Source organism: Bufo bufo, chromosome 1 (genome assembly GCF_905171765.1).
Source record: "Bufo bufo chromosome 1, aBufBuf1.1, whole genome shotgun sequence".
NCBI classification, from domain to species: Eukaryota; Metazoa; Chordata; class Amphibia; order Anura; family Bufonidae; genus Bufo; species Bufo bufo.
The window spans coordinates 814,650,457-814,722,545 of NC_053389.1; positions in this window are offsets into that span (position 1 = coordinate 814,650,457).

Genomic DNA, 72,089 nt, shown 5'->3' on the forward strand with positions numbered 1-72,089 from the left:
CTATTGTGCAAGGTCCCTCTAACATTGGCTGGTATGTATGTGTAACTAGTATTTCCACAGGCCAGTACCCATCCCGTTGGTACGGGTACATGTTTGTCTAGGGATAGTACTGTTTTCGTGACATTACATTGCATATTCTTTCCTGATACTAACTTTTTACAGCTATTTTATATTTCTGTTGCAAATATTTGGCTTAGTCTTATTTTGTAATTTTGCCTGTACGCAGGGAGGCAGCAACTTCTCATCACAGGTGAACTCGTAACCTATTTCTGCTGCTGTGACAAGACCTGTAATTATTCTTATCATGTTACTCTGCAGAGTCTTATATGCAGAGCAATTATAACAAGGATTGTAAGGATTTATATGTCCATATTTAACATCACTATCCTGTAGATCAGTGTCATTCCATTGGGAACGTAGGCCTGTCCATACAGTCACCGGAGTAGGGACTGCTACCAGACAGGTTTCCAAAATGTCGGATGCGGATAATGTGGTTGGACGACAGAAATCAGTTAAGTTCAGCGTTTTGGCCAGGTACAGCCATAGGTTCTCCTTCGTCTTCCACAAAGTGTTTTCCCCCCTGCATTCCTTTTTCAGGTGTCTGCCTGTCCCATAACTGTAGGAGGGTGAATAGAAAACATAGAATCACAATTATCAAAACACTATCTTAGCCATTTCAAAGAATTTCCCGATTGTAGCATCCTGCTGGGGGTCAAGGCTGTCTGCCTCTGTTAGTACCCCTTCTGTGTCTTCTTCAAGGCCTTCTGCCTCCGTTTAGTACCTCCTTTTCTTTACCAGCTTAATCCTTGTGGCGTGGATCCATGTGGGTGACTGTTCAGTGAGGACTGCTGTCCTGGTGATCGCGACTACCTCGGTGGGTGGTCCGTAGGTCAAGCTTCCTGGTTCCTTTCCCTTCTTTTGGATCTTGATCATCACCTGGTCGCCTACCTGGAATGGATGGGTGTGTTCCTGTGAAAGAGATGGAGATTTACAAGCGACTTTTTCTTCAGTTTTACTGAGGACCTTGATCAGATTAGTAACCTACTCCTCTCTGATCAGGTCCAGGTCTCCTTCCTGCACTACCAGGGGGCGTTTTGCCCATGGTGTGGGGAAAGGCCTACCCATTAGGATTTCGAATTGTGACATCCTTAACTCATTAGGCGTCATTCTAATTTCTGCAAGTATTATGGGTAGGATTTGTTTCCATTTTTCAAATGTACCAGCAGTGGCTTTCCTGAGTTTGTCTTTCACTGTCCTGTTCATTCTTTCCACAATGCCTGAGCTTTGTGGATGGTATGGAATATGAAATTTCCATTCCACCTGTAAGTCTGGATACCTCCTTGTTAAGTTTTGAGGTGAAGGCTGGCCCTGGTCTGACTCAATAACCAGAGGACAGCCCCACCTTGGGATTATTTGCGGAGTCAGAATTTTGGCTGTAGTTTTATCTTCTGCCTTTGTAGGGAAGACTTCTGGCCACCTTGAGAACATGTTCACTATCACTAATGCATACTCTTGTTTCCCTTTTTTGTTTTAGGTATATGCATGTAATCCACCTGCAAGTGGGTGAATGGTGTAGTTGGGTAGTCAAGGTGTTGGTGAGGTATTTTCAGTGGGTTGTTAGGGTTGTTTCTCAAGCACGTAATACATCTGTGTATGTATTCTGTGACTAGCTGTTTGCTATCGGTGATGTAAAAACTTTGGCTCAACATGTGGGTAGTTTGTATGCTGTTGTGTCCTACACCATGAAAGTGTGCAATGAAGATGGATGCACTATGCTGAGGTATGCATGGCTTCCCCTCTTTGCAGGCCAATCCAGACTGGATTTTTCTGCAAAATTGGATGGCACCAATCCTTTCCCTCTGTTTCAGTTGCATACTTTTGTATGTCTGTTAGCATGTGTCAAATCAGGTGAGGGTGGGTGTAGGACTGCCATTTCCCAATTGTCATGATTCGTTCTGTTTGAGTTTCTCTTGGCTGTGTCTTTAGCTACACTATCTGCAAGTGTTGATTAAAATGATGGGTGAGCACACTGCATTTTGACTTCACAATTAAAATTTAATTAAATCCAACAATGAGTTAACACGTGTATCTAAAAATAGAAGAATAAAACTCTATAAAATCCTGAAAAATAAAATATAATAGAATGCAATACAATAAGATACAATATACTCGGCAAGGCTCGGCTTGATAAGGTCCATGCAACAGATGGATACTTGTCATAGAAGTCGCTTTGCAATACAATCCATTAATTGTGTGGTTGTGAATATCCTATTGTGGACAAATCTAGCATACAGATGAAGTCCTATGCGGATGTTGGTCAATGTATGCAATATATCTCCATTTGTTTCAAAATATTGTTATAATGCCGGCAGTCCTTAGGTATTCAATCAAAGTCGCTGCATTAATGGGTAGAGTCTCTCTTACCTTCCTCAATGTCTGTGGTAGTACAGGCGAGGGTCTGGCGGCGCACGAGATTGCCGGCCACACGCTCAGTACACCTCAAGCCTATGGCCCCGAATTCTCGCGGGAGTTAGGACGAGACTCGCGTGTCTATGCCGTCCGTCCCTTTCAGTCTTCCGGTACCAGACAGAGGAGGATGCCTTTTTTGGTCCGTGTATACTTTGTTCCAATGGTCTTTCCTCTAATGCGAGGGTCCAATCTTCATAAAGTGGCCACGCTTTATGGTTGCGGAGGTGCTTATACAGGTGTCCGATCAAACCCAGACGTGTTTCGGGAACGGCTTTCCCTTCATCAGTGGTATCGTGACACCTGTTACCCTCCGCCTTTTATTTCCTAAGGAGCACCCAAGCTGTGGAGAACTGGATTTCCTATTTAAAAATGGTGACTCTGCATGCGGTTTTGTATATGCGTTTTTCATGCGGTTTTTCCGTATACATGCGCTTTTTGGAATACAAGGTCCTTTCATTGTTGTGGACTTGGGCTGTAAATATATTTATTGTTCATGATTGCTTTGCCAAGATATACCACTTCAAACTTTCTCATTCTATGAATACATGCTTTTTTTAGCTGGCCTTGTGATTTATATTTTGGCTCTATTTATGGTTTAATTTATAATATAATAAAATTGTCAACATTTATCAGAATAAAAATATTAAATAATAAATAAATGATTTTATTTTAAAATTGATTAAAATAAAATGGTTAAAATAGGCAGATAAATACATTTTATATCACATATACATGGAGTGTATCCCATATTCCAATGCCACAGCATATTTGGATCTTACATCCATGATCTTTTGAATAAAGTCGATGCATGATGTGAACGACAGACGGATGGGATCGGATATTGCAAGTGCATTTCCTCTTGAAATTCTGTCTTTTCCATTGGTGTGTGTGCCCTGCAATGTACTATAGCTAGATCTGAAGGCTGCCTGATTGCGGCCAAGAGGTCCGTGACTAGCTGTGCATGTGAAATTCTCTTACCATCTGCTGCAGTGAATCCTCTCCTCTGCCAAATCATTCCATGATCCCATACTACACCATGAGCATATCTACTGTCTGTGTAAATGGTGACCGGTATATTGGTGTGTAGTATGCAAGCCCTTGCGAGTGCAATGAGTTCAGCTGCTTGTGCGGACTGGATGGGAATTGGGCTTGTTTCCAGGACTGTTTGGCAGCATGACAATATCATATGCTGCACAGAATATGGTGTCAGTGGGACGAGAACATGATCCATCAACAAAGACTTCTGGTGCATCAAGTATGGGAACAGTTGATAAATCAGCCTGGGTGACTTCTCGTGATTGAGCACCTGTAGGCAATCGTGTGTCTGGAAGGACGTCTTCTGTTCCTTTTAGTCCTAGTAATGCATTTAGAACAGGCACTGGTCCTGTAACATTGGATGCATTTTGGAGTGAAGGGTTACTGAGCAACAGGATCTCATATCCAGATAATCTTTGCGCTGACATGTGTTGTGTATGTACACCTCTGAGCAAGCCTACAACATCATGTGTAGTGTGCAAAAAGGTTAGATGTCCCAGGGTGAAAATGGTTGCTAATTCTACCATCATTGCACAGGCTGCAAGGGAACACAGACATGCCGGCATCCCCTGAACAGAGGTGGGCATAACCTTTGAGAAAAATGCACAAGGACGCAACTTGCCTCTGTGTTCTTATGTCAGTACCCCTGCCATGGTTTTACAATTTTGGCGTGCAAACATGTGGAAGGGCATATTATAGTCAGGGAGGCCCAGCCCTGGACTCAACATGAGAACATTTCAGATAATCAAATGCATTGTACATCTCAGAAGACCATTTTATCAGATCTGAATTTTCTTCCAGAGTGGCTTGCCTCAAAACATTGTCATAGTAGGAGCAATCAGGAATCCATTGTCTGCAATACTTAATCATAACAAGGAAAGATGACATTTCTTTCTTGGTGTGCGGGGTGACCAGGCCCGCAATAGACTGGACTCTTTCTGTGCTAATTCTCCTTTCACCTTTTGTGAGGACAAAGCCCAAGTATTCAACCTGCATTTTACACCATTGCATTTTCTTAAGTGTCACTTTGTGTCCACATTCTGACAGACCATTGTAACGGTGATAAACCATCCTGAATGCTGGCCTCCGCTGACATGCTACACAGTAACAAATCAACATATTGCAGCAGCACAGAACCTTGGGGGGGGGGGGGGTTTACCATGGTTTTAACGTGGCTTGGAGGACTATGCTGTACACTACAGGTGAATCGGCATACCCCTGAGGCATTCTGCACCAGGTCAGTTGACGTCCCTCAAAGGAAAAAGCAAAAAGTAGTCTGGTTGCCTTTATCAACTGGGATAGAGAAGCTAGCATTCTTCAGATCTATCACACTGAAATAGACAGCGTCTGCTGGAATTGCAGAAAGAAGTGTGTTGACATCTGGGACAATTGGAGCAATAGGCACAATGATATTGTTTATTGCCCTTAAATCCTGTACAAAGCGGGTAGTACCATCTACCTTTTGTCACTGGATTTATGGGTGTGCTGTAGGGTGAAATCACCTCTTCCAGGATTCTTTTCTGTAGGTATTCTTTTATCATTGGCCTAAGCCCGTCGAGTTTCTCTTTTGACAGCGGGTATTGTTTCTGATATACGGGTGTACTGCCTTCTTTGATGTTTGCTTTGTATGGTGTGCAGTCAATGAATCCTGTGTCGTAGTCCCCTTCTGCCCATAATGATGGGTCTATATCCCCCAATTCTGAGTGATCTTGTAAGTTTGTAAAGATTAGAGGCACAGGGGTTACTATGGGCAGAGCATCAGAGTGTACACTGATGCCTTTTGTTTTCGACAGTAATTTGCAACTTTAACTTAATGAATAAGTCTCTTCCCAGAAGGCTCACAGGACATTCAGGTATGATGCTAAAAGCATGATCTGTAATGTATTCCCTATCAATGGTTTCTACTGGTAAGTAATCTGTTCTGTATGTTCTCATCAATACCCCATTTATTCCCATAGAGGGCTCAGACTTTCTTAAAGGTCCTTTGTACATTGAACTGTTTAACACACTAGAAGTAGCTCCACTGTCGACCATGAATCCCACTCTCCTTCCTCCTACTCCAAGTAGAATTACTGGTGTGTCCTTCCAATGTGTTGTGACCTGTGTGAAAGTTGGGTTTTGTCCCTCCGGGCATCCTCAGTATGGTTGTTGCTGGTGCCAATCTAGTGGGAATCTGGGCTGACCCTGTGGGCCTTGTCTTTGGCTTGTCTGACTTGTTTGATTGTCTTGTGACTGAGTGTCGGGTCTCTGTGTGTTGTAGTCTTGACCCCTCCCATCCCTTCTTGGTGCGCGGCATTGCCGTGCCCAATGTCCTTCTTTTCCACAGTTATAGCAACAATTATTCAGCATTTGTGAGTCCTGTCTTCCATTGTAGGGTCTGCTGTTATTTCCACCTCTTCTTCCTCCCCTGCCTCTGCCACTATAGGCGTGTGTGTGGGGGATGTTTTTTTCCTTATCTCAAAGGAACCTGCTGCTTTCTTTTCAAAGATGTTTTTCGAAATAGTTGGTCTTATCTGAGGTCCAGGAGGACACATTTTGTTTCACAGTTAAGATCAATTTGTCTGACAAATTGTTCACAAATGTGGAGATAATCAAACTGTCATTGCCAAGCACAGGTAGCCCTGCCTCGGTCTTGCAACATATGTAATGGTTGTAGTGGATGGCACTCCTGGTGAGTAGTGGTCGGTGCTCAGTGGAGAAGGTCAGTCAGAATATACATGGAAACCACGGCACTCGATGTATCGTTTGTCAAAGTTAATTCATTTATTTATTGTCCATCCCAAATAGGTTCTTTTTTAGTTGCAAGTGGCCAAGGTTTCGGTCCACTAGGACCTTGATCACGGCCTAAAAATAGGTCCATCATATTTTAGTATATCTTAGGTACAGTATCACAGGACATTAATAAATACAGAAAATTCTCAACAAATAAAGCAAAATGTTATAATTTCAGTAGATTGGTGCATCATATGAAGGCAAGTTGGATAACACTTGGCAGAACATGGATCATTATCTTCGTGTATTCTAGTAAGGTCGGTATGAAAATCTGTATATAGGAAAATTATCATAGGATATATTATAATAAAATATATTTTTGAGTACAGGTTACCATCTTTTGGCTATAGCATAGTCACCGAATATGGCTATTGGCTAACTTAGTGTATTAAAATATGGTAAAGACACTGGGACGTATTTGGGAAAATAATAGTGACAATGAATTTTGTCATAGTTGCAGTGATCCCTTGTCTTGGTCCCATATATTAACACTATGCAAGCACTATATAAGTAGAGAGTAATTTTACACTTAGAGCAATCGTACCTGTGGAATAGGGAATGTGTATATTGGGGCAAAAAGGAGAGCCAAACCATAATTAGATTGTTACCGCGGTCTCAGTTAGTAGGTGGTGAATATAGATAAGAGACCATTAATAGAGTCAAAGTTGTAAATAATAGAAGGTGGAGTCAAAGTTGTAAATGAAATATATAGGAAAAGACAGAAGTTTCTGGTAGCAGGCAAACAAAGCTGTAGGCAATGCACAGGTGAGAGACGGGAGTTGCTAATAGCAGGCATATGCAGCAAACAAACAAAGCTGTAGGTAGTGTGCAGATGAGAGGCAGGGGTTTCTGGTAGCAGGCTTGTGCGACAAGGGAGATGCGGACAGAGCGCATAATAAGCGTGGTGATTACAGACCTTGATGCAGGAGATCGGAGGCGCCGGGAGGACTCGCTGTGTCCGCAGTGTTTGCGGCTTTATATAGAGAGCTGGGGCAGGTCTGCGCTTATGTTGGCATCTCTCGGCCGTTGCCGAGGTATCGCGAGAACGGTGATGTCACCCGCGCATGCGTACTGGTACATAGCATCGGACTTGGGGAGTAGGGAACTTGCGACCCACAGCGCAGGCGCTCTGGGCTAAAACAGCTGGTATATTGCCAATTGCTGCGTTGTGAAGATTAATGAAGGCATAAACACTATTCCATGTATTATGTAAATAAATAATGTACTGCTACCGTCTCTATGATAAAAATTATGTATGGAGATCTACATAGACAACTAGTCTTAATGACTCTATGACTCTATAATTATGTGGTGATATACTACCTGTATTGATGAGACTATGGGGGTCATTTAGTCTGCAAAAAATAGGAGAAAAGGGAAGTTAGAAAGAATAATGGTATGCAAACCCGTATACAATATAGATAGAGATAGACATATATATCTATTTACACATACACATACCACATATACACATCTCCACATTCAGCCTAACAATACAAATACTGGTTAGAGGTGATGGAAAGTAACATATAGCGATCAAAATGCAAGAGGTTCCCATTCATGCCTTTGGAGTGAAAGTCGTCAAATTCGAAAATCGAAGTCCCTGTTCATTCCATTGGGGGAAAGCGTCCTTAATTCGAAGATCCAGAAGGCCTCTCGTTCTTTGAGGCGAGCGATCCGATTGCCTCCTCGTCGTGTTTGTGGCACATGTTCTAACACCTGGAATTGGAGCTGGTTGATTTGATGTTTATTGGATAAGACGTGATGTGGGACCGGAAGTTCTGTTCTATTGCATCGAATGTCGGACTTTTTGATATACGGTCGCGGACGCATTGAGTCATTTCACCTACGTAAGCCAGGCCACATAGGCATTTGATAAGGTAAATCACGAAGGACGAGTTACATGTGTAAAAGTCTCTTGCTTGATAGATTTTGCCCGAATGGGGATGTGTAATCCTGTTTCCCTTAATGACGTTAGTGCACTGGGCACAGTGCAGACATGGGTAGGTGCCTGTCTTGCGGGGGGCCAAGGTGGTTTGTCTTATTTGTGGTGTGGTTGAACCAATATCAGCGTGTACCAATTGATCTTTGAGATTGGTGGGACGTTTGTAGCACATACGGATCGGGTTTCTGAATTCAGATACTTTAGGGTATGATCGTTCTAGTATGGACCAATGTTTTTTAATTATATTTTGGATCTTTGATACAAAGGGATGATAGGTGGTTACGAAAGGAATGCGTGCGGAAGCTGTGCGTCTGGTAGGGCGTGTGGAAGTCTGTTGAGCTAGGGTCAGTTCTTCTAGTAGTCTAGTGGGATAGCCCCTATCCGTGAATTTATTTGCCATTTCTTGGAGGCGTTGTGTGCAGAGAGAAGGGTCTGCTACTATTCTAGCTACTCGTGTGAACTGAGATCGTGGTAAGGATTGCTTAGTATTACGGGGATGACAGCTGGAATAATGTAGTAATGTGTTGCGATCAGTAGGTTTTCGGAAAAGATTGGTACTGAAGACCCCAACCGGCTCATTAACCACCGATGTGTCTAGCTTATCCTGTCTGAGTCTGTGTGAGAGGTAAAGGTGAGATCCGGGTCTTGTTTGTTAATATGGTCAATGAAGTGTGACAGTGAGTCGTGGTCGCCAGTCCAGATACAAAAGATATCATCGATGTATCGATGCCAGGTTAATGCGAACTGTTGGAAGAGGAGGTTGGGATAGACATTGTCTTCCTCAAATTTTGCCATAAAGGCATTTGCGTGGGGCGGCGCTACATTAGCACCCATTGCTGTCCCCCGTTTCTGAATATAGAACTAGTTGCCAAACATGAAGTAGTTATTGTGTAGGACTAGTCTCAAGTGTGAGGCAGAAAGCTTGTGTGCTGGGTGTATAGTTGGAGTTTGAAATGAGACTCGAAACTGCTTTGATTCCCCTTTCATGGGCAATGGAGGTATAAAGACTATTTACGTCTAGTGTCACCAGTAGGCTATTGTCTGGAATATTTTGTAATGAGGAGATAGATAGAAAATGGGTGGTATCGAGTAGAAAGGAGCTGGTATTTTTAATTAATGGTGTAAGTATTCTTTCTAGAAAAATGGAGAGTGGAGAGAGAATAGAGTCTGTTGATGCGACTATGGGTCTGCCAGGGGGATCCGTTAGATTTTTGTGTATCTTAGGTAATATGTAGAGAACAGGGGTGACTGGATGTTCATTGAGGAGGAAGGTGTAAGTTGGTTTGTCGATTGTGCCTAGTAGGAGGTGGTTATCAAGAAGGGAGATTATTTCTTTTTTGATGCGAAAGATGGGATTATAGGGTACTTTGGAGTAAGTTGTAGTGTCCGATAGTTGTCGTGTTATCTCCCTGACATAGGCTGTAGTGTCCATGACTACTATGGCTCCGCCTTTGTCGGCTGGTTTTATCGTAATGCTTTTGTCCTCCCTTAGTGTGTTGAGAGCAATCAGTTCTTCACTTTTCAAATTGCGAGGTATGTACATAGATTCACTTCATCTTTAGATTCTTTTAGGGTGTTGTCTATACCTTTTTCAATAAAGGCCTCGGCTGCATGGTAGTTTTTAGGGGGCATGAATGAACTCTTCTTTTTAAGGTTAAGGGAATTTATTGATAAATCTGAGCATGGGCTCAGTGTTTGAAGTGTGGGCCCTTGTGGTTGTTGATCAAAATGTGCCTTTTTAATCGGATAGATCTATAAAACCGTTGCAAGTCCTGTTCCAAGGAGAAAGAGTGGAAAGAACCGGACGGGCAAAAGGAAAGCCCTTTGGATAGTGTGTTTAGTTCTGCAGGGGATAATGTACGGGATGATATATTTACTACTATGTTCGTACCTGTGACCGTGTCTGTATCCCTGTTGTGTTTCGATTGGCGTCTTCCCCTTCCTCGACGTATGCGGCTGGTCTTCTCCTTCCTGGGCGATATCCGCACCTGTGAAAAAAATGCTGGTTCCGGTAGCCAGTTGATCGTTCGCTCCCTGAGGAGGATGAAGCGTAGCCTGTGAAGGTAGAGTAGTCGTTGCCCGTCGAAGAACTTTGCCACTGCCATCTTTAGACTCTCTGTAATTGATAATCCTCCGAATCACGGAAAAATTTGTTGCGTTTGGTTGTTTCAAGGTGTTTTTGATGGTCGTTAAGGATTCGTTCAGTCTTCTGTTTGAGATCAGCCCACTCTGCCGCCGGAATTGTGGAAACTAATTGCGTCTCAATCGCTGTTAGTTTTTCTTTGGAGTCGATAATCGATTTCTGTAGAAATTCCATGCTTAAGACTATAATGTCTAAAGAACATTTATTGATAATGGATTCGAACTTGTTACAGTATTCGTTGTTGTTAGGAAAAAGAGTTGGACGAAGGTGGACCCGAAGGCCCCTTGGGATTTTCTTCTGTTTAAAATATTCTGCCAAGGTAGTGCAGTGCAGTTCCGTAGCAATGAGTTTCTTAGATTCACGTTCCCAATCCCGCGACCGGAATTCACTGGGTAGTATATGTAGAAAGTTGCTTGACGTGTGCACTTGTGACACCATTTCCTCTGCAGTGGAATTTTCGTATGAGAAAGTAGATGACGACATCTGGAGGGTGATCAATCACACAGGAAATAATCCAGCGTATGTAATGGTTGTAGTGGATGGCACTCCTGGTGAGTAGTGGTCGGTGCTCAGTGGAGAAGGTCAGTCAGAATATACATAGAAACCACGGCACTCGATGTATCGTTTGTCAAAGTTAATTCATTTATTTATTGTCCATCCCAAATAGGATCTTTAGTTGCAAGTGGCCAACGTTTCGGTCCACTAGGACCTTGATCACGGCCTAAAAATAGGTACATCATATTTTAGTATATCTTAGATACAGTATCACAGGACATTAATAAATACAGAAAATTCTCAACAAATAAAGCAAAATGTTATAATTTCAGTAGATTGGTGCATCATATAAAGGCAAGTTGGATAACACTTGGCAGAACATGGATCATTATCTTCGTGTATTCTAGTAAGGTCGGTATGAAAATCTGTATATAGGAAAATTATCATATGATATATTATAATAAAATATATTTTTGAGTACAGGTTACCATCTTTTGGCTATAGCATAGTCACCGAATATGGCTATTGGCTAACCTAGTGTATTAAAATATGGTAAAGACACTGGGACGTATTTGAGAAAATAATAGTGACAATGAATTTTGTCATAGTTGCAGTGATCCCTTGTCTTGGGTCCTTTTAGGATTCTTGTTTTTTTTTTCTTATTACCTGCATCATACCAATGAGAGGCTATTTCTAGCCACTGTTCCCCTCCCCTGGACATGTAATCCATGTCCCAGGAAGGATCCGCATCGAAATGCGGCCAGGCTGTCTTATCACCCAGACATAGTCCTTTGACCATATCCATATGATAAATACTATTGTCAATGTCACCATCCCTGGGAAATGGATCTGCAGCATCCATTGCCTCAGTCCAGCCTGCTAAACTATCTACCCATGGGTTGATCAGGTAATAATTTGTTGGACTAACACGAGCTACATAGATTGTGCAAGTTTCCCCTTGTTCTGGTTTAGGGTATTCAGTTTTAGACCCTTGTCCTCCCACGTTTGTATTTTCTGTTTAGAGGATAAGTGAGACAATCTCTGTCAGGACTGGCTGTACTGAACCGTAAAGTCTCTCACCGGACCCGAGGATGACCCTCTCGATCCCGGACACGAGCCCCCAAAGCTATAAGGAAATTGGACCCTTGCTAGATACCCCTAGTACCGGACTTCGGTGGTCAGCTTGGGTTAAGTCTTATCTGGCGCCAGGAGAATTATCTTGTCAGATACAACACAAACACGTGTCTGTTCAAATTCACTCTGATTTTATTGTCCTTCAGTTCAGCCTTTTATAAGGCAGAGAGTATAATTTACATAGTAACAGCATTAACCAATCATATGTAGACACATATAGGCCGGTAAACATTAAGCCGGAATGACCTTGTAAAGCGTGACTGTCTTGACTAGAATTTAGGAATTTCAAGAAACTGGGACAGGGAAAGAAACCCAAATTCCAGTGGGGGAACTTGAAACAGTGCATGAACAAGATGCTATCACAATACATATTTTTAGAACAGACAAAATGGAGTCTCATATATCCCTTCACTGTTCTAATAGAATCTTTGTTGCATCCTCTGACAGTATGTTCTAAGTTCCCTATAATCTGTTCGGTCTGTTTTCAAAGTGGCCTGATCATTATAACCTTTGTGGCTTGTAATAATTTGGTGGCGTCTTCTTTCTTGGTCAGGTTTTTGTGTGTTCCATTATTTTTAATTCTCCTGTCAGATTCCACAGTTTTCTGAAATGTCGCTATGTCTTTTACTATTTCTTGTCTTGGATATTTCATGGGTTTGGCTTTGAGATCTGTGTGGAAAAATCGTATGGGATTCTTTATTAGAGATGGCCTTGCGGGTCGCCCGGCGGTCGTTTCGCGGCAAACTTTGCGTGTTCGATTCGCTGAACATATAGAGATATTCGCACCCGCCATTTCCTTTTACATTGTGAAGAACTTTGACCCATGACATCAGGTGGTACAGGACAGCGAATTGAGACATTTCAGAACATGGACACACCCCCTACCATATAAATAAACCTGATCTGGCCGCCATTTTACATTCAGTGTTTTTCCAGTGTAGGGAGAGGTTGCTGTGTGGAGCAGGGACAGGCTGTTGGGGACACCAAACGCCAGCTAATAGGTCCACAAAAGTCCTTCTAAGGACTGGTATAGGTGTGCTATCGATAGGTGATACACAGAGGGGTGCGATATACTTATAATATACTTTTTTATAATGAGTCAAAAACGCATAGATCTATATAGTGGTCCCCTGGAAGCTAGGGGCTTACTAGGGCCATTTTTATATAGGTTAAGGTTCCGGACGGGTCGCTCTTATCAGGGAGGTTGGTCTGTGGTTAGTCCATCAGGGCCAGAATAGCACCCCCCTGTAGGGCAATATCGGGGACAATTCTTTGCCCACCCTGTCCTTTCAATACCACATCATCTAACCCAGGGATAGGTGTTTTTTTTGCTTTCCCTCCGGGATTCATGGATGTGCACTGGAACCCCCCCTGGATTGTGGTAGGACATATGGTTTCTGATTTGGTGCCGCCGAACACCTGATTTGGTGCCGCCGAGCACTTGTTATTGCCTACACCACATCTATGCTTTTTGCTTAACTTCAATAATTAAATTTATTTTCATTTTGAGGGATATCTTTTCCATTCACACGTCCGCAAAATGGGTCCGCATCCGTTCTGCAATTTTGCAAAACCGGTGCAGACCCATTAATTTTCAATGGGGCCTTGAGTGTGCTATCCGCATTTGCGGATCCGCACTTCCGCATCCGTGCTTCCGCAAAAAAAGAACATGTCCTATTCTTGTCCGCAATTGCAGACAAGATTTGGCATTTTCGGTTTGCCGACAGTGCCGGCGATGTGCGGTCCGCAAATTGCGGAATGCACATTCCCGGTGTCTGTGTTTTGCGGATCTGCAAAACACTTACGGACGTGTGAATTTACCCTCATAGTAACATTATTAAAGGTTACGTTTTATCTTTATGTATATTCTAATGGATTGCCTTCCGTGTACAATGTTATAATATACTTTCTATGTTAGAAAGTATATTATAGTGCATTTGTTTTGTGCGGCAGGTGTGTGCGGTACTGCAGGTATATAGAGGGACAAGCGTTATTGGAACAACTAATTTCTACTGGTGTGATATACCAGTTGTCCCCCCAAAAAACTGATTGAAGCGGGGTGTTATATACCAATATACTTTCTTTATAGTGCATTTGGGTACTCTATAGTGCATTTACGCGAAAATTATATTGCCGATATTTCGCACTCTTGGAATGGTCCTACCTATCTTGTGCTCTCCTTTACCTCCATGATGGTGGGTATGTCAGCGGAAAGAAAGTGTAGGAGCCAGGTGTTGGTGGTTGAAAAAGATGCTGGTCAGGCCTGGAAAGTGGTAGAAGACAGCTAGTTGGAGGAGAAAGTAGATGTCGGCAGAGTGCACTTCAAATGAAGTTAGTGTAATGGAGGACAGCACTGGAGTACAAGTGAAGGGGCAGTTGTCTGATAAAAGACCAACTCCTCCACTATGTTTGATACTGGGGTGCACAATGTGAGAAAAATGAAATCCTATACAGTAAGAATGCAGCAGGAGAGGCATTGTCAGAGGGTGTCAGCTATGTTAAATCTTGGAAGAAAAGTTTGTGAAAAATTTCATGAATATACGAGTTTGTTGCAGAGCGAGCGTCCCATAATGCTCCTGCTAGAGAGGCGGGAACCAGGGGCCAAAACATGTTTTCAAGACTTCAGGGGAGAAATATATAGGAGATCGATAGTTGGAGATATAGTCGGGATCTGTTGAGGGGGAAGGGGGGGGGGTCAGGATTTGAAGATTTATTATTTTTTTTATTTTAAGCTAAAATCCAGCCTGTGAATTTTTAGTCTTTTCAGTCAGTTGGAGTTGACGGGCTCCCCATCTCTGCTCTGACCTTATAAACACTCATTGTAGCTTAGTTCTTGTCTAACTGATAAGAATGTGGCTTAAATAAGTGTTTTTGATCTCTCAGCAGTTTAGAGATGCGGGTTATTAGATAATGGCACAAAGTGACTGTAATAATAAAGTAAGAAAGACTGTTAACCCTTTTGTGATAGAACAGCTCAATATTTTTAATAAAGGCCAATTGAAAATATAGTATGTCCTATTGTCCGTTTTGCGGACAAGAATAGGCATGTCTACAATGGGCCGTCCGTTCCGCAAATTGCGGAAGGCACATGGGCGGCTTTTGTTTTTTGCAGATCCGCTGTTTGCTGACCGCAACAAATGGCACGGTCGTGTGCATGTAGCCTAAGAAAGTATCATCTATGTAACGCCACCACCTGAGCACCTGGCTGAAGTGGCGGCATCCATAGAAATCTCCTCAATGGGTCATGTAGATATTGGCATAGGTCAGCGCCATGTTAGACCCCATCACTGTACTGCAGATCTGTATATAAAAATCATCCTGAAATAGGAAAAAGTTGCACGTAACAAAACGTGGCAGAGAAAGCAAAAATTCTTTGCATTCAATAGTTTGTTCAGTGTGAGATTAAGGCTAGGTCTACACAACGACATTTGTCACGCGACAATTTTTATAATTGTAATCCACTCAAGATGGATTTTTCTGCGACTGTTGCGTCGCAGTATGTTGCAGTGCAACACCGTAGACTACCATTGTAAAAATTGTCGTGTGACATAGGGCACAACTACACTGCGACATGTGTCGTCGTGTAGACCTAGCCTAACAGTCAGCAACTGCCCGCAGTCCTAATTCATGCTCTATTGATGTATAAAGACTCACTACATCAAAACATGCAAGAATGGCCATGGGTGGTACAGTACCTGTAAATTCTCAATTTAGTAAAGAAATCCTGTATCCCTTATGTAGGACCTGGCAGAGGTGGCAAAAAGACCAAAATTGGCTATGTTAGAAAAAAGTAATCGGCCCAGAGGTGCCCTTAGTGATTTATGAATCATAGGGAGCGTGTAAAGCATTGGGGTCACCAGTCGTTCACAGTAAAGAATTTCTCTTCAATAATGCCAGCAATCTTTGCCTGGTCCAACATAATCCAGAGTTGTCTCAGGGACACAAATTTGGGGTCAGAAGTCCCAATCTTACATACATTAGTATCGGCAAGCTGATTTGTAATCTCTGGTATGTAATCCAGTGTATATCTTTAGCTCGATGATTTTCATGAATAATTCAACATCACTAACTCAATTGTAATCCCCCTGCTACAGACATGCGTTCCTGTTAAAACCAAACTAAGTTTAACAGAAGAAAAAAAAAAATACACAGGTCTATTACTAACTCAAACCAGTTTGTCTTGGATACAGGACAATTGACCCTTATTTAAAACTGCTAATTAGGCCTCTGAGGGAAGTAGGAGAGATTTACCACTACATCTTTTGGCTTAAATTTCAGCCCTCTCTGGCCTTAAAATGTTTTATCTTTTCCGACATTTTTGCTGTCATCTACCGCCATGTCTGGTGGGTTCCAAACCTTGTCCTAAAAAATTAGCCAAGCTAGTGGTGGAGGCAATTGATCCAATAGATTCTACCGATTGCGAGCCTGTGAAGTAGATTTCTTAGGTTGGGAGTGCTTGATCTCTTTTGTTGTTTTCCGATTCCTTCTCAATTCCCCTTGACAATTGTAAACAAAACTAGTGGTGTAGTCCTCCATGTCTCATCTACTTGCACTGTTTTGTAGTTTGCAAATCACCTTTTGAATTTGTCAAAATGAGAATTATACATCTAATTGATTAAAAACCAGTTGTCTTCTGATTTTGAAAAATTTGCCCTCAATATCCTGAATCTTAAGTTTCACGGAGGCTACCTCTTTCTGTAAAAAATTCCACATTAAGTAAAATTATGTCAAAGGAGTACTTTTGATATCTGAATAAATCTTGCACAAAAATCAGTTTTTAGAAAAAAGATCCAGTCTCAAATAAGAATGCATCCCGCTTGGTATTCTATGTAGATGTTGTTCACCTAATGTTAGTAGATGTATCTCTCTAGATTGATCAAGCGTTTGGGTTCAACTTCATACTTTAAATCCGTAACAGAAAATGTAGACGAGACCTCTCGCCGTGTTCTGCAGTATCCGCTCGTTGTCCTCCTGGGTATAGGAGAAAACATCGGGGTGTTCACATCCACAGGCTTGTTCCAAAGACATGGTGCAAATCTTCTCAGTTCAATTAACAAAAATGCATAAGGCTACTTTCACACTAGCGTTAAATTTTTCCGGTATTGAGTTCCGTTATAGGGGCTTAATACTGGGAAAAAATGTTTGTTGTCCCCATTCATCGTCAATGGAGACAAAACTGAATAGAACTGAGTGCCACAAAATGCATTGCGTTCCGTTTAGTTGCGTTCCCAGAACGGAGAGCAAACCTCAACATGTTGTATTTTGCTTTCCGTCGTGGGGAAGCGGAGCAAAATGGATCCGTCATGACCCAAATGCAAGTCAATGGGGACGGATCCGTTTTCTCTGGCACAATCTGCCACAATAAAAAAAACTGATTTTTGGCAATGTTAAAAATGTTAAAGATAATACAACCGTATCCGTTCATTCAGTTGCAGATGGTTGTATGGTCAGTAACCCTGCCGGATCCACCAAAAACGCTAGTATGAAAGTGGCCTAAAACAAAAAGCAGCACTATCCAAATAGTTGGGTGCAATCTCCTTATGGACCAGTTACCAGGATACACAGTTAATATAGAAAAATCAAAAAAGGGCAGCATTCCAAAATTGTATACATACACACAACAAAAGACATTATTCTTGAGATATGGGGCCAGCCCTGTTATCTTGGGCTGCTTAGGTCTGAGAAGCTAGAAGATGAATTCAAAGGCCCTAGATGAACAGACACAATACTGGACACGCAAGCTTGTACACAAGACTCGCCAAGGAGAGGGAAGAGTTGGCCCTAAATTAGTATCCATATTATACAAGTATATAGGGGCACACTCAAATGGGAGTACTGAATCCACCGAGTGGATGTCATTTATTAAAACGCACACAAAAAATAAAATGCTATAGAATGGCAACAATATATACCATACATGTTAAAAAAACAAAACCACTGTGAATCCTATACTGGCTATAAAAGGCTATAGACTCCCTCTCCTTGTCCAGTGTAGCGCTACTCCTAAAGTCGTCCAACATAAGCAAAATGTCAGCCAAGTAGTGGAATCAACCTGTCAGTATGTTATATGCAGGTGGCTGTTGCACTGTAGAGGACCGCTATACTGTAGAAGACCGTATCATCAATAGGTTAAAACCCCAGGCTTAGTCCGATAAATATTTCAATCGTATCAATAAGCAGTCACTGATCACTTCAGGGTAGCCACAACCACTGTGCCTGAAAGGTGTAACAGACAGGTACACTCCAAACAGGAGCTGGGTCTTGCCCTTCACTGCATTGTAGCAGCGCTGGTTCCAGGCGGCCGCACACCAGCGGCGTCCCACGTTGTGTGCTGAACCTGTGCGTGGCGTCCCACGTGACCTGGTTACTCTGGAGACCCGATGGAGTTAAAGTGACGTCACTAATACGCAACGGCTTTTTCCTGGATTCGAACGTCTCCAATTCTTTCTTTATATGAAGATATTGTCTCTACTGGATAAATGAGACATATGCTCACTCCTTACGCCAGACTCGTTTCGAGGTGCTGTACCTCTTCCTCAGTGGCCAACTGAGTGAGCGCTTCCACACACTATTAAAGGGGCTAATGTTCCCATAATGCTCCACTTTATTCTGCATTATTGAAACTCCGAACTGGAGTGAAGTCTCTACATTTCTGTATATCCTCAAACCTTAAGGCATAATAGATCCACATAATTGGCAATTTACATCTTCTTGTAAAATAGAATAAAATCTATAACATATTAAAATAATAAATATATTTAAAAATGCAGGAACATAGAGCCAATTACGCAACAATATGTGCTATAAGACATACCGCATAACAAAATGCATGCAGTACCGTTAACTATGAACATAACCCAACCTAACATAAATAGCTTATAGGATAAAGGGGGGTATTCCATAGTGGTTGATCTAAAACAATCGTATACTTGCGTTCCTCAAAAGAACTTGTACTAATAAAACTGTTCTGAATAACTAGAAAATATCAAGGAAACATAGAAAAGTAATCGATGAAACATCGAAGGAAGGAATCAATCGAGGGATTCTTTCAGAGAATTATATCGAAGGAAAGCCGTATGGAAAATCGTAAGGAAAATGGTATGAAGATCGTATGTACTGAGGGAGCTGTCTGCTAGGGAGGGGAGATCGGAGTGTCGATAAACGACCAGGCTCCGATGTCTCGTCACCACCAGACAACCCCCCCCCCTCCCCTAAAATTCACAGAAATCCAAAGACTTCCATTTCGGCATTTAGGCCCCTTGGGATCATTGTGTCAAACTCTAAGATCCTTCGAGATTCTTGTCTTGACATATGAGCTATGTGATTCCCACCTATCAAAGATTCCCTGATTTTCTCAATCGCCATAAATCTTAGACCGGTGGGATCACAATTATGCATCAATTTAAAATGTCTTGACAATGAGTGTGTATCCAAACCCTTAATGTTTGACATATGCTCAGCTACCCTCTTCTTGAGTTTTTAGTTCTTCCTATATACTGCTTTCTACACTTGCATTCAAGCATGTATATAATATCAGTGGAGTCACATGTCAAACATTCCTGTATGTCCCACTTGAAGGAGTTGGATACAGACTCCACCTGAGTGGTCTTCTTAGGAAAGGCAGTAATCTTACAATTGGCACATCTACCGCACCTAAAAAAACCTTTTATTGCCAACCAATTGTTTTTACTCAAGCTCATTTTTTCTTTTTACTGTAGGGGCTACTTTGCCAGCCAAGTTTCCAGCTCTAGTATAAGTAATCTTAGGGGCTTCACTTAGAACATGGCATATCCATTTGTCGTTTAATAGATGTCCCCAATGTCTTATTATTTTTTCCATTACCCTATATTGAGAATTAAATGGTAGGACTATTCTGAGAGTTTCATCCTGTTGTTGATGGAACCCTATCCGAAAAGAACTTTCCTTTCCATTTTCTTCACCCTAAGTAATGAGTTATCTATTAATTGTACTGGATAGTCCCTCTCCAGGAACTGTTTCAAACATTCTGCTTCATTTTCAAACTTAGAATCCTCAGTACAATTCAGTTTTAATCGACGGAATTGACTGGTGGGGACATTGATCAACCAGCGTGGTAAATGGCAACTAGAGAATCTGATGAAACTATTCCTAGTAACTGGTTTGAAGAATGTGTCACAGCATAATCTATCCGCTTGTACACATCTCAAAGTCCTGAAATTCCACCCTTTCTTTACTAATACTAAACAAAGTTTTTGTCATTAGTGTTGATATACTGTACTTCAAAAAGAAGTCCAACGACTCGGGTGAATCCCGCCAGACAAACAATGTCATCGATATATCTACGCCATAGCACCAGACTCGTCCCCAGCTTTAGCATGATGACCTCTCTTTCCCACTGTGCCAAAAATAAATTGGCATAGCTGGGGGTGAATCTGGTGCCCATGGCGGTGCCAGTACGCTGGACATAAAATTCCTGCTCAAATGAAAAATAGTCAGTAAATATGTGACTCCATCCAGTAGAAACGACATCTGTTCACTAGCTGGACCCCCATCTGCCAATAGTTGTTCCTGCAGCGCCTGCACTCCTTGCTTATGGTTGATCACTGTGTACAAGGATCCGACGTCAAGTTCCCAAAATCCACTTGTCATCCCATTTTACCTTTTCCTAGGCACTTTATAATGTCAGTAGTGTCCTTAATGTAGGATGGCATCCGTTTAACATATGGTTGCCGCCATTGATCTATATATTTAGATAGGTTACAAGAAATGGAGCATATCCCTGACACTATTGGACGTCCGGGGGGTGACTTCATATCTTTGTGGATCTTGGGTATTCAGTAGAACGTCGGAATCCGTTCCTCTGTATCTAGAATAAATCTGGCTTCTTGGCTAGAGAGGAAGCCTGCTTCTAAACCTTTATTGCAGTATTCCTCCAATGTTTTAAAATATCCCTCTGGTGGATCCCCCTTTAATTTTTGATAAGTACTTGCCTCTTCTAATTGCCTTACATTCCTTCATATATGATTCTGTATTAAGTATAACTATAGCTCCCCCCTTATCTGCTGGTCTGATGGTAATGTCATTAATTTCCTGTAATGTTTTGATTGCTTTTATTTCATCATTACTCAGATTATTATTTAATTTACGACTTTTTATTTTTCTAAGGTCGCATTCTACACAATTTTTAAATGTAGCCATCTCATTGCTAATTTCCTGCCTAGGATATTTTTTAGATTTTGGTTTTAGACAGGTGTGTGAGTATTTCTACACACTTGCTGCTAAATCTGTCTCTCTGTTGATGGGATTTTTCATATAGTAATTTTTTAAACAGTTGCCTGATAAACTTCTCCACCCCTATAAAGGTGGCAAATTTATCTAGGGGATTTTTTGGGGCAAATTTTAAACCCTTATTCAGAAGACTGACTTGGGGATCTGTAAGCTGGATGTCACTGATGTTCACTATGTTGGACGTGGATTTGTGTGATATCTTTTTGTTTGGAATGTCGTCTTCTACGGATCTTTCTCTGTTGTGATCTACTGTGTGTCCTGGTCTGTGCTGGTGTATGATATTGATCTAACCTCTGTTGTGGTCTGTGATCCTGTTTTTGTGTATAGTGATTCCCCCTGTTGTGAGGGTAATCCGTTGGACGTTCCCTTAGATTGTACTCGTGTTGGTATCCCTGTTTCTTGTGAACGTGCTTCCTCGTGTTCTGTCGTGAAATCCGCAGCCGGTATTTTAGTGAGTGACAGGCCTTTTGGTATAAAGCCTCTTAACAAATATTGTGTCAACGACCTTATTTCCCATTTGTTGCGTAATTGCCGCTGTAATAGCTTCTCCAATTCTTTAAAAACCTCATCCACTGATTTCTCAAATTCTACAATCACATCACCTCTAACATTAAAGGTGAATGAATCGATTTTCTTATATTTGTTATTTAAGTGCTCCCAAATGTCCATGTCAGACGAGAAGGGAGCTCAACTGCCAAGGGTGCAATGCAAATACAATGGATAAACCAACACCAGCGGCTCAACCTCTCGCCTAAAATGGATAAGGTGCTCACCTAAAAAGGCCCACCCTCAGGCCCAAGGCAAAGTCAACAGTATATAGGGGCACACTCAAATGGGAGTATTGAATTCACCGAGTGGATGTAATTTATTAAAACACACACAAAAAATAAAATGCTATAGAATGGTAACAATATATACCATGCATGCTAAAAAGACAAAACCACTGTGAATCCTATACTGGCTATAAAAGGCTATAGACTCCCTCTCCTTGTCCAGTATAGCGCTACTCCTAAAGTCGTCCAACATAAGCAAAATGTCAGCCAAGTAGTGGAATCAACCTGTCAGTATGTTATATGCAGGTGGCTGTTGCACTGTAGAAGACCGTATCATCAATAGGTTCAAACCCCAGGCTTAGTCCGATAAATATTTAAATCGTATCAATAAGCAGTCCCTTTCAGGCACAGTGGTTGTGGCTACCCTGAAGTGATCAGTGACTGCTTATTGATGCGATACTTGCACAGATGAGCACAAAGCCATAGAAAATTGTCATTAATGTTATTGTACAGAGCTTATAATTCCCAGCAGACACATCTGTTGAGATTATATTTTGTCAATTCTGACCGCAAGGGAAATGGTTTAGAGTAAGTTTGGACACGGTGAAGAAAGGTACCAAACATCGAGAACATTAAAATGCATTTGGAAAGTTCAGACCATTTACTTTTTTTTTTTCACATTTTATATGGCCTTGGGCTAAAAAAAAAATTTCCTCTCCATCATTCTGCACTCAATACCCCAAAATGAGAAGGAGAACACAGAGGGTTAAAAGTCTTTGCCAATTTATTGGGCATCGTGCTCCCTCTTTCCATCTTGCTGACAATCATGGGCAGCAGGTAGCTTAAAGTGTTTGTCAGCAGAAAAATGGGTATTAACCTGGCTGACATTAGTGATTGTGCTAAAGTCAGATGAACATGACTATATTGGTCCCATTTCATTATGTGCCACCGTTATCTAGAAAAACTTTTTAAATATGCAAATGAGCCTCGGAGCCTGCTCTGTTCTCCCACAGTGAGGAAGCTGGCAGCCGGCGAGCGTCCTTTCCTTACCGCGCCTGTGCTGAATACTGAACAGCAAGAGATTTCCCCAGCGCACTGGCCCTGTCAATCAAGTTTAGCAGTGCGTGACCAGAGGTGGGAGAACAGCGCCTCTAGGAGCAGGCGCAACGCCGCCCAGCCACTCCCTGCTACTAGAGTCTCATTTGCATATTATAAAAGTTCTTTTTTTTTTATAAATAACGAATGCACATAGGGAAATGGGACTAATATATATAGTTATGTTCCGATGACCTTAGCACATCACTAATGTCAGCCAGGTTAATACCCATTTTTCTGCTGACCAGAAACCATTTAACTCTTGTATCTGTGCTCTGTCAGAGCTCACTTCCTGCTAGAGTCCTGTACTGGTAGGGCTTGCATGAGCGTGTTGGTGCTATTTCACACTAGTGGATGCCGTGCGTGACATCCGCTGCGTGAATGACAGCCAAGACCCGCTGAAGACAGAAGTACGGAGCATTAACATGATTGATAATGCTCTCTATCTCTGATCTTTTTACTACAAAATCATGGTGTCAACTTTCTCAATGATTTTTGTAGTAAAAAGATCAGAGGCACGGAGCATTATCAATCATGTTTGTGCTCAGTGTCTCTGCTGTCCGCAGCTGGTCTTGGCTCTCATTCACGCAGCGGATGTCACGCACGGCATCCGCTCGTGTGAAACAGCCCTTACTCCTCCCTTGTGAGGCAGCACGGACATGCCCTCTATCTCCCCAGCCTATGGCTGGATTGCAGGAAGTACTTTAAAGGCTCTTTCTGCCCCAAGAAGATGCCTGAGAACTCATGGTAACTATCTAGTTTATAGTGTGAAGGTGTTTTTGGAGTTTGTGTACCGGACCCTGCATTTGGATTTATCAGATTTTGCTTGTTTGACGCCTGAATCTGACCTTGGCCTTTGTTTATGGACTTTGCTTGATCACTGCCTGCCCTGACTTCAGAATTCCTGACCACGCACTTCCCCTCGGTGCTTGCACCAGTATCTTTTGACCCTCTGGTCAGCTGTCACTGACTTCTCTGGAGTGGCACTTGGCAACTACCCCAAGCCTATCCTCACAATAGGCCCAAGCCTATCCTCACAATCGGAGGCTCTAGTGAAGACCAGGTAGTTGCTTAGTCATGCCCCTCCAGAGTATAGCCAGTCGGTGGCGTAGTTTGTCCACACCCACTTGCATAACATAGAAGAGAAAAGATAATCCTTTAATAGTCCCACCTTGGGGAAATTAAGTGTTAAAGCAACACAGTACAAAAATTCCAAAATATAGGCATTTCTGTGACAGTAGGGTACAGAAAAATAAGGGATATAGATATTGCAGAATAAAATCAATCTCTGGATGGAAATCTATCCACAGGAACCCATTAGGCAATGAGGGCAGTTGCTTTGTAATGATTGGCGTCACGCACAGGGAGGAAAAAGGGAAAGCCCTGCCCAAGGGAGAGGGAAAGGTGGTGACTAGGGATGAGCGAACCCGAACTGTATAGTTCGGGTTCGTACCGAATTTTGGGGTGTCCGTGACACGGACCCGAACCCGAACATTTTCGTAAAAGTTCGGGTTCGGTGTTCGGCTCTTTCTTGGCGCTTTTTGAAAGGCTGCAAAGCAGCCAATCAACAAGCGTCATACTACTTGCCCCAAGAGGCCATCACAGCCATGCCTACTATTGGCATGGCTGTGATTGGCCAGTGCAGCATGTGACCCAGCCTCTATTTAAGCTGGAGTCACGTAGCGCCGCACGTCACTCTGCTATGATCAGTATAGGGAGAGGTTGCAGCTGCGACGTTAGGGCGAGATTAGGCAGATTAACTCCTCCAAAAGACTTCATTCTGTGATCGATCTGCAGCTGTGGATCATTGAAGTGCTATTATTGACTTGCTCACTTTTTTGAGGCTGCCCAGAGCGTTTTTAGATCACTTTTTCTCTGGGGTGATCGGCGGCCATTTTGTGACTTGTGGTGCGCCAGCACAAGCTATCACCAAGTGTATTTAACCATCGATAGTGTGGTTATTTTGTGCTATATCCTACATCAGCTGCAGGCTGAGCCTGTGTCACGAAGTGCATTTAACCATCAACAGTCTGGTTATTTTTTGGCCATATACTACATCAGCTGCAGGCTGAGCCTGTGTCACCCAAGTGCATTTAACCATCAACAGTGTGGTTATTTTTTGGCCATATATTACATCAGGGGCAAGTTGAGCCTGTCACCCAGCGCCTAAAAAATAGACCTGACATTTCTATTTAACCAAATCTGTACTGTTTTAGCTGGTCAAGTTATTTGTAGTGACCGTAAAAGCACACTTCTTTTTTTTTCTGGGTTGAAAAACCATTCCCAAATTTGCCATTCTCAAAATTGTGGTGAACGGGAACAATGAGGAAAACATCTAATAAGGGACGTGGACGTGGTCGTGGTGGTGTTAGTGGACCCTCTGGTGCTGGGAGAGGACGTGGCCGTTCTGCCACAGCCACACGTCCTAGTGAACCAACTACCTCAGGTCCCAGTAGCCAGCAGAATTTACAGCGATATTTGGTGGGGCCCAATGCCGTTCTAAGGATGGTAAGGCCTGAGCAGGTACAGGCATTAGTCAATTGGGTGGCCGACAGTGGATCCAGCACGTTCACATTATCTCCCACCCAGTCTTCTGCAGAAAGCGCACAGATGGCGCATGAAAACCAAGCCCATCGGTCTGTCACATCACCCCCATGCATATCAGGGAAACTGTCTGAGCCTCAAGTTATGCAGCAGTCTCTTATGCTGTTTGAAGACTCTGCTGCCAGGGTTTCCCAAGGGCATCCACCTAGCCCTTCCCCAGGGGTGGAAGAGATAGAATGCACTAACGCACAACCACTTATTTTTCCTGATGATGAGGACATGGGAATACCACCTCAGCACGTCTCTGATGATGACGAAACACAGGTGCCAACTGCTGCGTCTTTCTGCAGTGTGCAGACTGAACAGGAGGTCAGGGATCAAGACTGGGTGGAAGACCATGCAGGGGACGATGAGGTCCTAGACCCAACATGGAATAAAGGTCGTGCCACTGACTTTCACAGTTCGGAGGAAGAGGCAGTGGTGAGACCAAGCCAACAGCGTAGCAAAAGAGGGAGCAGTGGGCAAAATCAGAACACCCGCCGCCAAGAGACTCCGCCTGCTACTGACCGCCGCCATCTGGGACCGAGCACCCCAAAGGCAGCTTCAAGGAGTTCCCTGGCATGGCACTTCTTCAAACAATGTACTGATGACAAGACCCGAGTGGTTTGCCTGAAGCGAGGCATTAACGTTCTGAACCTTAGCACAACCTGCATGACCAGGCACCTGCATGCAAAGCATGAACTGCAGTGGAGTAAACACCTTAAAAACAAGGAAGTCACTCAGGCTCCCCCTGCTACCTCTTCTGCTGCTGCCGCCGCCTCGGCCTCTTCCTCCAGAGGCGGAGGAAGAGGCCGAGGCCAACGTTGGCACCTGCCGCCCAGCAAACATAGGATGTACCATCAACACCACCACCTGCGTCACCAAGCATCTCAACCATGTCACACGGCAGCGTTCAGCTCTCCATCTCACAAACATTTGAGAGAAAGCGTAAATTCCCACCTAGCCACCCTCGATCCCTGGCCCTGAATGCCAGCATTTCTAAACTACTGGCCTATGAAATGCTGTCATTTAGGCTGGTGGACACACACAGCTTCAAACAGCTCATGTCACTTGCTGTCCCACAGTATGTGGTTCCCAGCCGCCACTACTTCTCCAAGAGAGCCGTGCCTTCCCTGCACAAACAAGTGTCCGATAAAATCAAGTGTGCACTGCGCAACGCCATCTGTGGCAAGGTCCACCTAACCACAGATACGTGGACCAGTAAGCACGGCCAGGGACGCTATATCTCCCTAACTGCACACTGGGTAAATGTAGTGGCGGCTGGGCCCCAGGCGGAGAGCTGTTTGGCGCACGTCCTTCCGCCGCCAAGGATCGCAGGGCAACATTCTTTGCCTCCTGTCTCCTCCTCCTCCTACTCAGCTTCCTCCTCCTCTTCTTGCACCTGCTCATCCAGTCAGCCACACACCTTCACCACCAACTTCAGCACAGCACGGGGTAAACGTCAGCAGGCCATTCTGAAACTCATATGTTTGGGGACAGGCCCCACACCGCACAGGAGTTGTGGCGGGGTATAGAACAGACCAACGAGTGGTTGCTGCCAGTGAGCCTCAAGCCCGGCCTGGTGTGCGATAATGGGCGAAATCTCGTTGCAGCTCTGGGACTAGCCGGTTTGACGCACATCCCTTGCCTGCCGCATGTGCTGAATTTGGTGGTGCAGAAGTTCATTCGCAACTACCCCGACATGTCAGAGCTGCTGCATAAAGTGCGGGCCGTCTGTTCGCGCTTCCGGCGTTCACACCCTGCCGCTGCTCGCCTGTCTGCGCTACAGCGTAACTTCGGCCTTCCCGCTCACCGCCTCATATGCGACGTACCCACCAGGTGGAACTCCACCTTGCATATGCTGGACAGACTGTGCGAGCAGCAGCAGGCCATAGTGGAGTTTCAGCTGCAGCACGCACGGGTCAGTCGCACTGCGGATCAGACACACTTCACCACCAATGACTGGTCCTCCATGCGAGACCTGTGTGCCCTGTTGCGCTGTTTCGAGTACTCCACCAACATGGCCAGTGGCGATGACGCCGTTATCAGCGTTACAATACCACTTCTATGTCTCCTTGAGAAAACACTTAGGGCGATGATGGAAGAGGAGGTGGCCCAGGAGGAAGAGGAGGAAGAGGGGTCATTTTTAGCACTTTCAGGCCAGTCTCTTCAAAGTGACTCAGAGAGGTTTTTTGCAACACCAGAGGCCAGGTACAAATGTGGCCAGACAGGGCCCACTACTGGAGGACGAGGATGAAGCATGTTCACAGCGGGGTGGCACCCAAAGCAGCTCGGGCCCATCACTGGTGCGTGGCTGGGGGGAAACACATGACGATGACGATACGCCTCCCACAGAGGACAGCTTGTCCTTACCTCTAGGCAGCCTGGCACACATGAGTGACTACATGCTGCAGTGCCTGCGCAACGACAGCAGAGTTGCCCACATTTTAACGTGTGCGGAATACTGGGTTGCCACCCTGCTGGATCCCCGGTACAAAGACAATGTGCCCACCTTACTTCCTACACTGGAGCGTGATAGGAAGATGCGCGAGTACAAGCGCACGTTGGTAGACGCGCTACTGAGAGCATTCCCAAATGTGTCAGGGGAACCAGTGGAAGCCCAAGGCAAAGGCAGAGGAGGAGCAAGAGGTCGCCAACGCAGCTGTGTCACGGCCAGCTTCTCTGAGGGCAGGGTTAGCATGGCAGAGATGTGGAAAAGTTTTGTCACCACGCCACAGCTAACTGCACCACCACCTGATACGGAACGTGTTAGCAGGAGGCAACATTTCACTAACATGGTGGAACAGTACCTGTGCACACCCCTCCACGTACTGACTGATGGTTCGGCCCCATTCAACTTCTGGGTCTCCAAATTGTCCACGTGGCCAGAGCTAGCCTTTTATGCCTTGGAGGTGCTGGCCTGCCCGGCGGCCAGCGTTTTGTCTGAACGTGTATTCAGCACGGCAGGGGGCGTCATTACAGACAAACGCAGCCGCCTGTCTACAGCCAATGTGGACAAGCTGACGTTCATAAAAATGAACCAGGCATGGATCCCACAGGACCTGTCCATCCCTTGTGCAGATTAGATATTAACTACCTCCCCTTAACAATATATATTATTCTACTCCAGGGCACTTCCTCATTCAATACGATTTTTATTTTCATTTTACCATTATATTGCGGGGCAACCCAAAGTTGAATGAACCTCTCCTCTGTCTGGGTGCCGGGGCCTAAATGTGTGACAGTGGCCTGTTCCAGTGGTGGGTGACGTGAAGCCTGATTCTCTGCTATGACATGAAGACAGATTCTGCGCTGACATAAGGCCAGATTCTCTGTTACGGGACCTCTCTCCGCCTGGGCCTAAATGTGTGACAGTGGCCTGTTCCAGTGGTGGGTGACGTGAAGCCTGATTCTCTGCTATGACATGAAGACAGATTCTGCATTGACATAAGGCCAGATTCTCTGTTACGGGACCGCTCTCCTCTGTCTGGGTGCCGTGGCCTAAATGTGTGACAGTGGCCTGTTCCAGTGGTGGGTGACGTGAAGCCTGATTCTCTGCTATGACATGAAGACTGATTCTGCGCTGACATGAAGCCAGATTCTCTGCTATGGCATGAAGACTGATTCTCTGCTGACGTGAAGCCAGATTCTCTGCTATGGGACCTCTGTCCAATTGATATTGGTTCATTTTTATTTTTTTTATTTTTATTTTAATTCATTTCCCTATCCACATTTGTTTTCAGGGGATTTACCTACATGTTGCTGCCTTTTGCAGCCCTCTATCTCTTTCCTGGGCTGTTTTACAGCCTTTTTAGTGGCCAAAAGTTCGGGTCCCCATTGACTTCAATGGGGTTCGGGACGAAGTTCGGATCAGGTTCGGATCCCGAACCCGAACATTTCCGGGAAGTTCGGCCGAACTTCTCGAACCCGAACATCAAGGTGTTCGCTCAACTCTAGTGGTGACCCCTAACTCACCTTGCGGCTGGCACCTGACTGCCCTGACGTCCTTAGACAGGTTCCTCACCCGTGCGGCGATCACGTGCCTAAACCCTGGCTTTCCCTAAAATGAGCCCTAGATAGTGAACGGGCTGGTGGGATCGCTAGTCCGCACCACTGTCACTAAGAGGGAAACACCAGGGAGAGGACAGACAAAACAGACAAACACATACACCCAGGTAGGCGACCACAATAGACCACAAAGGTCCAACAGGGATCCGGAGGGTAGCGTTCTGGACCAACTACCAGAGAACGCAGCAACACAGCTCCAGAGGGTCAGAATAGATGTCCAGGCAGGAAGCTCTATATCTGGCAACCAGAGAAGTGTGAGAGGGGAATTTAAGGAGATTTGGGAGTGCTGGACAAGGAACAGCTGAGGAGAAGGAGCTACGGATCCCTGAGTGAGCCAAAAGGGTTTGCAAAGCAAACCCAGAAAGCTACCATAAGGAAACAGCCCTCTTACCTAGAGCGTGCAGCCAACCGCTGCGACTTCCTGACCCCGGGCGTGGTTCTTGACACCCTCGTGACATGCTTACGTTGGTGTTGATTGCACAGCCTTACAGCAGCAGGCAGGAATGACTTTCGATGGTACTCCTCACACTTGAGGTGAAGCAGTTGGTCATTAATGGTACTGCCTAATGCTATCAGTCTCATCTACCACCTCCACTGGGTCTAAGGGGCTCCCCAGGATGGAGTTGGCCCTTCTAATCAGTTTGTCAAGTCTTTCTCTCCCTGGTTTAGGTGCTGCTACCCCAGCAAGCCACTCAGAAGATGGCTTATGCCACTACAGAAATGAAAAAGGCTTAAGAAGTGCCCTCTGCACTCCAAAAGCTCTCAGCCTCCGGTGGAACCTGCTGTGACCCTTGTATAGTGTTATCTGCCCAGTCTAACTTATTGAGGAGCACACCGATAAAGTGGTGTAACTAACTAGAGTTCTAAGGGCTCCAGGGCAAACCTTGAATCCCCCCCCCCCCCAGTATAGGTTTGAATGCGCTGTTGTAGAATATTAAATAAGAGGTAGGTGTTTGTTTGTTTTTTTATTGTTACCATTATAAAATATCGAAAAAGTTTTAAAGTGTGCTGGAATAAAAATTCCCCACATAAGGCATAAACCTTTTTGACCCATATCTTGGTAAGTCACCTACAATTAAAAAGATGATTAACACTTAAATACTGATGTAGTAGAGTTAACACTCATGCTTTCTGAGATGTGTTATCTAAACTAAGCAAACACGTTCAATTGCTTTTCAATGGCTTTTTTGTTTAGAAATAACACCATGAATTAAGAAGTTTGAGTGCTAACCCTGCTTCATCGGAAACTATCTCTACAAGGTCCCCATAGTCCTCCCGACAGCTCCTACCGGATCTCCTGCTATTCAGCATAGCGCTCACATTTCGTCTCCAATGTGAGAGCGTACGCTAAAAAGAGGGACCCGGTAGGGGACCCAGATTGCCCGAACAGGTGTATGAGGGACAGGAGGGCTGGTGGTGGCGGCCGGGGCCATTAAGAGCAGGTGCTGCTGGCAGTTCTGTGGAGAGAAAAAAAATATAAGGCCTTGTATTACTGCTTACAGTATATGATAGTCTACTTCATAATGTAGGGGGCTGCATAAAACAGAGGTATCAAACCATCGTTTGTCGCAGACAGCCCCTTGCAGACAGAAGTGGAGAACCATTGTACCTTCCGACCGTAGGAGGCTGCATGAAACAAAGGTGTCAACCCTAATGAAAATTAGAATACAGTAGTAAATGTTTCAGATACTAGACACGTAGTAATCAAATTGGCATAGGTGAAAGAGAAAATAGATAGATAGATAGAGAGATATATATATATATATATATATATATATATATATATATATATATATATATATATATATATATATATATATATATAATCTCTATCTATCAGTACAGACCAAAAGTTTGGACACACCTTCTCATTCAAAGAGTTTTCTTTATTTTCATGACTATGAAGGCATCAAAACTATGAATTAACACATGTGGAATTATAAACATAACAAACAAGTGTGAAACAACTGAAAATATGTCATATTCTAGGTTCTTCAAAGTAGCCACCTTTTGCTTTGATTACTGCTTTGCACACTCTTGGCATTCTCTTGATGAGCTTCAAGAGGTAGTCCCCTGAAATGGTCTTCCAACAGTCTTGAAGGAGTTCCCAGAGATGCTTAGCACTTGTTGGCCCTTTTTGCCTTCACTCTGCGGTCCAGCTCACCCCAAACCATCTCGATTGGGTTCAGGTCCGGTGACTGTGGAGGCCAGGTAATCTGGCGCAGCACCCTATCACTCTCCTTCATGGTCAAATAGCCCTTACTTTCAAAGTTTTTTCCAATTTTTTGGCTGACTGACCTTCATTTCTTAAAGTAATGATGGCCACTCGTTTTTCTTTACTTAGCTGCTTTTTTCTTGCCATAATACAAATTCTAACAGTCTGTTCAGTAGGACTATCAGCTGTGTATCCACCTGACTTCTCCTCAACGCAACTGATGGTCCCAACCCCATTTATAAGGCAAGAAATCCCACTTATTAAACCTGACAGGGCACACCTGTGAAGTGAAAACCATTTCAGGGGACTACCTCTTGAAGCTCATCAAGAGAATGCCAAGAGTGTGCAAAGCAGTAATCAAAGCAAAAGGTGGCTACTTTGAAGAACCTAGAATATGACATATTTTCAGTTGTTTCACACTTGTTTGTTATGTATATAACTCCACATGTGTGGATGCCATAGTTTTGATGCCTTCAGTGTGAATCTACAATTTTCATAGTCATGAAAATAAAGAAAACTCTTTGAATGAGAAGGTGTGTCCAAACTTTTGGTCTGTACTGTATATATAATTTCTAAAATTACCTTTTATTAGATTATGGGTAATGGGACAAACCTATTGATAGTTACGCTCCCCTAACAATACAATAGATAAACAGAGATGGTGCAGGTATAGGCATAATATCTGGGGTGGCAGATATGAAAAGGAGGCTGGGTAGATACAAAATCTATCCCTAACCAACCCTAAGGTAGTCTCTGCCCAGGGATGCTCCCTGATGGTGGAGGCACCCTGTCCCCGTACCTAGGCCCTGAACCCAACGATTACAGCCCTACATACGAGTATATACCCAGCGTGTGTGTATATGTATAAAGATGACCTGAAATATTGTGACCCCCAACGTGTTTTCTCTGCAACTCGTGGCTCATCAGGGGGTGATCCCTGAAAAAAATATAGTAGGGATAACTCAATAGATAAAAAAGGGGTACTTGGCTCTCTGAGGTAATTTGTGGTAGTTGAGATGAAGCCAAGCACGCCAGTTGATATAAAAGGCTGGAAACAAATATTTAGACAATGTGTCATGATCAAATTGTACAACTTAATAATATGTCACACAGAGCTGTACTTACTGGCATGGAGGTGCCCACAAGACCTAAACCATCAATATTCAGGGGAGCTAGACTCTCTAGTGACAGACGCTGGCACTCTAAAATTTAAGCGCAGGCGCCACTCATCGCTTCCGGACGCCGGAGAGAGAACTTCTGGCCGTATGGAACGCATGCACGTGACTTCCGCTATTTGGAGTGTAAGTGTGGAACTCATCGCTCCGATTATGCTTAGTGAAGGTACAAGAGATGAAACTAAGACACCCACTGAACATATAAGCTCTGCGCTCAAGGTTGATGTATATAATTGACCCCAGAAATACTTTCATCAGTATAGAACAATGATGCACCTAATATAAATATACTGTCACTAGCTGTCGTTATTGAAAGGGGAGAGAAATATATAGAAATAAGAGGATAATTACATAATAGTGAAAGGGGCCCTATATTATGAGGTACCACCAGGACACTAATAATTGGATAGAGGAATCCCGAAAAAAAGGGTTAACCATACATAATATAGGTTAACCCTAATATACATAATATAAGTTAACCCTAATATACTTCTCACACCAAATTAGACCAAAAAGGGACAATGACAAAATTACTGAAGGCAAAGCCTATAAGGCAGGAGAGACAGTCTAAATGAAACACGTAAAAGTCAGTCTCTCATTAGGACCATATGGTGACTGGGATCGGAAGCGATAAACCCACTTTCTTTCTGGCGAATCTTCCGATTCCAGTCACCCTTTCTTGGAGATACAGTGGGGGAAATAATTATTTGACCCCTCACTGATTTTGTAAGTTTGTCCAATGACAAAGAAATGAAAAGTCTCAGAACAGTATCATTTCAATGGTAGGTTTATTGTAACAGTGGCAGATAGCACATCAAAAGGAAAATCGAAAAAATAACTTTAAATAAAAGATAGCAACTGATTTGCATTTCATTGAGTGAAATAAGTATTTGAACCCCTACCAACCATTAAGAGTTCTGGCTCCCACAGAGTGGTTAGACACTTCTACTCAATTAGTCACCCTCATTAAGGACACCTGTCTTAACTAGTCACCTGTATAAAAGACACCTGTCCACAGAATCAATCAATCAAGCAGACTCCAAACTCTCCAACATGGGAAAGACCAAAGAGCTGTCCAAGGATGTCAGAGACAAAATTGTAGACCTGCACAAGGCTGGAATGGGCTACAAAACCATTAGCAAGAAGCTGGGAGAGAAGGTGACAACTGTTGGTGCGATTGTTCGAAAATGGAAGGAGCACAAAATGACCATCAATCGACCTCGCTCTGGGGCTCCACGCAAGATCTCACCTCGTGGGGTGTCAATGGTTCTGAGAAAGGTGAAAAAGCATCCTAGAACTACACGGGAGGAGTTAGTTAATGACCTCAAATTAGCAGGGACCACAGTCACCAAGAAAACCATTGGAAACACATTACACCGCAATGGATTAAAATCCTGCAGGGCTCGCAAGGTCCCCCTGCTCAGGAAGGCACATGTGCAGGCCCGTCTGAAGTTTGCCAATGAACACCTGAATGATTCAGAGAGTGACTGGGAGAAGGTGCTGTGGTCTGATGAGACCAAAATAGAGCTCTTTGGCATTAACTCAACTCGCTGTGTTTGGAGGAAGAAAAATGCTGCCTATGACCCCCAAAACACCGTCCCCACCGTCAAGCATGGGGGTGGAAACATTTTGCTTTGGGGGTGTTTTTCTGCTAAGGGCACAGGACAACTTATTCGCATAAACGGGAAAATGGACGGAGCCATGTATCGTGAAATCCTGAGCGACAACCTCCTTCCCTCTGCCAGGAAACTGAAAATGGGTCGTGGATGGGTGTTCCAGCACGACAATGACCCAAAACATACAGCAAAGGCAACAAAGGAGTGGCTCAAGAAGAAGCACATTAAGGTCATGGAGTGGCCTAGTCAGTCTCCGGACCTTAATCCAATCGAAAACCTATGGAGGGAGCTCAAGCTCAGAGTTGCACAGAGACAGCCTCGAAACCTTAGGGATTTAGAGATGATCTGCAAAGAGGAGTGGACCAACATTCCTCCTAAAATGTGCGCAAACTTGGTCATCAATTACAAGAAACGTTTGACCTCTGTGCTTGCAAACAAGGGTTTTTCCACCAAGTATTAAGTCTTTTTTTGTTAGAGGGTTCAAATACTTATTTCACTCAATGAAATGCAAATCAGTTGCTATCTTTTATTTAAAGTTATTTTTTTGATTTTCCTTTTGATGTGCTATCTGCCACTGTTACAATAAACCTACCATTGAAATGATACTGTTCTGAGACTTTTCATTTCTTTGTCATTGGACAAACTTACAAAATCAGTGAGGGGTCAAATAATTATTTCCCCCACTGTAGTAGGACGACCTCCAATGCTGAAAAAGAAAGTAATAGAATTCAGGTTCCCCCCCCCCCCCATCATGTTGGTTTATGTGATTAGCAATGGGGGAATCCTTAGGTTTCACAATATCGATAGTGTTCACACATTCTTAGTATGAATTCTCTAAACATCTTCCCAATATAATCCCTGGGACAGGTGCATTGGCATATGTAAATGACTCCCTTCGTTTTACAGTTAATAAAATCTCTAATTGTATGGACATAATTGGTGACAGAACACATCAGTTTTAGATTTTCTTACAAAATTACAGGCCTTGCATGCGCCACATTTGAAAACTCCTATTGGTCTTCTATTAAGCCAGGTACCCTCATGTTTTGGGCTGGTATAATGACGGTGTACCAACTGGTCTTTCAGACTTCTGCCCTTACGATAAGTAATCTGTGGAAAGGGTACAATGGCTTTAGAGAAGTCCTTTATTTATGGTCAAAATTGGCCAGTAGGTTTTTAGAATGTTAACAACTTCCTTATTGGCAACATCAAACGGATCAGATAATCATATTTTTTTTGACCCTCGGTATAAGGAGGTCACTCCTACTTCCTTCTGCTACCTGAAAGGCTTCTTTTAGGATAGATTCAGGGTAGCCTCTCAGAGTATAAGTTTTATGGACTCGCAATAGAATTTCTCATTGTTTGAACAATTTCTACGTATGCAAAGGTATTGTCCCTTGGGAATACCACTCTTCACTGTAACTGGATGATGACTGGTCCAGTGTAGGATACTATTCGTAGCTGTAGGTTTATGAAATACTGAAGTTGTCAGACTACCTGAGACAAGACTAACCTACATCAAGAAAAGTGATGCATTCAGGTTGTATTTCATACGTAAAACTTAGACCAATGTTGTTAAGTGAGGTGATAAGATCATTAAATTCTTCCCTAATCCCTCCCCAAATGAGAGAGACGTCATCTATGTAACGCGTCCAGAAAATAATCTTATCACTCCACCAGATATGGTGGCCTGGAAAGACATATTTGTCTTCACACCAGCCTAGGAGGAGATTGGCATAGGTCGGGGCACATGGACTCCCCATAGCTGTCCCCCTGAGCTGGTGGTAAAACAGTCCATTAAACAAAAAACATTATGAATCAGAGTGTATTCTAGAAGGTGCATGATGAATTGATATGATTCTCACAGTTATCACCTCTGGTTATGAGATGGTGAGCTGTTGCCGCCATATCTCTATCGTGGGGTATAGACGTGTATAAAGATTCTACACCTATACTAGCAAGAAAGCAGTTAGTCCATGGAAATCACTTTAATCTTGCGTAAAAAATCCATAGTATCTCTTGTGTATGACGGTAAAGACAGCACGAAGTCCCTCAGAACTCTATCTAGATATACTACACAATGATGTGTAAAGGGTCTACCCATTGTGTCGGGCGTAGACTCTTAGGACATGCAGTCCCTTATGCACCTTAGGGAGACAGTAAAAAGTTGCCTATTGTGGAGACTTCGGCAACAGGAATAAGTATTCTGTATTATTAATGACTCCTTTTTCAAGACCTTCCGGAAGGATGGATTTAAGTTGCATCTGAAATACCGTAGAGGGATCACCAGGGAGGGTCCTATAACTATTCTTGTCTTAAGAAATCTAAGCACATTTTTTGATATTGTGGATGGTCAAGTATAACCAAGTTGCCACCTTTTTATCTGATGGTTTTATTACGATAGTACTGTCAATTTCAAGGCTCCTAAGAGCTTTTGACTCGCATTGAGAAGTTATAATGTATTGATTTATTACTGGTAAGTTGCGCCAATGCAGTACATACTAACTGTGAAAAATATCTATGTACTGTATTCATCGGAGGTGGTAACCTAGTGCTCGTTAGACATAAGTTGGTAAAAGGGCCTTCTCCTGGTTCTTTCGAACACTCTTCCCATAAATCCATCAGGGTCTGTAAATCAGGGAAATCCTCTACATTAATTCCTAGTTCAGTACATGTTTGTTTATTGGTATTCAAATAAAACTTGTGCCATTTAAGTCATCTACAAAACAGATTCAAATCCTTAATGCATGTTAAAACATTGAATTTAGTCGTGGGTACAAAATAGACCTATCTGTAATACATCTGTCTCAATAATAGTCAGTATATAGCAAGAAAGATTAATATTCTGGAGATTATCAGTTAAGGACGATTGTCCCCACCCTTTGTGCGATCTTAGTTGATAAGGACTCTGGTTGTTGGATAAAAAAGGGACCAGGGGTTGAGAAGAGGCAAACTAGGAAGGGGGCGGTGGGTAAGGTGACCCCCCCCCCCCCCCCCCAACGCCTGCATGATCAACATTCCCTCGCTGTCTCACCCATTTATGCCACCTATGTCCGGGTCTACGAGTGGATCAATTATAAACACACTTTATTACTTGTGTTTTTATACGACCCTGTGGGTTTCGAATCAGAAAATTCAACCTCAGATGATGAAACCTCTGAATGTGTGACTATTTTTTATTGTCAAAGTTATATGCCTTCTTGTCCCTATATTCCGTGAAGTCCTTGTTAAACTGTCTGTTTCCTTCAAAAGACTTAAAAAGCGCTCAACTGAGGTTTGAAGGTAAGATTCTCTCCTATTAAAATCAATATCTGACTTAAATTTAAGTGCACAATCAGTGAGTTCATTCAACTTAGTTGACGTTTGCTCAAAAACCCTTTTTTTCTTCCTCCAGTAAAAGGGACATTAGTTTCACTGAACTATTAATTAGTTCTTGCTCCCATTTAGTTAATAATTGGGAAGATGAAATGTGGGCCGCTGGTTTAATCGATATCCTGAGGCCCTTAGGTACAATTTGGTGTTCAAGATAGCTTTCTAGGGATCTCACCTCCCACCACGATTTAATGTTCTCTTTGTATCCAGTGTAGAGATCTCTGAAAGCTATCTTGCAGGTTTCCGAGGACATCAAACCCGGTATCTCCTTGAGAGAAATATCTCGGGCTTCTTGTATTAAAGCCTCAGTAAACGGTGTCCCAGACAAAAAACTGGCCATATCAGAAATAATGAAAATTAGAATACAGTAGTAAAGTAAGTGTTTCAGATACTAGACACGTAATTAAATTGGCATAAGAGGAATATATGTGTGTAACGGCACCCCCGGACATAAAAGGGGGTAAACGCTGTTTGAGATATTCCAGAGCTACAGGCACAGCTACTTACAGAACACCAAACTCCCGAACGGCATACTCCAAACTCCCGAACGGAACCTCATGAATAGCTGCTAGCAGATTAATAGGAAACGCACCCAAGCGGCTTACACTCCTTGCAATCAGTCTCTAACAGCATACAGTGAATCTCCCCCCCCCCCCCCCCCAAGAACGAGACCAAGCTCTGTGTTGAGGGTAAAGCAGTGGAAAGCCAGAGCTGTGTGTTTATTGTTCTTATACACATTCTTACACATTAGTACCACCCACAGGGTTTTGTAAAACAACGAGTAACCGCGTACAATACACTCAGACACACACAAAATCCTCCCCTCTGCCTGTGATACAATTGCCTTACACAATGGGTTAATGTAATTATCACAGGCAGGAGAATACAGTTTTACACAAGGTCTTCTGTCCTGGAGACAACCGAGGAGTAATTCAATTATCTCTCAGGACAAAGGGAAATCGCCATTACACACGTGGGGACAATAGGACAGAAATCACTATTCAAATATACAAGGTCACAACCATTACAGTAAACATAGACATTTAACATATCCCCAGATAGCTTCGGTCTGAGTGCATTCCATTATTAGGTGAATGGCACTCAGACTACACGAATACAGTTTAATTGCCATGGAGTTTAAGTTTAGCATGGGCTGATGAGAGGGCCCATAATCCTGGGGCAAGAGGCTGGCAACCAGGCTTCTCCAGCACCCAGTGGTGAGGTTGGTTTTGCCACTTGCTTCTAAAATTACTTTTTATTGGATTATGGGTAATAAGACAAACCTATTGAAAGGTGTCAACCCATCCTCTGTCTCGGACAGGCACTTGCAGACAGAGGGAGATGAAAGCCAAATCATTTTAATTTTAAAAATAAAAAGGTATCTTCTCAGTGCCAGCGTTCGTTTTAAGAACCCTAAGGCTGCACTGTAGACATATTGCGGCCTTGAGGTTGCGTCAGATCCACTCGAGGGCCTGAACTTCCTTGTTGTAGTCCCTCTTATTAATATTAACATGGACTTAGGTTTACATTATACATGAGTTAGTGCTGTACTTACCACATTCTTTTTGATCCGCTACATTTAGATCCTCCCAGCCACTGAACAGAGTCACAGATCTGCCTCCAGAGTTGCTTCGTTAGGTTATGGTCTGCATGGTGGCAGTCGGTGTGGTCCCATAATGCAGGATGCGCCTCCACCAGCTGGATAAGGAGTTCGTTGTCTATACGAGGGACAACAAACTCCCTATCTTCCCCGGTGGAGACTCTGGAACCCTGGAAGAAAAAGGAAAATAAATAAAAATTATAGAATGTACAAATGAAAAATTCTAACTTGGGCTACTTTCACACCTGCGTTCAGGTGTCCGCTCGTGAGCTCCGTTTTGAAGGGGCTCACGAGCGGCACTGAACGCAGCCGTCCAGCCCTAATGCATTCTCAGTGGAGGCGGATCCGCTGAGAATGCATCAGTCTGCCAGCGTTCAGCGTCCGCTCCGCTCAGCGAGCCGACACCTGAACGCTGCTTGCAGCGTTCGGGTGTCCGCCTGGCCGTGCGGAGGCAAGCGGATCCGTCCAGACTTACAATGGAAGTCAATGGGGACGGATCCGTTTGAAGATGACACTATATGGCTCAATCTTCAAACGGATCCGCCCCCATTGACTTTCAATGTAAAGTCTGGACGGATCCGCTTGCCTCCGCACGGCCAGGCGGACACCCGAAAGGCTACTTTCACACTTAGAAATTTTTCTAAGTTATAATGCAGACGGATCCGTTCTGAACGGATGCAAACTTCTGCATTATAGGAGCGGATCCGTCTGATGAAACATCAGACGGACCCGCTCCGAACGCTAGTGTGAAAGTAGCCTTAAAACTAAGTATTCGATACTTGTACGTCCCCGACTGCCACTGCCTTTCCCACGGACTCTGGAGGGGACTGGGCGATCCTGCCTGGCTGATCTAGAAGAAGGTTCCTAATAAACCATTTAAAAAAAAAAAAATGGTTAAAACTTTAAAATATATATAGAAATATACTTACTTGCTGCCGCTCCTGGTCCATGGTGACTCCGAGGCCCGCTATGACCGGGCCCCAGCAGGTGATGGTGCTGGCGTGGCGGCAGAGCTGGTCGATGATTAAGACTAGAAAAAATGAAAATGATATTTAATATTATTGGAATATAAATTTTTGTGTGTACTTACCGGTTCTTGGATGCGAAGTTGCCTTGGAGGCCTGCGTCTACCATGTTCTGATTCGGACATCTGTAGATATATAATGCAAAAGTACAGGGTGGGCTATTTATATGGATAAACCTTAATAAAATGGGAATGGTTGGTGATATTAACTTCCTGTTTGAGGCACATTAGTATACAGGTTCTTCAAAAAAAATTAGCATATTGTGATAAAGTTCATTATTTTCTGTAATGTACTGATAAACATTAAACTTTCATATACACTGCTCAAAAAAATAAAGGGAACACTTAAACAACACAATATAACTCCAAGTCAATCACACTTCTGTGAAATCAAACTGTCCACTTAGGAAGCAACACTGAGTGACAATCAATTTCACATGCTGTTGTGCAAATGGGATAGACAACAGGTGGAAATTATAGACAATTAGCAAGACACCCCCAATAAAGGAGTGGTTCTGCAGGTGGTAACCACAGACCACTTCTCAGTTCCTATGCTTCCTGGCTGATGTTTTGGTCACTTTTGAATGCTGGCGGTGCTTTCACTCTAGTGGTAGCATGAGACGGAGTCTACAACCCACACAAGTGGCTCAGGTAGTGCAGCTTATCCAGGATGGCACATCAATGCGAGCTGTGGCAAGAAGGTTTGCTGTGTCTGTCAGCGGAGTGTCCAGAGCATGGAGGCGCTACCAGGAGACAGGCCAGTACATCAGGAGACGTGGAGGAGGCCGTAGGAGGGCAACAACCCAGCAGCAGGACCGCTACCCCCGCCTTTGTGCAAGGAGGAACAGGAGGAGCACTGCCAGAGCCCAGCAAAATGACCTCCAGCAGGCCACAAATGTGCATGTGTCTGCTCAAACGGTCATAAACAGACTCCATGAGGGTGATATGAGGGCCCGACGTCCACAGGTGGGGGTTGTGCTTAAAGCCCAACACCGTGCCGGACGTTTGGCATTTGCCAGAGAACACAAAGATTGGCAAATTCGCCACTGGCACCCTGTGCTCTTCACAGATGAAAGCAGGTTCACACTGAGCACATGTGACAGATGTGACAGAGTCTGGAGACGCCGTGGAGAACGTTCTGCTGCCTGCAACATCCTCCAGCATGACCGGTTTGGCATTGGGTCAGTAATGGTGTGGGGTGGCATTTCTTTGGAGGGCCGCACAGCCCTCCATGTGCTCGCCAGGGGTAGCCTGACTGCCATTAGGTACCGAGATGAGATCCTCAGACCCCTTGTGAGACCATATGCTGGTGCGGTTGGCCCTGGGTTCCTCCTAATGCAAGACAATGCTAGACCTCATGTGGCTGAAGTGTGTCAGCAGTTCCTGCAAGACGAAGGCATTGATGCTATGGACTGGCCCGCCCATTCCCCAGACCTGAATCCAATTGAGCACATCTGGGAGGTCATGTCTCTCTCTATCCACCAACGTCACGTTGCACCACAGACTGTCCAGGATTTGGCAGATGCTTTAGTCCAGGTCTGGGAGGAGATCCCTCAGGAGACCGTCGGCCACCTCATCAGGAGCATGCACAGGCGTTGTAGGGAGGTCATACAGGCACGTGGAGGCCACACACACTATTGAGCCTCATTTTGACTTGTTTAAGGACATTACATCAAAGTTGGATCAGCCTGTAGTGTGTTTTTCCACTTTAATTTTTCAGTGTGACTCCAAATCCAGACCTCCATGGGTTGAAAAATTTGATTTCCATTTTTTTATTTCTGTGTGATTTTGTTGTCAGTACATTCAACTATGTAAAGAACAAAGTATTTCAGAAGAATATTTAATTAACTCAGATCTAGGATGTGTTATTTTTGTGTTCCCTTTATTTTTTTGAGCAGTGTATTTTAGATTCATTACACACAACTGAAGTAGTTCAAGCCTTTTCTTGTTTTTAATATTGATGATTTTGGCATACAGCTCATGAAAACCCAAAATTCCTATCTCAAAAAAATAGCATAATTCATCCGACCAATAAAAGAAGTGTTTTTAATACAAAAAAAAGTCAACCTTCAAATAATTAAGTTCAGTTATGCACTCAATACTTGGTCGGGAATCCTTTTGCAGAAATGACTGCTTCAATGCGGCGTGGCATGGAGGCAATCAGCCTGTGGCACTGCTGAGGTGTTATGGAGGCCCAGGATGCTTCGATAGCGGCCTTAAGCTCATCCAGAGTGTTGGGTCTTGCGTCTCTCAACTTTCTCTTCCCAATATCCCACAGATTCTCTATGGGGTTCAGGTCAGGAGAGTTGGCAGGCCAATTGAGCACAGTAATACCATGGTCAGTAAACCATTTACCAGTGTTTTTTGCACTGTGAGCAGGTGCCAGGTCGTGCTGAAAAATGAAATCTTCATCTCCCATAAAGCTTTTCAGCAGATGGAAGCATGAAGTGCTCCAAAATCTCCTGATAGCCAGCTGCATTGACCCTGCCCTTGATAAAACACAGTGGACCAACACCAGCAGCTGACATGGCACCCCAGACCATCACTGACTGTGGGTACTTGACACTGGACTTCAGGCATTTTGGCATTTCCCTCTCCCCAGTCTTCCTCCAGACTCTGGCACCTTGATTTCCGAATGACATGCAAAATTTGCTTTCATCAGAAAAAAGTACTTTGGACCACTGAGCAACAGTCCAGTGCTGCTTCTCTGTAGCCCAGGTCAGGCGTTTCTGCCGCTGTTTCTGGTTCAAAAGTGGCTTGACCTGGGGAATGTGGCACCTGTAGCCCATTTCCTGCACACGCCTGTACACGGTGGCTCTGGATGTTTCTACTCCAGACTCAGTCCACTGGTTCCACAGGTCCCCCAAGGTCTGGAATCGGTCCTTCTCCACAATCTTCCTCAGGGTCCGGTCACCTCTTCTCGTTGTGCAGCGTTTTCTGACACACTTTTTCCTTCCCACAGACTTCCCACTGAGGTGCCTTGATACAGCACTCTGGGAACAGCCTATTCGTTCAGAAATTTCTTTCTGTGTCTTACCCTCTTGCTTGAGGGTGTCAATGATGCCCTTCTGGACAGCAGTCAGGTCGGCAGTCTTACCCATGATTGCGGTTTTGAGTAATGAACCAGGCTGGGAGTTTTTAAAAGCCTCAGGAATCTTTTGCAGGTGTTTAGAGTTAATTAGTTGATTCAGATGATTAGGTTAATAGCTCGTTTAGAGAACCTTTTCATGATATGCTAATTTTTTGAGATGGGAATTTTGGGTTTTCATGAGCTGTATGCCAAAATCATCAATATTAAAACAAGAAAAGGCTTGAACTACTTCAGTTGTGTGGAATGAATCTAAAATATATGAAAGTCTAATGTTTATCAGTACATTACAGAAAATAATGAACTTTAAACCAATATGCTAATTTTTTTAGAAGAACCTGTATGTGAGGGGGGGAAACTTTTCAAGATGGGTGGTAACCATGGCGGCCATTTTGAAGTCGGCCATTTTGAATCCAACTTTTGTATTTTCAATAGGAAGAGGGTCATGTGACACATCAAACTTATTGGGAATTTCACATGAAAAACAATGGTGTGCTTGGTTTTAACGTAAATTCATTCTTTCATGAGTTATTTTACAAGTTTCTGACCACTTCAAAAATGTGTTCAATGTGCTGCCCATTGTGTTGGATTGTCAATGCAACCTTCTTCTCCCACTCTTCACACACTGATAGCAACACCGCAGGAGAAATGCTAGCACAGGCTTCCAGTATCCGTAGTTTCAGGTGCTGCACATCTCGTATCTTCACAGCATAGACAATTGCCTTCAGATGACCCCAAAGATAAGTCTAAGGGGGTCAGATCGGGAGACCATGGGGGCCATTCAACTGGCCCACGACTACCAATCCACTTTCCAGGAAACTGTTCATCTAGGAATGCTCGGACCTGACACCCATAATGTGGTGGTGCACCATCTTGCTGGAAAAACTCAGGGAACGTGCCAGCTTCAGTGCATAAAGAGGGAAACACATCATCATGCAGCAATTTCGCATATCCAGTGGCCTTGAGGTTTCCATTGATGAAGAATGGCCCCACTATCTTTTTACCCCATATACCACACCATACCATCAATTTTTTTGTGGCAACAGTCTTGGAGGGATCTATCCAATGTGGGTTAGTGTCAGACCAATAGCGGTGGTTTTGTTTGTTAACTTCACCATTCACATAAAAGTTTGCCTCATCACTGAACAAAATCTTCTGCGTAAACTGAGGGTCCTGTTCTAATTTTTGTTTTGCCCATTCTGCAAATTCAGTGCGCCGATCTGGGTCATCCTCGTTGAGATGCTGCAGTAGCTGGAGTTTGTAAGGGTGCCATTTGTGAGTAGCGAATATCCGCCGAAGGGATGTTCGACTAATGCCACTCTCCAGTGACATGCGGCGAGTGCTACGCTGTGGGCTCTTGCTGAATGAAGCTAGGACAGCCACTGATGTTTCTTGATTAGAGACAGATTTCATGCGTCCACATTTTGGCAAATCCAACACGGAACCAGTTTCATGAAACTTAGCAAGCAGTTTGCTAACTGTAGCATGGGAGATGGGTGGTCTCGCAGGGTGTCTTGCATTGAAATCTGCTGCAATGACCCGGTTACTGCGTTCACCAGACATCAACACAATTTCTATCCGCTCCTCACGTGTTAACCTCGGCGACATGTCAATAGCTGTAAACCAAAGAGAAACTTGTAAATAACTCATGAAAGAATAAAGTTGCGTTAAAACCAAGCACACCATTTTTTTTGTGTGAGATTCCCAATAAGTTTGTGTCACATGACCCTCTTCCTATTGAAAAAACTAAAGTTGGATTCAAAATGGCCACCATGGTCCCCACCCATCTTGAAAAGTTTCCCCCCTCACATATACTAATGCGCCACAAACAGGAAGTTAATATCGCCAACCATTCCCATTTTATTAAGGTGTATCCATATAAATGGCCCACCCTGGATGTTTTAACATTCGAAACAACATAATTGACATGGATATCCCACATTTGTTACTTTTGGATACGTTTCTGACAGATGTTACTTATTTATTTATTTTTTATTTATTTTTTTGGCTTGTAGATGCTAATTTTTTTTTTTTATAATAAACATACATGAAATTGTTTCTGATTCTCCACCTCAGTGCCATTGGCTACATTGCAGTGCCACCTGTACCATCTGCCCCACTACAAGTGCCATCCAGTCCTCAAATACCATAAACTGCCTAAATGCAGACAGACACACCATTGCCATCTGCCCCCCTTACCATAAACTGAACCCCCCTCCTGCCATAATCTGCCCACATTGTAACGGTCACGTCCACACACACACACGGGGAAGGATAGTGACCACTGCACTCCACCCTCACCCCTGGCCCTGCCTACTTGCCTCATGAGTCCTGATGACAGGGAACAACTGGACGACAGTCTCTAACTTAGGATACGTGCAGTGAAGACAGACGAGACAAAATACGGAACGTGAACGGACCGGGTCAGAACCAAGAGATCTACGCAGTACAAAGGGTTAAGCAAAGAATGGTCAGGAGAAGCCGGGGTCAAATACCAGGAGAGTAGAGAAGTACAAGAGGAGTCCTAAGAGAGTAGTCAGGTGGGAGCCGAGGTCACAATACCAGGACGGATGCGCAGTACAGGAGGAGCAGGCAAAGAATCGTCAGGGAGCGGAATCAGGTGAGTATTCAGTAGTCCAACAAATAACCAGGAACCTAGAAATTAACAGGCAACCTGTGGCTAGCAGGCTGCCTGTATTTATAGTGGGGAGTGAGGGTCATGTGACGTGGCCAGCGTCACATGACCGACAGACCAACCAGTTGAGCACCGAGTGATCAGCTCGGCGCTCAAGGCAGACTTGGGAGCAGGGAGCCACCCAGCAGTAAAGCCGCCCTGGGAATGAGGTCAAACAAAGATCCTCATTCCCAAAGCTAAGCAACAGTTCTGTGGGCAATGGGGGACTGAGTGCACCTTCGGAACCCCGTTACACACATGAATCGTGCACCAAATCAGTGCCTGTTCTGCCCCCCTGCGATCACCCACACCTGTCATCAATCTTCCCCCAATCAGTGCCATATTTGACCCACCCCACACATGCAATAATCTGTCCCCTATTCAATGACCAAACCTGCAATGTAGCCAATGGTTCATGCCCCCAATTGCCATTACCCCAAACTCTGAGCAATCTGACCGCCCCCCCCCCCAACCTTGCAATAATCAGCCCCCTATTCCATAACCGCAAAAATATTCACCCCCCACCCCCCTGCGATCTGCCACACCTGTTGTCAATCTGCCCCAATCGTTGCGATATTTGCCCCACCCCACATGTGAACTTCACTTTTAGACACCTTCCCACATATAAAATATAACTTAATAGATGACTTTTAAAATTGGAGCTCAAATAAAGCCCAGATCAAGTAGGTCCTCCACCACATTTAAGGAATACACTTAATACCTCTTGCAGCAAGACTGATAATGTCGTTGATGTTACTCACGGTTTGTAGAGATCGCAACGTCTTGGTAGAAATGTTAATCACTGAGGATCATAGATGGTCTGAGGTATGTATCTAACAGGGAGAAAAAATACAGGATGTACTGACACAGGAGTTCCTATTCTTTCCCTAATTTATCTCTTCCTAATCCTCAGCCCAGGGACACCCCTTGATGGTAGGGGTTCCCTGTCCTCGTGCCTAGTCTGCAAGTCACCTATTTAAACCCTACAATAGGACATATTACAGGCAGAAAACGTAAGCTGGGAGGATTGCTATTAAATGTACCCAAGGGAGCACTTTAAACAACAAAAAATAAATGCACAAAAAAGAATCCCGATGCAGCGTTTCCCCAGTAACAAAAAAGACTGGTTCGTCAGGGGCTTAAATCAAATATAACTTGGGTAAAGTCTCAAGATAAAGACTCTGACTTGCATGATAAACAAGCAGTGGTCCCTTCAATAAGGACCCACTGGAAGACCTGGGCTATGATGTAGGTGTAACGGCACCCCGGGCATAAAAGGGGGTAAAAGCAGTTTATGAGATATTCCCTTTCCAGATGCAAAGGCAGCTAATAAAGACACCAATCTCCCGAACTGGAAACCATATGAATGCTGCATACAGCCGAATAGAAAAAAACTATATGAAATGTTTACACGCCTAGCAGTCGAATTGGAACAGCATACAATAAATACCCCCCCAAGAACGAGACCAAGCTCTGTGTTGAGGGTAAAGCAGTGGACAGCCAGACCTGTGTGTTTATTATTCTTATATACAGGGAGTGCAGAATTATTAGGCAAGTTGTATTTTTGAGGATTAATTTTATTATTGAACAACAACCATGTTCTCAATGAACCCAAAAAACTCATTAATATCAAAGCTGAATATTTTTGGAAGTAGTTTTTAGTTTGTTTTTAGTTTTAGCTATTTTAGGGGGATATCTGTGTGTGCAGGTGACTATTACTGTGCATAATTATTAGGCAACTTAACAAAAAACTAATACCCATTTCAATTATTTATTTTTACCAGTGAAACCAATATAACATCTCAACATTCACAAATATACATTTCTGACCTTCAAAAGCAAAACAAAAACAAATCAGTGACCAATATGGCCACCTTTCTTTGCAAGGACACTCAAAAGCCTGCCATCCATAGATTCTGTCAGTGTTTTGATCTGTTCACCATCAACATTGCGTGCAGCAGCAACCACAGCCTCCCAGACACTGTTCAGAGAGGTGTACTGTTTTCCCTCCTTGTAAATCTCACATTTGATGATGGACCACAGGTTCTCAATGGGGTTCAGATCAGGTGAACAAGGAGGCCATGTCATTAGATTTTCTTCTTTTATACCCTTTCTTGCCAGCCACGCTGTGGAGTACTTGGACGCGTGTGATGGAGCATTGTCCTGCATGAAAATCATGTTTTTCTTGAAGGATGCAGACTTCTTCCTGTACCACTGCTTGAAGAAGGTGTCTTCCAGAAACTGGCAGTAGGACTGGGAGTTGAGCTTGACTCCATCCTCAACCCGAAAAGGCCCCACAAGCTCATCTTTGATAATACCAGCCCAAACCAGTACTCCACCTCCACCTTGCTGGCCTCTGAGTCGGACTGGAGCTCTCTGCCCTTTACCAATCCAGCCACGGGCCCATCCATCTGGCCCATCAAGACTCACTCTCATTTCATCAGTCCATAAAACCTTAGAAAAATCAGTCTTGAGATATTTGTTGGCCCAGTCTTGACGTTTCAGCTTGTGTGTCTTGTTCAGTGGTGGTCGTCTTTCAGCCTTTCTTACCTTGGCCATGTCTCTGAGTATTGCACACCTTGTGCTTTTGGGCACTCCAGTGATGTTGCAGCTCTGAAATATGGCCAAACTGGTGGCAAGTGGCATCTTGGCAGCTGCACGCTTGACTTTTCTCAGTTCATGGGCAGTTATTTTGCGCCTTGGTTTTTCCACACGCTTCTTGCTACCCTGCTGACTATTTTGAATGAAACGCTTGATTGTTCGATGATCACACTTCAGAAGCTTTGCAATTTTAAGAGTGCTGCATCCCTCTGCAAGATATCTCACTATTTTTGACTTTTCTGAGCCTGTCAAGTCCTTCTTTTGACCCATTTTGCCAAAGGAAAGGAAGTTGCCTAATAATTATGCACACCTAATATAGGGTGTTGATGTCATTAGACCACACCCCTTCTCATTACAGAGATGCACATCACCTAATATGCTTAATTGGTAGTAGGCTTTCGAGCCTATACAGCTTGGAGTAAGACAACATGCATAAAGAGGATGATGTGGTCAAAATACTCATTTGCCTAATAATTCTGCACTCCCTGTACACATTCTTACACATTAGTACCACCCACAGGGTTTTGCAAAACAACCAGTAACCCTGTACAATACACTCAGACACTCCCACACAAAATCCTCCCCTCTGCCTGTAATACAATTACCTTACACAATGGGTTAATGTAATTATCACAGGCAGGAGAATACAGTTTTTTACACAATGTCTTCTGTCCTGGAGACAATTGGGAAGTAATCCAATTTATCTCCAAGGGCAGAGGCAAAACTCCATTGGCCACATGGTAGCAAAAGACAATAAAAGACAAAATATTTAACTGTGCAGCTATTGCATAAAACATAGACATTTAGACAGCTCCGGTCTGAGTGCATATTTATTAGGTGACTACACGAATACAGTTCAATTGCCATGGAGCCAAATTCTTTCACAGTCTTTGCAGGGGAAAATCAAGCGTTTCAACATGGGGCCATAGTCTAAAGGAAGCAGGCGGGCAACCAGGCTTCTCCAATGCAATGTGGCTAGATTGGTCTCGTCACAGTAGGCTTCTCAGGTAACAGGCGTCTGTGTTAACACTGGCGCCTTAAATACAGCACACCCCTCCCGTAGCCCTGAACTACCGATCGATAAAAATACTTACCCACCATTTTTGTAAAGCTGTCTTTCGACCAGATACCATGTGTCCCGATTTGTAGTATATAATGGCCATAAGGAGATTTCATAATGATATGTATTCTTAGCAGAATATCTGAGAACGCCGCTGTGGAACGCATCTGCGTTCCACAGACCGAAAATACGCACCACATTGCATCAGTGCGTTCCACAGATGCCAGACCGGAAGTTGTAGGTGCCGGAAGTTCTGTCTGGAACACACGTGTTCCACAGACTGGACCCGCGCTAGATATTATTGCTGTGCACGTACACAAGTGTTACATGCGGATGTAGTTGCAAGAGACAGTATGTGGAGCGCAAAGTGCATTCCTAGTATAAAACTGGGCCAATAGATATAACGGAACCTTAAGGGGATAGTGATAGATAATATATGTACCACCTTAAGAAGATTATATTACAGAAAAGGGGAGGGGGGTTCTTGGAAAGGGGAGGGTGTACTATATTTACTATACCATTTACTATACAGTAAAAAATTACTGTAGATTGCCTACATGTTGCAAACAACCTCACTTGGGGTGATCCATACAGGATTAGGACCGCCCTTGTGGCCAGTATTAATCGACAAATATAATGGATTTCTCCGATGCGATACCTCTGACTAGGGCTTAAATTCACAATATTAGAACCTAGATTACCAGATGAGGGAAAGTTAAAGTGAGAAAGAGAGGGGGCAGCAAAGGGACGGGGATATGTATAAATGCATATAATTATGTAAGCCAAAAACGGGTGAACCTAACTAGCGGAAACATCCAAATGAGAGTTGTTCATTAAAACCCTCTGGATTTGATGTTCTCAGTCTATAAATCCCTCTGCAGAATTTTTCTATCCCAGTCACCCTTATGTGGGGAAGGGGGGATAACTTCAATAGATTGGAATTTTATGGAACTTGGGTCCCCCTCATGAAATTCCTGAACATGATTGGCCACTGGTGTATCCCTTTTGTGTTTGATATCACCAATGTGTTCTCCAATTCTCAATTCTCTTTTGGTTTCCCCTACATAATTTAGAAGGCATTGACAAGTGATAAGGTACACTACTCCACATGTTCTACAATTAGAAAAATTTCTCATGTCAAAAATCCTTCCTGTAGAGACACTCCTGAATGTCTTAGATGTTAGAATAAAGGGGCAAGCTACACATCCACTACATTTGAAAGTCCCTAGAGGCCTCTTATCAAGCCAGGTACCTGTGGGCCTTGGTTTTGTATACATGATATGTACCAAGCGATCTTTGATACTTTTCCCTTTTAAAGTTATTGCTGGTCTAGGCGGTAATATGTCCATTAGATCTCGGTCTGTCTGTAAGATACCCCAATGTTTTCTTAGTATCTCAAACTTTTTCATGGGCATTATCATATGTGCCTATTATCCTCCATTATACCTTCTTTTTTTTTTTTTTTTTTTTTTTTTTTTTTTAGGCCTCAGGAACTCATTCCTGTCTGTGGATATGGAGTGTATAAATGCCCCTTTTTAAGTGTCTCCTCTGGATACCCACTCTTGAACAATCTAGGGATCTAAAAAGTAGATTTCTTAACAAAAGTAGAGGTATTAGTACATTTTCTCCTGACACGTATATATTGGCCTTTTGGTATTCCCTTCCTTAGGGGTTTAGAATGGAAATTCTCCCAGTGAAGCAGGCTATTTGTAGCTGTAGGTTTTCTAAGTTTCTGTATGGAGCATGCCTTCCTTTTTGGAAATTTTTACATCCGAAAAAGAGATCTCCCTATTACCGATTTCACAGGTGAAACGAAGGCCTATGGGATTCTGATTTAAAGACTTCACAAATGATTTGAAGGCATCCTCTGGATCATCCCATAAAACACAGATGTCATCTATATACCTCCCCCAAAGGAAGATATGAGTTGTCCAGGGATCCTCCACCTCACTGAAAACTAGACTATCCTCCCAGGAGCAACGTGCAATAATCTGGCCCCTATTCACTGACCAAACCAAAGTGCGTTGTTCACACCCAAAATTGCCATCAGCCTGACCGCTGAGCTATCTGCCCAACCACCCCCCTCTTCTTTCAACAATCAGCCCCCTATTCCATGACCGCACCAAAATTTCATAAACCACCCCCCCATCAGCCACACTGCTCTGAAAACTGACCCCTCTGACATCTTTCCCACCCCTGCAATAGGTCATTGAGCATGGGCCTGATTAAACACCCCCCCCCCTTCCCATTACCCCCACACCACTTCAGCGACATCTGCCCAAGCACCCCCATCAAAGTGCCATTATATGCCCCCATGACGGATAGAAATGTTATAGGTAAATGTACAGAAAGAGAGGGAGAAGTTTTCTATACATACAGTTGCGAGAAAAAGTATGTGAACCCTTTGGAATTATATGGATTTCTGCACAAATTGGTCATAAAATGTGATCTGATCTTCATCTAAGTCACAACAATGGACAATCACAGTCTGCCTAAACTAATAACACAAAATTAAATGTTACCATGTTTTTATTGAACACACCATGTAAACATTCACAGTGCAGGTGGAAAAGATATGTGAACCCTTGGATTTAATAACTGGTTGAGCCTCCCTTTGGCAGCAATAACTTCAACCAAACGTTTCCTGCAGTTGCAGGTCAGACGTGCACAACGGTCAGGAGTAATTCTTGACCATTCCTCTTTACAAAACTGTTTCAGTTCAGCAATATTCTTGGGATGTCTGGTGTGAATCACTTTCTTGAGGTCATGCCACAGCATCTCAATCGGGTTGAGGTCAGGACTCTGACTGGGCCACTCCAGAAGGCGTATTTCCTTCTGTTTAAGCCATTCTGTTGTGGATTTACTTCTATGCTTTGGGTCGTTGTCCTGTTACAACACCCATCTTCTGTTGAGCTTAAGCTGGTGGACAGATGGCCTTAAGTTCTCCTGCAAAATGTCTTGATAAACTTGGGAATTCATTTTTCCTTCCATGATAGCAATCCGTCCAGGCCCTGACACAGCAAAGCAGCCCCAAACATGATGTCCCCACCACCATACTTCACAGTTGGGATGACGTTTTGATGTTGGTGTGCTGTGTCTCTTTTTCCCCACAGTGTTGTGTGTTTCTTCCAAACCACTCAACATTGGTTTCATCTGTCCACAGAATATTTTGCCAGTACTGCTCTGGAACATCCAGGTGCTTTTGTGCAAACTGTAAACGTGCAGCAATGTTTTTTTTGGACAGCAGTGGCTTCCTCTGTGGTATCCTCCCATGAAATCCATTCTTGTTTAGTGTTTTACATATTGTAGATTCGCTAACGGGGATGTTGGCATATGCCAGAGACTTTTGTAAGTCTTTAGCTGACACTCTAGGATTTTTCACCTCATTAAGCAGTCTGCGCTGTGCTCTTGCAGTAATCTTTACAGGACGGCCACTCCTAGGGGGAGTAGCAGCAGTGCTGAACTTTCTCCATTAATAGACAATTTGTCTTACCGTGGACTGATGAACAGCAAGGCTTTTGGAGATACTTTTATAACCCTTTCCAGCTTTATGGAAGTCAACAATTCTTAATCGTAGGTCTTCTGAGAGCTCTTTTGTGCGAGGCATCATTCACATCAGGCAATGCTTCTTGTGAAAAGCAAACCCAGAACGTGTGTGTGTTTTGTGTTTTTTTTTTTTTTGTTTGTTTTATAGGGCAGGGCAGCTGTAACCAACACTTCCAATCTCATCTCATTGATTGGACTCCAGTTGGCTGACACCTCACTCCAATTAGCTCTTGGAGATGTCATTAGTCTAGGGGTTCACATACCTTTTTCCACCTGCACTGTGAATATTTACATGGGGTGTTCAATAAAAACATGGTAACATTTAATTATTTGTGTTATTCGTTCAAGCAGACTGTGATTGTCTTAGATGAAGATCAGATCACATTTTATGACCAATTTGTGCAGAAATCCATATAATTCCAAAGGGTTCACATACTTTTTCTTGCAACTGTACCTGTTTGTGACTTGTGCATCCAAGATGGCCGCTGTGTTTGCAGGGGGAAGTGACATGTAGGGGGAGGTTACATACATTCTGAGCATGGTCAGATGTTGAAAATGAATGGAAATGGATACGCCTCAGACTGAGCCATCACAGACGGATCCGTCCCCATTGACTTTAATTGTGTGTTTGTACGGATCAGTTTGCCTTCATCGTCATGTGGACACCATTAACGCTGCAAGCAGTGTTTTGGGGTCTGTCTGCATTCCGCTCTGAAGGCGGAAATTAGGCAAAGTGATGCATTCTGAGCGGATCCTAATCCATTCAGTATGCATTAGAGCTGAATTGATCCGTTTTGGACCGCTTGTGAGATCCCTGAAATGGATATCACAAACGGAATTCAAAACACCAGTTTGAAAGTAACCTTACTATATTAAATGTCATTAGGATAATGGCCCCCAATTAAACATGGGATAGTACCCTTAGCTTAAATGTTGTAACAATGCTGGGTACCTAATTAGTATGCAAACATTCTAAGCAGTAATGTACCTGAACTAATAAGGTGGGAATGGCTCTGTCTTACTTTAGACTCAGTAAATTTGTCAACAATAGCTGGAATGTCCAGTTCTCTTGCTCTTTCATTCTTAATGCTTAGAAAGGCAAGGCCAGAAAGCTGTTGTGACATGCTGTTTCTCAGGTAAATTTTTCTCAGGGAACTTGGAAAATGATCTTTCTGCAGATGCCACAGTCACTGGTAATGTGAGGAAAAGTATTAAAGCTGTGCATACATCCAGTAGGGTAGATGACAAAACAGCATTGTTAATTAGAAGGTGGGCCAAATCTTTAACACTATCTCCGAGATCTTTTAGTGTTATGAACTAACCAATTGCCCTGGAAAATCTGAAGATGTGTAATCTTAACCAAATCTCTTTTTATTAAGAGTGCATGTGGTCAGGTAATAGCAGACATAAGCAAATGGTTATATGCAAATGGCACAAAGTAAGCTTGTATAAAAATCCTTGCAGACCATTACCAAAATAACTCAAATACAAATATAAGACATTTACTAAAAAGAGAAGATCTACATTGGTGGGAAAAAAGGGGAGGGGGGTTAAGGGGGTGGGAGATTCTTCCACATTACCAAAAGTTACGATAGTTTCCCCAAGGGCGCCATAATTTGAGAAATTTGGGGCGTGTGAGATTCCCAGTGGGCCAGTTCCTCAAATCTGAACTGGTCTGTTTTCTCGGTCCACATCAATATTGAAGGAGGGGAAACATTCTTCCAAAGAAGGGGTATCAACAATCGGGCGGCAGTGAGGAGCATGGTCGGGACACCACAGTCCTAGATGGTGTAAGGGAGTCATTGGGACACCACAAGAGAACCAGTTTTGCGTCTAGGCGGACGCGAGAGGAGCATATCTGATTAATCGTGGACTCCAATTGGGTCCAGAAAGGGCGGATTTTACTACAGAACCACCATATATGCGACAAGGAGCCAATTTCTGTCCCACACCTCCAGCACTGCTCTGGATTAAGTCTGTGCAGGAATTCTGGCGTTTTGTACCAACGCGTAAGCAGTTTGTACGAATTCTCTTGAATTTTGATACATCGGTTGAAGCCATGAGTGAGATAAGATAAAGGCTTTTTCTGGCTCTGATGGATGAATTGAGAGCTTTTTTTCCCAGGCAGATATAAAGTGCAGTGCTGGAGGAGCAGAATAGAGCAACTCCCTGTAAAGTGTCGAGGGTCTTTTTTGGGATTTTGGACACACAAAGCTTTTTTTCCAACAAAGCAGATGGGTCAGAAATGGGGGGGAGGCAAGTTAAATGCCATGGCAGAGAGGAAGGAGAGTGGTTTGGCTCTATGTAGAATGTGGATCTTGTCCCATGCCAAGTCCCCAGATGGAGATGTAATGTCTTGTAGGGTGAAGTCAGATAACAGGTGCCAAACTCAATTAGGCCTAAGAATATCGGGATGAATGTAATTCTGCAGTAATTTTAGGGGGAGGTGAGTGCTCGGGAACCTTGGGTCTTGGGATTTATATACAGGGTGGGCCATTTATATGGATACACCTTAATAAAATGTGAATGGTTGGTGATATTAACTTCCTGTTTGTGGCACATTAGTATATGTGAGGGGGGGAAACTTTTCAAGATGGGTGGTGACCATGGCGGCCATTTTGAAGTCGGCCATTTTGAATCCAACTTTTGTATTTTCAATAGGAAGAGGGTCATGTGACACATCAAACTTATTGGGAGTTTCACAAGAAAAACAATGGTGTGCTTGGTTTTAACGTAACTTTATTCTTTCATGAGTTATTTACAAGTTTCTGACCACTTAGAAAATGTGTTCAATGTGCTGCCCATTGTGTTGGATTGTCAATGCAACCCTCTTCGCCCACTCTTCACACACTGATAGCCACACCGCAGGAGAAATGCTAGCACAGGCTTCCAGTATCCGTAGTTTCAGGTGCTGCACATCTCGTATCTTCACAGCATAGACATTTGCCTTCAGATGACCCCAAAGATAAAAGTCTAAGGGGGTCAGATCGGGAGACCTTGGGGGCCATTCAACTGGCCCACGACTACCAATCCACTTTCCAGGAAACTGTTCATCTAGGAATGCTCGGACCTGACACCCATAATGTGGTGGTGCACCATCTTGCTGGAAAAACTCAGGGAACGTGCCAGCTTCAGTGCATAAAGAGGGAAACACATCATCATGTAGCAATTTCGCATATCCAGTGGCCTTGAGGTTTCGTATTTTAGTACAGTGAACTCATTGTCATGTTCAAGAAACCAATTTGAAATGATTCAAGCTTTGTGACATGGTGCATTATCCTGCTGGAAGTAGCCATCAGAGGATGGATACATGTTCTCATTCTGTTTACGCCAAATTCGGACTCTACCATTTGAATGTCTCAACAGAACTCGAGACTCATCAGACCAGACAACATTTTTCCAGTCTTCAACAGTCCAATTTTGGTGAGCTCGTGCAAATTGTAGCCTCTTTTTTTTCTATTTGTAGTGGAGATGAGTGGTACCCGGTGGGGTCTTCTGCTGTTGTAGCCCATCCGCCTCAAGGTTGTGCGTGTTGTGGCTTCACAAATGCTTTGCTGCAGACCTCGGTTGTAACGAGTGGTTATTTCAGTCAACGTTGCTCTTCTATCAGCTTGAATCTGTCGGCCCATTCTCCTCTGACCTCTAGCATCCACAAGGCATTTTTGCCCACAGGACTGCCGCATACTGGATGTTTTTCCCTTTTCACACCATTCTTTGTAAACCCTAGAAATGGTTGTGCGTGAAAATCCCAGTAACTGAGCAGATTGTGAAATACTCAGACCGGCCCGTCTGGCAGCAACAACCATGCCACGCTCAAAATTGCTTAAATCACCTTTCTTTCCCATTCTGACATTCAGTTTGGAGTTCAGGAGATTGTCTTGACCAGGACCACCCCCCTAAATGCATTGAAGCAACTGCCATGTGATTGGTTGACTAGATAATTGCATTAATGAGAAATAGAACAGGTGTTCCTAATTCTTTAGGTGAGTGTATGCGTGCAACAGATGCACTTATGATGTCCACACCTATAGCTCCCTTTGGTTTTAAGCCAGACTGGTTGCGTTTTTTTTTTTTTTTTCTTTTCCTGGCATAGGCTGGGGCTGACATAGTTTGCAATTGTGGGCGCTCTTCTAGCTGCAAATTGGATCCCATCTGCAACTATGTCAGTCCATTCCTTGTCCTATGCCAGGACAGGAAAATGTATTTTTTTTTTTTTTTTTTTTTTTTAATACAACATATTTGTTTAAACTCTGTACTGTATTGTGTAACAAAACAGTTCTTCCTGTTACTATTAATTTTGGAGTTTTTGTCGTAATTTTTGTGTTTAGTAACTGTACTGCGGGGTTCACCCCCCTTCAGCACATTTTCCTGTCTTGGATGAACCAGGGATCCTCTTTCAATAGTTGAAACCTGTCGTATTGCATCCTCAACTTGTCTCGTGCCATAAGCTCTTTTTATATAATCTGTGAGATATTTTCAGCCTCAGTCATGAAGCTTTTTTCATCCGTGCAGTTTCTTCTTGCACGTATTATCTTACCCCTTGGTATATTGGCTATGACATGTTTAGGGTGACAAGATGTAGCATGTAGTGTGGTATTCCCTGCCATGGGTTTTCTATAAGTGCATGTGAGGACTTGATTGGTGGGGGGATCTCCCCTCAGGCGCAAATCCAAAAAAGAAACCTCCCGTATATCATGGTGGACACTAAAAGAAATAGTGTCCACACAGGAGTTGATATAACCACAGAAGGATGATCTGGCCGCCACATCACCCGTCCAGATTAGGATCAGGTCATCAATGTAACGGCCATACCACCTGATGTGATGCCAGAAAGGGTGGGTGTCGATGAGGATAAAGCTCCTCTCCCACCATGCCATGAATATATTGGCTATGGAGGGAGAGAACTTAGCCCCCATCGACACCCCCGATATCTGAAGATAAAACTTGTTGTTGAACATAAAGTTGCGCCTGAGGAGGAAGTCCACCACCAAAAGTACATATTCCTGCAAACCTGCAGTAATATTCCCATATGTCTTTAAGAACCAGGCTAGAGATCGTATGGCCAGTTAATGCGGAATATTGGTGTATAAAGACACAACGTCCGCTGTGATCCATGTATAATGAGAGGACCATTCAATTTTCTCAACTATTTGTAAAACTGACGCTGTGTATTTAAGAAAACCAGGTATGAGTGGTATAAGCGGAGTATGGAATCAACCCATAGGAGAGGGGGTTGTCGCTAAGAGTAACATACACTGTGGTGTCACTAAGCATAGATTCAATCTAATAAGACAACCCCACCCCCTTTATCAGATTGTTTTATCACAATATCCCCCCTCGATTTCATATCTCGTAAAGCCTTCATTTCATTTTTAGTTACATTGTTGGTGCCAGCAGGGTTCAAATTAATTTGATCAAGCAATAAGACCCAAATTTCGCTCCACCAAGTCTCTTTAATGGTATCTTTGATACCCTGAACCTGGTCTTCCAGATCACTTATTCTCTGTTCTGCTTGATTAACTCTTTCACTTATCTTTCTGCAGTCATCTCTGACCAACTGGACATCTATATTTAATTCTCCCATTTGCTTGATTATAATCTTCAATACACTATTGTTTTTACTCACGGCTAACATAATATCAGCTAGGCATAAATAGACAAACTCCAGCGTTATTTGAAAGCTTGTTTTACTTTTTATTGAATAAATATTGCGGCTTCAATGTAACGTTTTGGCCTATTGGCCTTCTTCAGACTGCCGTAAACATAAGATACATTGTTTCAGTATACATTACATATTATCGGAGAACATGTACATCATAGTATGATTGATAAGAGTATATATGTATAATAGAATTTCATCTATATATTTCACATATTGGTCAAAATTCAATTCATCTCAGACCAATCAAGGGGAAATCTCCAAAACAAGAGACCCCATACCATATTTCCACAGTGGTCGTCATGCAAAAAGTTAGTAAATATCGTAGATCAGTCCTTGCAAAGTGAATTAAATAGTCCTGGTACCGCAATATATTCAACTGGTTATCACCATATCACATCCATCACCCTAGGTAAAATACCGGAAGTGAGGCAGTAATGGAACGCATGTGGAACTTAAGAAACTTCCGATATCGGCCAGTGAGACCGGAAGTAAGCTAGGTGAAGTAGCGTGATCACATGGTTCATGGAGCGCAACCACGTGATCCCTCGGATCTAACTGTGATTCCAAAACGAAGAACAGTACATATTCTATTCAAATCAGACTATAATACTATAGGGGGACTAAGAAAGGATATGGAACGAAGGAAACTTGGAAATAAGAATAGTAAAGACAAAATAATGTTAGAAGAATAAGGAGACCGAATATGACTAATAGCAACCGTTGTGGGTAAAAGGTAATAAGAGAGAAAAGAGGAACAAGAAGCGAGAAAAAGGGGGAGGGGGGGGGGGGACAGTGGGGAAAAAGAAGGAAAAAGAAAGAGAGGAATAAAAAGAGAAGAATAACGAGAAAAGAAAAGGGGAAGCAATCTAAACCAATGTCAAAGGATAATATGCGGCATTAGGAGGGGTCCCGGATCGTCAATAAGCCTGTGAAAGGAAAAGAAAAGGGGTTATTATGAATACGGCTTGATGTATCAAAATGAGTTATAGCAGACTCTGGATTTCGTATTCTCTGTTCAAACCTTTGGGTTCTAGGCTTTCCAGTCTGTGGATCCAAAATGCTTCTCTTAATTTGAGACGTTTTACTCTATCCCCCCCACGTCTGGATGCAGGAACATGTTCAATGACTTGGAATTTTAGTTGGGAAATGTTGTGTTGCCTGATGGAAATGCCAGGGGACTGGAAGTAAGAGGTTCTGTTTTCTGATGTTTTGATTTATGTTGGCAAATTCTGTTTCTAATGGTTTGTGTGGTTTCTTCCACGTACACGAGGCCACACGGGCATTTTAGGAGATAGACAACGAAGTCTGAGTCGCAGCTGAAAAAATCGTGAATAGGGAGTGATTTACCTGATTGTGGATGATGGATGTTTGACCCCTTCAGTACGTGGGAGCATTGAGTGCAATGAAGGCACGGGAAGGTGCCTTTCTTTTGAGTACGGAAGAGCAGCTGTCTCGGAATACGTGTTGTGGAACCTATGTCTGCCCTTACCAGTATGTCTTTGAGGTTTCTCGGACGTCTGTTACACATTAGAATAGGATTGTTAAATTCTTCTATCTTGGGATATGCCTTTTTGAGGAGATGCCAATGGCCTTGTATAATATGTTGAACTTTGCGGGCACATGGATGGAATGTGTGGACAAACGGAATTCTTTTGGAGGGGGCAGGTGTAGGTCGACTGTCACGAGCGATGGGTTGGAGAAGTTTCGGTGGGTAACCTCTTTCTAGGAAGCGGTCTCGCATTTCATCTATCCTTGTCACCAAGGGATTGGTTTGTACTATCCATTGAATCCTGTGGAATTGAGAGGTGGGAAGAGATTTTTTTTTGTACTAGTGGGATAAAAACTGGTAAAATGTAAAAGATTGTTTCTGTCTGTGGGTTTTCTATACAAATCGGTTAAGATCGTCCCTTCCTCTTTTTCTGTACTATTGTGTCTAAGAAATTAGTGGATGTTGGGTCATAATTGATTGTAAATTGAAGTTCCGGAGTAGTTGAATTAATGTAATTATGAAAATCAAGTAGGGTATCTGTCGTGCCCTTCCAGATGCAAAAAATGTCATCGATCTACCTTTTCCATAGGATGACGTGTGAATTGAAACATGCATCTTAGTACAGATGTGTTTCTTCGAAGTCTGCCATATAGGCATTGGCATACGGTGGGGCTACATTTGATCCCATGCCCATTCCTTGTCTTTGCAGGTTAAATTTATCTTGGAAAATGAAGAAGTTGTTATACCAAACAATCTCTGAGATCCATACATAGTGATATTATTTTTGGGTGTTTGTCTGCCTTTGTTAGTATTTTTTCTACTGCTGATAGTCCCTTTTTATGGTGTATCGACGTATACAAGCTGGTGACGTCCCATGTGACAACGAGTGTATTATTGGGGAGGGGATCTAAATTATGGATGATGTCCAGGAAGGAGGTGGTGTCCAACAGAAAGGATTTGGTTTGTTTAATTTCAGGTGTTAGGATTTTCTCTAGGAAGATAGATATGGGTGATAAAATGGAATCAGTGGAGGCGACTATCGGACGCACTGGTGGATTTTGCAGATCTTTGTGTATTTTGGGTAGAATGTAAAAGACAGGGATAATCGGATGATGGTTTGTCAGGAAATTCACAGTATTCTCGTCTATTGTTTTTTTCTTCCCTATATTGCTGGAGGGTGTTGCGGATTTTATTGGCGATGGATGGAGTGGGATTGTTTGATAATTGTTGGTAGACCTCAGTGTCGCCTAATTGGCGCATGACTTCAGATATATATTTTGCTTTATCCATAACAACTAGCGCTCCCCCTTTGTCAGCTGGTTTGAAAACCACTCCTTTCAGATCCGACATGTTCCTCAATGTTTGTCTGTGTTTGTTAGATTATTGTTAAATTTGAGATTGCCCAGTCCTACAGGTCCTTCTCAAAAAATTAGCATATTGTGATAAAGTTCATTATTTTCTGTAATGTACTGATAAACATTAGACTTTCATGTATTTTAGATTCATTACACACAACTGAAGTGGTTCAAGCCTTTCCTTGTTTTAATATTGATGATTTTGGCATACAGCTCATGAAAACCCAAAATTCCTATCTCCAAAAAATAGCATATTTCATCCGACCAATAAAAGAAGTGTTTTTAATACAAAAAAAGTCAACCTTCAAATAATTAAGTTCAGTTATGCACTCAATACTTGGTCGGGAATCCTTTTGCAGAAATTACTGCTTCAATGCGGCGTGGCATGGAGGCAATCAGCCTGTGGCACTGCTGAGGTGTTATGGAGGCCCAGGATGCTTCGATAGCGGCCTTAAGCTCATCCAGAGTGTTGGGTCTTGCGTCTCAACTTTCTCTTCCCAATATCCCACAGATTCTCTATGGGGTTCAGGTCAGGAGAGTTGGCAAGCCAATTGAGCACAGTAATACCATGGTCAGTAAACCATTTACCAGTGGTTTTGGCACTGTGAGCAGGTGCCAGGTCGTGCTGAATAATGAAATCTTCATCTCCATAAAGCTTTTCAGCAGATGGAAGCATGAAGTGCTCCAAAATCTCCTGATAACTGCATTGACCCTGCCCTTGATAAAACACAGTGGACCAACACCAGCAGCTGACATGGCACCCCAGACCATCACTGACTGTGGGTACTTGACACTGGACTTTTGGCATTTCCCTCTCCCGTGTCTTCCTCCAGACTCAGTCCACTGCTTCCGCAGGTCCCCCAAGGTCTGGAATCGGTCCTTCTGCACAATCTTCCTCAGGGTCCGGTCACCTCTTCTCGTTGTGCAGAGTTTTCTGCCACACTTTTTCCTTCCCACTGAGGTGCCTTGATACAGCACTCCGGGAACAGCCTATTCGTTCAGAAATTTCTTTGTCTTACCCTCTTGCTTGAGGGTGTCAATGATGGCCTTCTGGACAGCAGTCAGGTTGGCAGTCTTACCCATGATTGTGGTTTTGATTAATGAACCAGGCTGGGAGTTTTTAAAAGCCTCAGGAATCTTTTGCAGGTGTTTAGAGTTAATTAGTTGATTCAGATGATTAGGTTAATAGCTCGTTTAGAGAACCTTTTCATGATATGCTAATTTTTGGAGATAGGAATTTTGGGTTTTCATGAGCTGTATGCCAAAATCATCAATATTAAAACAAGAAAAGGCTTGGACTACTTCAGTTGTGTGTAATGAATCTAAAATATATGAAAGTCTAATGTTTATCAGTACATTACAGAAAATAATGAACTTTATCACAATATGCTAATTTTTTGAGAAGGACCTGTATATCCTTTCTGAAGTGTTTTACATCTCTCTGAACTAATTTTATGAATGTTTCTATGGGTGGATGATTCTTCGGTGGCATGTAGGTACTTTTTGTTCGTAGCTTTAAGTCGTTGAGGGAGATAAGTGATGTCGGAGGTTCTATGGGAGTTTTCTTAGGGATTGGTGTAGTGCCAAAATGTGCCTTTAACCTGAGATTCCTAAATAACCGTTGTAAATCTAATTCTAACTGGAAGGTGTTCAAAGTATATGCCGGACAAAATGATAAACCTTTTTCAAGCAGAGACATGTGAGTGGGACTAAGTGACTGGGATGATATATTGATAACCAGTGATTGCGCTACCTGAGATCTAGTCGTCATTGGTGCCGTGTTGGGTCCAGAGGAAGGTCCTCCTCTGTTGCCTCTTCGTGTCACCCGGGTAGGGCGATATTCTGGTGGTCTTGAGCCGCGCTGGGGATCCATACTTGATCCTGAGTTAGACGAATCAGCAGATGAACGCCATCTCGTGTTTTGTGGACGAAATGATGTGTCTGGCCAACGATATACCCTATTCAGGCGATAATCTTCTGTGTCTCGTAGGAATTTACTGCGTTTCATACCTTCCACGTCTTTGCGATGTTGTACCAGTGTGGCCTTGATCTTTTCTTGTATTTTTTGAATATTCCTCCGGCGTCAGGATCACTTGTAGCTGGTTCTCTGTGGTTTTAATAAGATCCTGTGTTTCCGTTATTGCTTTTTGTAAGGTCAATGTCATAATATCAAAGGAGCATTTGTTCGAGATTTGCTCGAACTTACTGCAATACTCTTTGTCATCTTTAAAAAAAGGTTGGTCTGGTTCGTATCCGTAGACCCCGTTTTACCTTTTAGGTATTCTGCCATCGTCACACAGTGTAACTCGTAGTTCAGCAGTTTTCTGGACTCACGTTCTAGGTCCCTTGTTTTGAACTCGGAGCTTGGAGTCTGGAGAAACTCACTTGAGAGAGTTACTTTTGGCAAGATGGTGTTTACTTCTTCATCTTGAAATGAATAAGATTCACTTGACATGTTCTCTTATGACAGGTGCAGGTCCAAGTTAGGGAAAATCAATCTTGGTTATAACCTTGTCGCACTCTGTTGTAGCTTGGAGTAGGGTTCCCGCCCCAATTAAGCATAAATAGGCAAACTCCAGCGTTATTTGAAAGCTTGTTTTACTTTTTATTGAATAGATATTGCGGCTTCAATGTAATGTTTTGGCCTATTGGCCTTCTTCAGACTGCCGTAAACATAAGATACATTGTTTCAGTATACATTACATATCATCGGAGAACATGTACATCATAGTATGATATAGGAGTATATATGTATAATAGAATTTCATCTATATATTTCACATATTGGTCAAAATTCAATTCATCTCAGACCAATCAAGGGGAAATCTCCAAAACAATATTTACTAACTTTTTGCATGACTACCACTGTGGAAATATGGTATGGGGTCTCTTGTTTTGGAGATTTCCCCTTGATTGGTCTGAGATGAATTGAATTTTGACTAAAATGTGAAATATATAGATGAAATTCTATTATACATGTATACTCTTATATATCATACTATGATGTACATGTTCGCCGATGATATGTAATGTATACTGAAACAATGTCGCTTATGTTTACGGCAGTCTGAAGAAGGCCAATAGGCCGAAACGTTACATTGAAGCCGAAATATCTATTCAATAAAAAGTAAAACAAGCTTTCAAATAACGCTGGAGTTTGTCTATTTATGCTTAATTGGGGCGGGAACCCTACTCCAAGCTACAACAGAGTGCGACAAGGTTATAACCATAATATCAGCTAGGGTTAGCGATTTGTGACACTTCAACTTGGGTTAATGATGCCGCTTCCAATTCCTCGCCATCCTTTGTATATGAGATTTTAATTTTTCCCTATTTACTACTGAGACGGGGGCTTTCAAAAATCTATCCCATTTTATTTTCCCGCTCTACTTTCGCACTGGGTAAATCATGTCTGGGGGAGTTATATACACACCAGATCTCCTCTGCTCTCCCCCTGCCCCCCCCCTCTCCCATTCTTTATCCTTATAGTTGTTTTTCTTAACCATTTTAGCACAGACAGAGTAGTAATACAAAATTACAGAAGAAAAACAATAAGAGAATAAAGAGACAACTAAAAACTACTTTATATATTAGTATAATTAGTACACCCCACTATAACCACTTAAAACTCTTTTTAGTCCTCCAGATATTACAGTTCACACAATGGTACAAATTACACCAAGGGTTAAATTAGAGGTTAAGTTCGTTATAGAACTAGTAGTTAAAAGTCTAACTTTTTTTTTTTTTAGGCAGCTTAGTCAATAAAAAATAAGTTTTGCTTCTATTGAAGCTCTCACCCATCCTTTTGTTAGTAAATGCAAAGCTTTGACTCTTGGTTTCAACTGCGTCCAAACCGTGAACAATCCTCTTGCTCTTTCTCACTCTGCTTGAGTAGCCATGATCCTTGACCCTCTACTCCAGTGGGCCTTATGGTTATAGAAACTTCAGAGGGTTACCTCACACGCAGCTCAGGACCATCACACACAGATGGAAAGAAGGGCAGAAATAGCAGTCACCATTGTCCACAACCGCCAGCCCGACTGCTGTACCACACTTCAGCTAAGCCTCTCTTGTGAAGTCGAGCACTCCTCCTCACCACCCCCCAGCACCTACCAAAGGGATATCCACTGGCAAATAGGAGTAGGTGACCGGGGGAACACACAACACCGCTGCTAGAAAGCAGTACTGTGCCGCTGAGTGGAACATCGAGCGCTAGGTGAGCCACCTAAAAACAGAAGCCGCCGACCAGTCCACATCGGGTCCGAGGATCCGCTCAGTTCATAACCCCGCTATGCCAGCTGACGCCTCAGGCACTGAGCGCTCCGCAGCTCCACAATTCTCCACACGAGGTCAGAAGGAGGAGGGGGGCGGTGCTACGGCATGATGAGTTACATCCCGCACATCCTACCGTCACACTTCCCTGTTAATCAGATTCTATTTTGATTTGTGTAATTTACAAAAATTAACTAGGGGCCAAAAAAAGACCGGTGTCCAGAAGGCAGTATGTTTTAATGTTATTGTCCCAAGATAGTATCTGAAAGGGAAACTTATTGGCTAATGTAGTTGTCGCACACAGAGTGGGGAAGTGACCACTGAGCTCAACCCGCACCCCTATCCTTGCCTACTTGCCTCGCAAGTCCCAGTGACAAGGAACAACTGGTCGACAAACCCTCAAATAGAATAAGTGCAGGGAAGACTGACAAGACATACAACAGAGAAGTCAAACGAGCCGAGTCAGAAGTGCTTACTGGTCCACGTATCTGTGGTTAGGTGGACCTTGCCACAGATGGCGTTGCACAGTGCACACTTGATTTTATCCGATACTTGGTTGTGCAGGGAAGGCACGGCTCTCCTGGAGAAGTAGTGGCGGCTGGGAATGACATACTGTGGGACAGCAAGCGACATGAGCTGTTTGAAGCTGTCTGTCTCCACCAGCCTGAATGACAGCATTTCAAAGGCCAGCAGTTTAGAAATGCTGGCATTCAGGGCCAGGGATCGAGGGTGGCTAGGTGGGAATTTACGCTTTCTCTCAAAGGTTTGTGAGATGGAGAGCTGAACGCTTCCGTTTGACATGGTGGAGATGCTTGGTGACAGAGGTGGTGTTGTTGGTGGCACATCCTGTTTGCTGGGCGGCAGGTGCCAATATTCCTCCAAAGGTGGAGGAAGAGGCCCAGGCAGCAGCAGAAGAGGGAGCAGGAGGTGTTTACTCCACTGCAGCCCGTGTCTCGCATGTAGATTCCTTGTCATGCAGGTTGTGCTAAGGTTCAGAACGTTAATGCCTCGCTTCAGGCTCTGATGGCACAGCGTGCAAACCACTCTGTCTAGTCGTCAGCACATTGTGTGAAGAAGTGCCATGCCAGGGAACTCCTTGAAGCTGCCTTTGGTGTGCTCGGTCCCTGGTGGCGGTGGCCAGTAGCAGGCGAACTGTTTTGGCGACGGCTGCTCTGCTTTTGCACCCTGCTCCCTCTTTTGCTACGCTGTTGGCTCGGTCTCACCACTGCCTCTTCCTCCGAACTCTGAAATTCAGTGTCACGACCTTCATTCCATGTGGGGTCTAGGACCTCATCGTCCCCTGCATCGTCTTCCACCCAGTCTTCCTTTTTGGTCTGCACACTGCAGAAAGACGCAGCAGTTGGCACCTGTGTTTCGTCATCAGAGGCGTGCTGAGGTGGTATTCCCATGTCCTCATCAGGAAACATAAGTGGTTGTGCGTCAGTGCATTCTAGGTCTTCCACCCCTGGGGAAGGGCTAGGTGGATGCCCTTGGGAAACCCTGCCAGCAGAGTCTTCAAACAGCATAAGAGACTGCTGCATGACTTGAGGCTCAGACAGGTTCCCCGATATGCACGGGGGTGATGTGACAAACTGATGGGCATGAGTTTCAGGCGCCACCTGTGCGCTTTCTTCAGAAGACTGGGTGGGAGATAATGTGAACGTGCTGGATCCACTGTCGGCCACCCAATTGACTAGCGCCTGTATTTGCTCAGCCTTGCCATCCTTAGAACGGCATTGGGCCCGACCAAATATCGCTGTAGATTCTGGCGGCTACTGGGACCTGAGGTAGTAGGTTCAGTAGAACGTGTAGCTGTGGCAGAACGGCCACGTCCTCAACCTGCACCAGAGGCTCCACCAACACCACCATCACGACAATGACCGCGTCCCTTATTAGATGTTTGCCTCATAGTTAACGTTCACCAAGCAAAGTAAAAAGTGGTTAAGTATATTAAAAATAATTAACCGCCAATAAAAACCCTGATGTAGGGTATTGCAAAAAAAATTTTTTTTTTATTTAACTCTATATGGCAGCGGTATTAGTTTCCTAAATATGACACTCACTTATGCACGTCTAATCCCAGATGTGCACTATATGAAAGTTTTTTTTTTTTTTTTTTTTTTTTTTTTTTTTTTTTAACCCCAGTGTCTCAAAGCTGTATTTCTGGACTTGCAGACATGCAGATATCCTGTGCTGGTGCACTATCGTTGCATAAAATAGCTGCCAATTATGTATTGATATTGACAAACTGAAGAGAAAAAAGTTTGTTTTCAGTAGTAGTTGGCTCAGGGCAGGCATAAAAAAATTGAGCATATAGTGGTAGTAGAAAAAAAATCGGAGTGGCACTGCATGAGACGTAGAACAACCCCTTATCCTTATGTCAGCACTCGTCACCTGGGAGCTTGGCAGCATAAGTTGACGGCGGTGCTATGCCCCATGTGTAACCAGGCGGTTACAGCTACGGAAATTGTATACAGGTAAGAGGTAAAGGACGGCACTCACCGCGATGCTTAGAAAAACTTGCTTTATTCTTGGTAGGGAGCGGACAGCATATGTGAGTGTTCCAACTGAATAGGCGACGGCTGTTTCGCACCTCAGTGCTTCATCTGGCTTATAATCAGGTGAGACCCTTCACCTGCTCTTAAGAGATTTCAGGCTGTGACGCAATTCACCCCGCGCCTCCAGCAGGCCAAAGCGCCGGCTGGCGCTTGCCTGGGTGCGTCAGAGAGGATTGCGTCACAGTGTAAGATATACATTAAAACAAAACATTTAAAACGGTACCATAACTAAACAGTTATTAGTGCAACATAAATACACGTATTAGTATGCCTATAGGAAAATGCCCATGTCAATCTTATCATTTAGGCCTAGGGGTCCCATTGCGTCTGACCGCAGGATCCATTTGCTTTCCCTCCTCAGGAGCTCTGTGTTTATCGCCCCCCTGTGGTAGGCTGTGTACCAGCTCTATACCCGCAAAACTGAGGGAGAGATGGTTGCCTGCATGTTCTTTTCTTACGTGATCTATCAGTCGCGAACAGCCTTTTCCTGTGATAAGTGAATTTACATGTTCCCTAATTCTTTCATGGAGACTCCTGATCGTTTTGCCTATGTAAAACCTGCCGCATGTGCACTTAATAAGGTAAACCACGTATTTGCTCTTACACGTGATGAGGGTGCTAACTTTATGCTGTATTCCTCCAAACCTTAAAGTGTCCCATTGGGGGTTCAACCTGCAGCATGAACAATGCCCACATTTACGGTTGCCCTTTGGTCCCCAATTCTCTAGCCAGGTCATAGGTCTTTTTTATTGAAAACTGCTGCGGACCAACTTATCCTTCAGAGTATGACACCTCCTGAAGGCTATGATGGGTGCCACATTTTTTACATCCCTTAGAGACTCGTCTCTTTCAAGGATGGACCAATTGTCCTTAATGACCTTCCTGATTCGGGAGGCCATGGGTCCATACTTGAAAGAGAAGACAAAGGGATGGGGGACATCACCTGTCACTCCCTCTTCTGTTTGCGCCATTACACTTTTTGTGGGGCTATAGGGTTTTGGGTGTGCAGCCTTTTTCATGGCCTAATTTAATAGTTGTAGAGGGTACCCCCTGGCCAGTAGTCTGTTTTTTAATTCTAGAGCTTGTCGATTTGTAATCGACCTTAAGCTTATTAATCCGTTTAAGCCGGACAAACTGGCCATAGGGTACCGCCTTTTTCACACTGGGGGCGTGGTAACTGGAGTAATGTAGAAGCGAGTTGGTGGCCGTTGGTTTACAATGACCCACGGTCACCAGCTCACCCTCCCTCACGCAGATCTCTACGTCCAAAAACTCCAGCCGGTCGCCTCCAAATTTGTGTGTGAACTGCATATTCATATCATTGACCATGTTGAGATGCTGTAAAGTCAGCTTCTGTCCCTGTCCATATTATGATTACATTGTCGATGTATCTTATGTATGTATATGGGAAAGAAAAGGGTTTGAGAGTGCACACACATCTGTCCTCGAATCTAGCTAGATATAGATTTGCAAACGTACACGAGACAGGCGTGCCCATGGCTGTGCCAAATTTTTGCCTGTACCACGCATCCCCGAACCTAAAGGCATTGTCGCGGAGAATGAGCGCCAGCGCATCAGAGATGAAGCTGGAGAACCTCTAACTCTTGCCAGTGCCGGACAAAATGTCCAGGACTGCTTCAATGCCTTTATCTTGGGGGATGCGCATGTACAGGCTCTCGACGTCCAGGGATACAAGCTGGAAGCCCTCCTGCCACTGTATGGACCTGAGTACCTGTAAGAGGTCTGACGTATCCCTAATGTAGGAAGGCACCTTTGTTCACCATGGGTCTAAGTAGCCAGTCTATGTACTTAGACAGGGGTTCAGTCACTGACCCAACCCCGGACACAATGGATCTCCCTGGGGGGGTGGGTCAGTGACTTGTGGATCTTGGGTACAAAGTACCAAGATGGTTTTGTAATGATCGGCGTCACGCAGAGGGAGGGAAATGGGAAGGCCCTGTCCAAGGGAGAGGGAAAGGTGGTGACCCCTGACTCACCTTGCGGCTGGCACCTGACTGCCCTGACGTCCCTAGACGGGTTCCTCACCCGTACGCCGACACGTGCCTAAACCCTGGCTTTCCCTAAGATGAGCCCTATGTAGTGAACGGGGTGGTGGGATCACTAGTCCGCACCACTGACACTAAGCTGAAAACACCAAGGAGAGGACAGACAATACAGACAAACATATAATCCCAGGTGGGCGACAACAGCAGACCACCAAGGCCCAACAGGGATCCGGAGGGTAAAGTTCTGGAACAACAACCAGGGAACACAGCTACACAGCTCCAGTGGGTCAGTATAGAAGTCCAGGCAGGAAGCTCTGTATCTGGCAACCAGAGAAGTGGGAGAGGGGAATATAAGGAGGTTGGGAGTGCTGGACAAGAAACAGCTGAGGAGAAGGAGCTACGGATCCCTGAGTGAGCCAAAAAGGGTTGTAAGGCAAACCCAGAAAGCTACCATAACGAAACAGCACTATCTTTCTACATAGAGCGCGCTGCCACCCGCTGCGACTTCCTGACCCCGGGTATAACTGAGTCAGGCGTGGCTCTTGACACCCTCGTGACAGGTTTTGAGGGGAAAGCTGGCAGTAACTTCTGCCATTTTTTGTGACTGTGTATTACATTCACAATGTTTATGGAGAAGTCTCCTTAACAGACCCTGCACTTGGTATGTGGGGTCTGCCTGTAATTTTCATACACTTCATTGTTATGTAACTGGCGACGTGCCTCTGTCACATAGTAATATTTGGTCATCAGGACCACATTACCCCCCTTGTCTGCTGGTTTAATGACGATATCTTCACGTGCTTGTAACCATTTTAGGGCTTTTTCCTCTCCAACGCCCAAATTTTTGAGTGCCTTTGGGTATACTAATGCCTTCACCCCTTCTAAGACTTTTTGTTGGAACAAATCGATGGAACTACCAGCAGCCAAGGGGGGATTAAATGTGGACCTGACGCCCCCCTCCTGTTGTGGGGTGGGGGTGCCAAAAGACGCACCTGTC